The 71,334-nt window shown below is 50.1% G+C and overlaps 2 protein-coding genes across 2 annotated transcripts; one reads left to right on the top strand and one right to left on the bottom strand.

Annotated features, from left to right (window-relative positions):
• Positions 1–4,908: 4,908 nt before the first annotated feature.
• LOC136518734 (uncharacterized) lies at positions 4,909–6,561 on the top strand. Its single transcript, XM_066512424.1, has one exon. It carries the CDS (start codon positions 5,343–5,345, stop codon positions 6,243–6,245), a length of 903 nt encoding a protein of 300 aa, XP_066368521.1. The 5' UTR covers positions 4,909–5,342; the 3' UTR covers positions 6,246–6,561.
• A 4,607-nt stretch (positions 6,562–11,168) lies between these two features.
• Positions 11,169–16,231, bottom strand: LOC136516274 (sulfite reductase [ferredoxin], chloroplastic-like). The gene is made up of 8 exons (XM_066509633.1): positions 15,959–16,231; positions 14,515–15,297; positions 14,115–14,411; positions 13,597–13,794; positions 13,212–13,346; positions 12,996–13,112; positions 12,716–12,874; positions 11,169–11,569 (listed from the first exon to the last, which is right to left on the bottom strand). The coding sequence occupies exons 1-8, from the start codon at positions 16,112–16,114 to the stop codon at positions 11,510–11,512; spliced, it is 1,905 nt and encodes a 634-aa protein (XP_066365730.1). The 5' UTR covers positions 16,115–16,231; the 3' UTR covers positions 11,169–11,509.
• Between the last annotated feature and the right edge of the window lie 55,103 nt (positions 16,232–71,334).

A 71,334-nucleotide genomic window follows, 5' to 3' on the forward strand; every position in this document is an offset into this window, starting at 1 on the left:
ACATATATGTTGCAAAAGTATGTGTGGCAGAACCGCCTGAAATAACACGCTTTCGAAGGCGCTCGTCTTCCACTAGACACTAAGCACCTCGAAAGTTACATCGGACAGTTCCGTCGAGCACATCCTAAGGGAGAACTTGAAACAATCCATGTTTTATAACCAGAATCCCATAATGAGTACGAGTTTACAATAATTAGTCCATTTCATACAACCAGAGTTCTTGGAAATCATTTATTACAATACCAGAGTTCAGAGTGCGATAATTAAACACCAGAATGAAAATAAACATCTAGCGGAATCGATACAAGGATCCGTCTATGCCCACTAGAAGAATCCTACACACAAGAGCTACTTCTTAAGCTACACCAGCAACAGAAGTAAAATAAACCCTGAGTACATAATGTACTCGCAAGACTTACCCGACTAGTGGGAATAGTTTCCCGACTCCAAGGAGTATGATAGGTAATATGGGTTTGTTATTTTCTTTTTGTTTACGAAAAGTATTACTAATAGTTCATCCTTACAGTCAAGTTTTATTAGCAGTCATGATTACTTCATTAGCTAATCATTCTATTTAAGCACATGTTCTACTTTTAAGCAAGGGTTAAGCAATCAGAACCATTTCACCACCTTTCATCTTCTAGTTCTTACTACGGTGCTAGACCATAGCCAAGTCGTGCCGTCTCACAAAAACGGCGATTCATGAACCAATGTATCCCAGTTAGGTACCCCGAAACACATGCCCCATTTGTACCCCAGGCACAAGCAAGACCAACCCATTCCACTCCTGTCGAGGGGTCCAGATCTCTATCCAAACTTAGACTCCAAGCCCCTACACTTGAGACCTGATCTTAATATGGTGCTTAGATCTCCACCTTACTCGCCTTCAATCAGTCGGTCCAAAAAGAGCCAAAACCCACGACAAGAGCGTAATGAGCCTTCCTGCTCCCATAAGCAAGTATGTGCTTAGGATAATAAGTCTGTGACCTGACTACCATCCATAACAATGAACGATCCTTAATCGACATAAACAGGGAAAATAGTGTAACTAAGCTAAGCCCTATTGGCCGCGGGACACAACCTGTTACACCCACCAATACCCATACCATATCCCTGTCATGTCTCCATTTTTTCCTTTCATCATTCTATTATGAGAGTGATAATAATCACCTATTGTGAGTAACAGTAGGTTACTCATGCTACTGAAAGCCTAAGCATAGCAGCTACTCGAACCTGTACTAGTAGAACTCATAGGATAGTTATATCTATGCATGTGGTTTCCATAACATTCCTGTAACGTAAATGCACATAACATATAAAAACAGTGATTATAAAAAATAAGGGTTATGCACCGGGGCTTACCTTGGGCAGGCGCGGTGTCAGCCGAGTCAGTCGATGGTGACTCCGGGACCTACTCCTGCACGAGTATCTCCTCCTTATACTCCACGGTGATCTCCTCAAACTCATGATCACCGGTGGTCACGATCTCCACCAACTCATTCTCTACATGCATGCGATGATGATGCAACACTTAGCATTTATGCAACAATAACTCTTAAAATAAGAATACGCATACTAAGCTACTAAGCTAGCTCTAATGACTAAGGTACTAAGCTAACTATCAGCTTCATCAAGCAACGTGTTGGGTTCAACTAGCAAACACCTAGCTTTACAAATGAAGGATATATCTTTATTTCTACTAATGATTTAATGTATATTTGAAACAAAGAGCATTTAACTACCCTAACATTTAGTCTATTCTAAAGCTACAAAAATTACAGTGAGCACATAATAATACCATGAAGCTACTATAAAATTTTCAAGACTAAAGCTATCACCAATTTACCACAAAATTTCGTACAATATTTAACCTAATAATATTAAGCACTCTCAAATGATTTAATAGGTCCTAGTATCATCATGTACATATATGAACTAAATACACTAATAGGTAGAGCACAATTTTAGGAACCTAACAAAATTTGTTTCATAATTTTTGGACACCTACATGATTTTATATGATTTACCAAAGGTTAGCTCAAAAATTAAATTAGAAAGCTATTTCTAATTCTTTATGAAAAAGATAAACGAATTCTTCCCGCGTGGCCCACATGCGCGGCCCACGCGACGCAGCGCGCGCGTGAGCGCACGGCAGCCCACAGGCGCGGCCCACGCGAAGATGGCCAATGCTGGGGAATCCCGCGCGCGTCGATGACTTTGCAAAAGAGACCTCACACTTCTCTCGAATTATAACTAAGTCCTAACGCTATTTTCCCCTCTCTCAAACCTTCTCGCTTAACCCCCTGGCTTTCCTAAAATTCCTCCGCGCGCACCCCCAGCAACTCAGTGCACCGCGACGTGGCGAGCGGCGACACTAGGCGCATATGCCAGCCACCTGGGACCTACGTGGGCCCGCCTAACGGGTCGATCACCATCTTTGACCTGAGCGGCTACGCTAAGCGGCGGTGCGGGGCGACACGACTGGCTAGGGAAGGCTGTAGTGACGCGCGACCATCTGCGACGGCAGCGCCACTGTTCTGGTGGGCTGGGGTAGCTAGGGTAGCTACAGGCCTAATTGGTTAGCGAGTGAGCATCAGAAGGCTACCCTAGACCAGGTCGAGGTAACGGTTGGGGCGGAGGATTGCGGAGGAAGGCTGGACACATGAGGCCGAGCCATGCGACGGCGCACCGTGGTGGCACGGTCGCGTCAGCGATGACGGGGAGGCAGTAGCGGTTCCGCTGACGTGCGCAAGGTGGAGAGGGAGGTGAGGCGAAGCTGGTGGTGCAAGTGAATTGGCTCGGGAGGAACGATAGGAGGTCTGCCCTCGTACATGGCCGGACGTGGCCTTATCGGCACGGCGGCGAAAGAAACTCCAAATTGGAGCTTGGCCATACGCGCTTCAAGGCTGGGTAGGGTCGGGCTAAGGATGAAAACGGTCGAACTCGGTCGAAAAACTCCTCAACCGTTTTCTACTTTTACATTTGAAATACGAAAGCGAAAGCGAAAGCGGACAAGCCGGACACGAAAACGAACACGAACTTACGGAATATCTAGAATTTCGAAAACGAACCAATTCGAGCGGAATTATGTCGAACACGGTCGGTATGCGAAAATTCAATACGAAATACCGACCCACAGTGCATAGCATTAAACAAGTGCACGACCAAATACATAACAAGTTCACAACTAACAAGTGCATGATCTAGTTAAAGTGCATAGCATTAAACAAGTGCACGACCAAATACATAATAAGAGAGATGAGGCTGGGCGCCGTCTATAAGAGAGGGCAGCTAGCCACCGGTAGAAAGAACACAGCTGCGTGGTGAGCAGCCTGTAATTGGGCTGTATGACCTGTGCAGTTGGCCAAATTCGGTTTAAACCGAATTTTGAATTCGGAATATTTCAAATTAAAAGTAGAAAAGTAGAAAACGGTCGAAAAATGTGTAAACCGTTTTCTACTTTTACATTCGAAATACGAAACATCTCAAATGCGAAAACGAAAACGGTAAAGTCGGACAAGAAAATGCGGATTCGGTCGGATTAAATATAGAAAACGATGCGGTTCGGTTCGGGATATTTCCGTTCCGTTTTCATCCTTAGGTCGGGCAGTGGGAGGACATGATGGTGAAGCCATGGATATGATGAATTGAATGGAGGTGATCGTTCGCTGGGTAATTAGATGGCGTGGCTCGACGGCGACAGCGGAGGGAGAAAGAGAGAAAGAGAGAGACAGGGCACGATAGGTGGGCTCGACTCGTCCTTGCCTTGGCGGGACGCGGTCGATGTGATCGTGGAGGCCCACACATAGGCGCTAGCAGACAGGCGCGCGCGTTCACGACCGACGTGGCCCACGGGCCGTAGTGCCGTTAATGACAAGACGACGATGAGACCGATCATGTGTGCGCGGCAGAGGCGGCAACGCACTGGGCCGGCAGCGGCACAGAGATGCATAGTGAGGCACGGACATGACAGCGTCCCGAGATTTCATGTGAGTGCCTAGTGTAGGAAAAAGGATAAGAGTGAGCTTTTAACATAAACTAGTACCTCGGCACACCGGGAAGAAGATGTGGATAATGCTCTAGAATATAACTCTCCTGCTCACAAGTTGCTTCGTCCTTCGTATGGTTTTACCACTGGACTTTATAAATTTTCACCACTTTGTTTCTAGTAACTCTCTCTTTTTCATCCAAGATTTTTATAGGATGCTCAATATAAGAAAGATCAGGTTAGAGAGGGAGTCCTTCAATTTTCACCATTTCCTCACAAACTCGTAAACACTTTTTTAATTGGGAAATATGAAAGACATATGTACTGCTGACAAAATATTCGGAAGTTGAAGACGATAAGCAACCGAACCACATCGCTCCAAAATCTTATAAGGTCCGACGTAACAAGGAGCTAACTTTCCACGGGTTCTGAACCGATGCACACCTCTCATCGGGGATACCTTCAGGTACACATGGTCACCAACTACAAACGGCAAATGTCTTCTTCGCTTGTCCGCATAAGTTTTCTGATGATTCTGAGCTGCCTTCAAATGACTCTGAATAACACTAACTTGCTCTTGAGCTTCCTTGATAAAATCAGGTCCAAAGTAACCACAATCACCCACTTCAACCCAGTTAAGAGGTGTTCTATATTTCTTGCCATACAGGGACTCAAAATGTGCCATACAAATGCTTTCTCGATAATCATTGTTATAAAAAAACTCAGCTAGAGTCAAGTATTCGTCCCACTTTTCTGAAAAGAGATGACACAAGCTCTCAACATGTCTTCGAGTATTTGATTGACTCTTTCTGTCTCACGTCAGTTTTCGGATGATAAACTGAACTTATGAGGAAACGGGTATTAAGACATTTCTGAAGCCCACAGAGACAAAGACGAACCCTCTATCAATAATAAAAAAAAAATCCTACAAAATTACAATCCCATAAAAAATATATACTTCTTGCCTGAATACCTATATCCGCCGGGCAGCATGGGCAGGACGTGCGGACGCTTTCATCTTGACGTCCGGCCGCCGGTAAGTCCGATTAGTTAAGCACGCTTCGTCAGATATAACAAGCGTTGGTCGGTAGTAGTGACTGGTTCAGCGCTTTTGACTCCCGGTCTCCCACCACAGCTGCTCTGCTCCTCACACAACTCAAAGCACAACGGGAGGGAAACCCAACACCACAGTGAGTCAGTGGTGACACTCCCCTCGGTCCTCTCTCCACTGCTTCCGACCCTCCCTTCCACTTCCCAGCACCAGTGCACCACCAGCTCGCGGGAAATGGCTGCCTAGCCTAGCTCAGCAAGAAGCAAGAAGCAAGAAGCAAGAAGCAGGAGTAGTAGGGAGGCAATGGGTTGCTGCATCAGCAAGAAGTGCGATGAGCCGTCTGGCGTGGCGGCTGGGGAAGCCTCCCGGCGTCGGTCGGAGGCGCGCGACCCGCCGCCGCCCCCGCCGGAGGAGGAGACGGTGAAGGAGGTGCTCTCGGAGACCCCGAAGGCCAAGCCGAGGCCCAGGCCGAGGCGCGTGGCTGCGTCGGCGGCGGGGCAAGAAGCAGGGGAGACGACGGCCAAGCCGAAGGCTGGCACTGCTAGGGCGAAGGTTGGCGGTGGCGGTGTCGGTGGCAGGGCGCGTCGGGCGGTGGGGCCGGCGCGTTCCGGGCCTTCCGGCGACGAGAAGACGGAGGTGGCGTCCGAGTCCTCGGCTGCGACCACCGCGGCGGGCCCCGAACGGTCCCCGGCGAAGGCGGCGGCGGCGTCAAGGAGGCGGGCGGCAGCGGTTTCCGGCGAGGTCGCCCGCTGCGCCAGGTGGGACCGAGGCGCCGCCGGCGCCGGCGGGCGCCCAGGTGGCGGCCGCGCGTCCCCCTCGCCGCCACCGCCGCAGCCGCAGCCGCGGCGGCGCGATACCATTACCGGGGAACGGCCGGCGCGGAGGTCCCCGTCGCCCGCGGCGAAGCGGACGCAGGAGCAGCGCCGTGTGGGCGCCGCTTCTGCAGCCTCTGGGACTGGGACACAGCGTAAGCCGCCTGTGCCCGTAAGGCCCTGTGGCCGCGCGTCGCCACGGCGTGGGCAGGAGGCGACCGCGCCCGCGCCTCCCGAGCTGTCGCCGCCGGCGCAGCCACGCGAGCCTGAGGATTGTGCGTCTCCGCCACCGGTGCTACCGGAGGAGAATGCCGGCGCCGTTGCAGGCGACGGTGAGGGGAAGGAGTCGCTGGACAACCCGTTGGTGGCCATGGAGTGCTTCATCTTCTTGTAGCACTGACCTTCTCCCCTCACATTCTCAGCTGCCTGTCAGCCAATTACTCCACAGTTAGTTTTAGCAGGAGTAACGAGGTAGTAGCAGACTAGCAGTAGCAGCTTTTTTTTTATCCCCGCGGGAGAAAATTACTCCCAGGTTATTTCCGTAGCACCGTCAGATTCAGATTCAGATTCAGGTTATTTCTGACGTGCTGTTGTATTCCTTTGCCCGTGATGTCAATCTGTAGAGTACCTATCCGATCAAGCATGTCTAGTTCTAATCTTCTGTTCCTTTTGCAATGCCGAGTCATTCAGGGTGGAACCGTGGAAAGGCATTCCATTTGTTATATTTTGCCATTCTCTATTTCATTAGACTGCCCGCCAATTCGATTTGCACTGCTGGAAAGCTTCTCCATCTCTCACACACACGTGTGTTCTTTTACCGTTAGCGCCCCTAACCACGCACCGTTGGCCCAATTTGCGGTGCAGCAGCAAGGATTTGGCGGTAGATGGTGCAAATTTCGCAGTGTCTTCCATGATCCAGGGCCCCAGGCCTCTCTTTACTTCTTTTCAAGAATTGTGTATATACTAGTATACTAATAGGATGGTCATTCAGAGTCCAAGAAATACAGGGTGCGTTTGTTTGCCTAGCCCAATTAGGCCACTGCGCCATAAGAGTGCAACATGGGCTGATTGATTGCCTGGGCGGGCTTGGGAGCTAGCTCCACATGCTCCCTAAAGCACCCCTCGCCCTAGCCTTGGGGGAACGAAAAAGAATTTCGTTTCTCTCGGGCTCAGCCCGAGCCGGCGCAACAGAGGCAGCAGCGAGTGATTCCGTCACCTCGGTGCCTCTTACCTCCTCCTCGTCTTCTCCACGAAATCGCGAACCACGCAGGCCGCCGCCGGCGAGCGAGCCACGTGAAAGGGTCCGTGACGCCTAAGAGGGGGAGGAGGGAGTTGAATTAGGCAACTTAAAAGTCTAACTCTCAACTATGACCTCTTTTTCTATTCTTAGCAAAATCTATGCAAAAGATAAACTATCTAAATGTGTAACTACGGTTTTGCTAGTGTGTTACTATCTCTACCGCAAAAGGAGTTATGCAAACAATGTAAATGTGGAAGCTAAAAAGTAAGATAGAGATATGCAAACTCCCGTCGACGACCCCGGTATTTTTACCGAAGAATCGAGAAGCACGTAAGCTCCCCCCTAATCCTCGTTGGAGCCCCTCGCAAGGAATCCCTCGCAAGGGTCAAGTTCCCGGTCGGGTAACTCCGTGGATAGCCCCGGGCCTTCTCCACGCGCAAGTGGGTCTCCGGTGTGTCTTCCGACAAGCCTCTCCCGGACCGCTCCCCACCGTCTTCACTATCAAGCTTTCCGGCCGAAACGCCGCGGGCCTTGTTCTCTCCGGTACACGGTGGCGGCCACACCACAAACGTGGTTGGTGTGATCTCGCAAGACTACAAGCCCTCCGATGTACAACAATAGTGTACGCAAGCACCGAGTGGTAAGAGGTATGCAAACCTCACTAAATACTAGGCCTAAACCTAGAGCAAGCGCATAAGCGGTGGTCTAATCAACCTAAGCACTTTACAAAAAGCACCTACGTTAATCACCTAATGAATCACTAAGCACTATGCAAGTGGAGATAACTAAAATAGCGTATCAACACCTTTGGTATGTTTTCTCAGCTCCCCTCACAGCTCAAATGGCCGGTCGAGGGGTCTATTTATAAGCCCCACTAAGAATGTCGTCGTTGGGACGAAACCCACTTTTCTGCTACTGACCGGACGCTGATCACGTCCTGACCGGACGCGTCCGGTCGTCCCGACCGTTGGAGCGCGCGCGCTGATCGGACTCTGGGCTGAGTCCGACCGCGCTGGCGTCGCTCTAGAACCTCTCTGAAAAAAATCGGACGCTACACTTCGTGTGTCTGGTCGTCTAGTGTGTTGCGTCCGGTCACGTTGAAAAACACTGCCGTGATGATGAACAGTGTCATCGGTGCGTCCGATCACTGCTTTGCTCAGCGTCCGGTCACAGCTGCCGATGCCTGCTGTTGCCTGGCAACTGATCGGACGCGTCTAGTCACTCATAGGGCCGCACCCGGTCACCTCTGCCGAGCTCGTTTCTTCACGATCTTACGTTCGGCTTGGTTTCAATCTTCGTGCTTGGACTTTGCGTGACCTTGTATGTCTTATATGCATCTTCACATGTCTTTCTTAAGGTGTTGATCATCGGATCATCACGTCGCCTTCGTCCAAGTCACGTTTTACATCCTATTGAACTATAAAACAATTACTTACAAATTCATTAGTTCAATTTGATTGTGTTGGTCATCAAACATAAAAATCTAAAGTAAAATGCGCCTAGGTCCATTTTCCTCACACCATAGGTGCGCCCCACGATGCCCTACAGGCCACAGGGGCGGGCGCCGCCGTTGCGGGCGAGCAGGCCGCCGCTCGCACCTCCGCCGCCTCATGCCACTCACCGCGCCGCTGCCCTTCCCCCTCCTCGACCGCGTCCTCGCCGCTTCGCGTAGGAGCTGCTCCTCTCCGCGCACTGCTGCCCCTCCACCGCGGCGAGATCTAGAACCGGTACTTTGACCTGCACCTCATCCCCATTGCGCTTTGCCTCGGGCGAGCAGGCTGCAGGCGCGGGCGGTGCAGCCCCGCGGGCTAAGGGAAGACGACGACGTGCTCTCTCCATTCTCCCTTCTCTTCTCTTCCTTTGTTTGTACTCTCTCTCTCTCTACGGTGCGGCCATGGATTAGATTGGTCACCGGCTGAAGTCCATGTCCTCAAGGTGTTTGTGCAAATGTCTCCGTGGTAGGTGCTGGGAAGAAGAAAGGGATAACTCTACCCATGAGCTGGTGCAGGGTAGTTGTATTCGCTTGTGCAGCCTACCAAACAATATGCGGTCCTTACCTGGCTTAGCTTCATACACCGAAACAAATACGAGTAGTTGCACACGGTAAGCATGTTCCAATCCAGCCGGTCTCTGGCCAGCCACTCGAGCCACCCTTTTGCAGGGAAACAAACATGCCCACGGTACTCCTTTCCTTTGCCAGTTCAATAATGGCCTGTTTAGTTTCCATTTTTTTTTTTTTTGCCTCCTACAGTAAAAGAGCATGTTTGGACATATGTATGAAGTACTAAATGTAGACGAAAAAAAACTAATTACACAGTTCTCGACAAAAATCGCGAGACCAATCTTTTAAGCCTAATTAGTCCATGAAAAGCCTTAAGTGCTACAGTAACCTACATGTGCTAATGGCCGATTAATTAGTATCGTTAGATTCGTCTCGCAGTTTCCTGGTGGGTTCTGTAATTTGTTTTTTTTATTAGTATTAAAAACCCCTCCCGACATCTTTCCGACACATATGATGTGACAAAAAAAAAAAATTTTCGCTCCGCAACTAAACACACCTGCTCAAGGCCGACACAGCCAACATAAAAAGCCATCTCGTCCTCGTCCATGTCCTGTGCAACCGGATTGCCGATCCAATGCGACGGGATGCCTCGCGCTGCATATTCAATGGCGAGCCCTGCCAAGTGTTCCTTCAATGCCGTAGCAGGGGCCAGGTGGCACGTGTCACAAGCGCATCGCAGCAGGACAAGTGTACTGTGTACGCGAACGCGAACGCAACGGGAGCTGTCGCAACAGCGGTAAAAACTACCGGAGTGCTCATCTACATGGGGTGCGGGCGCAGCGCATTGCATCTCTCCAGTACACGCGCAGCCGTCACACAACTTTTGCCCATACTCGGGGAGTCGAGGTCGAGGGTGGTTCGCGCGTTCCAGAGACTGAGACGGTATGGCACCGACGCGCCGGACGGGGACGTGCGCAAGTGACCCGCGCGGCGTCACTGGCAGGCGGCAGCAACGACACACGCGCGCCCCGCGGCGCCGGTCACTCGGGTCACGGGGTTGGCGCGTTCAGGCAGACTACCAGACCAGTGGCGCACGAGGCGCGAACACGCGTTGAAGTACAGGCCGACCCGCACGGCCGCACTCCGCGGCCGCCTGTCCGCCGCTCCTGCTCTGCTCCCCAGGCTTCTTTCGTTTTCCTGTTCCAATCGCGCCGACACATTGACGTTGTGGCGTTGCCCTCCCCGCCTCCGCGACGGTTCTGCTGCCGCTGCAGGCTGCACCGCACCTACCGGCGGCTACCGAGACGTTTCCCTTTCCTCCGGTCGGTTTCTACCGCGCCGCGCGGAGGGCGGGGGAGATCGCGCTCGCGCTCGCGCCGGCCGACCGGCGGGGATCTTTTACCAGGACCGAAGCAGTGGGCCGGGGGGACGGCGGATCACAAGCCCCGATGCGGCCGGCGTGCATCGGGTGGCAGGCAGCGAGGCCGCTGCGCTTTTTTGCCCGCCACTTCGCCCCACGCCCCAGCTTTGCGTTGCGCCTTTGCAGTTGTTGCAGCTGCAGCCTGGGGTGATGGGTGCAGCCGTGCAGGTGCGGCGAGCCAGCCAGCACCAGCAGTGGCAGTGGCAGTTTCTCGATCCAGACGATGCGGGGAAAAGGGCACTCGCGTGCCGACATGCGCCAGTGACGCCGAGCCCGTCAGGCCCGGCCTTTTCCTCGTTGCGCCGCAGCTTTCCGGTGGCGAACCTTTTCGATTCTGGGGTATCGCGACATCAGTGGATGTGGACGCTGCCTGTGCGTGCGCGTCGTACGGCTGCTGCTGCTGCCGCACTGCACGTCTCGGCACGCAACGAAACACACGCAGTGGGCGCAGATCCAGCCCAGAACAGGTCCGTATTTCGTGTAGGCCAGGCCCACTAACAACTGCTGAATTCAAATCATCAAATGCCTGTTTCATAGAAACCTCAGGCAGAAGTTTCTCAAAAAGAAAAAGAAAAGAAGAAACCCCTCATGGGACCTTAGACCACAGGAGTACAGGCTACATACAGGCCGACCGTTCCAGACTTCCAGTCATGGCTAGAACAAGAAATTTGGACACCTCTGTCCAATTTATTTTAAGGCACAACTTCGTGACGAATTGAATTAAGTTCACAAACGCCTCGGTCGAATTTATTCTCAGGCACAACTCCGCGAGGAATTTATTCAAGTTCACAGAGGTTTCCTTGACAGTACACACAAAAAATTTCGATCACTCAACCCAACAAACATAGCAACGCCAAAGGGAGCCTTCCTTTTCTGTTGTCAACGGAGTTGACAACTTCTTTTTCTCGTTTATCTGGAGAGCCTTGGTCATATAATTAATCCCGTGGCCAAAATTGTGCTGGGAGCCTGGGATTTTATCTGACGGAAGCGAAATCTTCATGCGGCTGATGGTGACTCTGCCCACTTGTTCACCACCTCTTTCAATTTGTCGAATCCCTGGAATACGAGAGATGGGTAAGGTGATCAACTAAAAGGCAATTCCAGAAACAGATTGAAGGAATAGACCAAGACAGCAAGCGCCAAAAGATCATAAGCAAAATAGAAGGTTTGGTTCCAAAAGAGGGGCAAAATAGAAGGCGCTACATTTGTTAAGCAGTCAGCTTCAGTGGGGGAAGCCGCTGGTATAACAATTGCAATACGTAAGCAGTCAGCTTCACTAATGCTGCCAAGGGTACTATCCCCGTAGACAGAAAGAAGCCTGCTGTATTCAAAGAAACATCATGTCCCATTGACTAAAACCTACTATTCAAGGATCCAAACCCTGCATTTTGTGAAAATTCCATCTGAGACTCCCCTTGCACCCAGCAAAAATCAATATCAAAGACAGATGCACAACTCCAAATGATGACAGATGGGCTAAGCATTCCATACTGGCTCTATATAGTTTTTGTTCAAACACAGGGTTTGTTGCATGGAGCCAAAGGGCCTCTAGTCCAACTGGTTATAGCGTCCCGGCGGCACTCCTCGGTCCTGGATTCGACTCCCCGTGCGAGCGAATTTCAGGCTGGGGTTAAAAAAATCCCCTCATCTGTCCCACGCCAAAGCACAGGTCTAAGGACCGTCCCGTTCTCACTGGGCGACGGTGCCGCTGTGTAAGGGTGGGGCAGGGGTTCGCGGGTTTTATGGGCCTGCGTGAGAAGGTCTTCTTCTTAATGCAATGTCCGGGGGTGGTCATACCCTCGCAGGTCCAGTTTTTTTTTTTTTTTTTTTTTTTTGCATGGCATAATTCCATAGCACCACGTGGTCATGATAGGCAGCTTTGAACATTCCTATCAATACAAACAGAACACGGAGGTGGAATAGTGATGTAAATTATGAAACATGTAGCCTTTCTACCGATTAGTAAGTGATGATTGAAAGTACAGGTGCAACAAAGTTATATAATACTGATGATTAAACAATCTAGTTAATTTTCCACTGTTTTGACAAGTAGTAGTGTCAGAAGTTTGAGCATCACATTAGAAATATTCTGAATCTTGAGACTGGCAGTCCTGAGAGTCAAATTCGATATGATTCACCACCTCCAAATGGACTAAATTACTAATACGAACACCATATGCACAAAAAGAATAATCCACTTACTGTTCGGTTTGTGAAGCTTCCAAAAGATTCACCTTCCTGGCGTTTGCTATTCCAATAGGAAAACAGAGGTTCCAAAACCTTCTCGATGTCATCAAGCTTCACTTTATCCATAAATGATTCTGCTAGCGTACTCTGGTTTGGTGTTCCACCCAGCCAGATCTATGGTCACAGAGTAGAGCGCAATAAATACAAAAGGAACACAAAACTAAAGAGGCAAGATTGCCAAGCGAATGTAATCAAAGTGATGTGTAAAATATGTCAGTGTCACAATTCTTGTTACCTGGTAACTTTTTGGGCCATCACCAACAAAACCAAGCTCTGCCATATATGGTCTAGCACATCCATTAGGGCAGCCAGTTATCCTCACAACCACAGACTCAGAATCCTTGATACCAACCTATTAAGCAGATACAGTAACATCAAATGACAGGGCTCCAATACATATTATGCATCTGCATCTGCTAAACTGATTTCTCACAATATGACAGACAAATACCTTGTTGAAAACTGTTCTAATTCGTTTAAGAATGGGTAAGATCCCCCGTTCAGCTTCTGTTTGTGCCAAAGGGCACAGTGGCAAGGCAGGGCATGCCATGGCAGTTAAATTCAGGGGGTCCACATCCTGTGGTTCCTACATACATGAACACCAACTTCAGTTATATTCCACCAGCAAACTAAAATGTTGCAAAATCCAACTTACATAGTAACTAATCCTGTTTGCTTATATTTTTTTCTTCTCTGAATTTTCAGTGTGAGAAAGGCTTCATTATGTGTTGGAGCGGTTATAACAAGAACAATGTTATCAATCGCAGCAGCAGAAAAAAAAACATGCAATTGATCGTTTCAAACCAGATGAATAAAACAGAGAAAGGAAATCTTACCAGCAGACCAGCTTGGGCAAGAGCTGTAGTAATGGATTCTCTCCATGCCTGATCAATCCCACATAAAATAAGATTTTGGTTTGGGGTAATACTAACATCCAAATTATACTTCTCAATTATCTCTCGTAGAGTTTTCTTTGCTTGCCCACCAACACGACCATTATCAACATGCACTCCATAGAATAATTTCCCATCACCCTACAATAGAAAAAAGAGGCAATTTAGAGCTCAAGATATAGATAATAAGAACAAAATGTTGCGACTAAGCAAGCATGTAAGTGAATTACTAACTTATCAAATGCTCTTCTTCTAGAGCACAAAGTAAAGGCAAAGTACAAGTATGCCATGTCAACTAGAAGAATTAAATGGAGAACATAACCTTTGCCACTGATCATCTCTAGATCAACAACAAAACCACAAATTACTTGGACTATACTTACTACAAGGTGGGGTGTTGGTTAAGAACACAGATTATCATTAGTTTCCCAAGACAACAAAAGAATCATATCAAATAATACCTGTTCTTGCCAGCCAAGGTAGCTGTTAAACTGCCACTCTGACAATGGTCGGAAACTTTCAAACTTCTTCCCGTAATATTTTTCAACTTCAGCCCGAAACTTGTCGATTCCCCAACGGTCAATCAAATACTTCATCCTACTATACTTGCGATCATCCCTTCTTCCATTTTCCCTCTGTGTGACGACGATGGCTTTTATAGCATATAATATATCTTCTTTCGGAACATAACCCAACGGATCAGCCAGCCGAGGGAATGTAGTTTCCACTCGGTGTGTTCTTCCCATGCCACCACCAACCTGGAAAATAGGGTAGTAAAAACATTATAGAATAAATTAACATGTAAGAAAAAAAAATTACCCAAAAGCAGAGTAGGTTCAGAATGTTTTTCATAGGCCTTACATAGATGTTAAAACCAATAGGTTCTCCTGCATCATCGGAAACAACAACGACACCAATGTCATTGGTCAGAATGTCAACAGAGTTATCACCAGCAGCGGTAACTGCGATCTTGAACTTCCTCGGTAGATACTGGGTGCCGTAGATTGGTTCAGGAGAGTCAGGGAAGTTTGTTCCATGTGAGTTGTCATTGCGGGATTTTGTCACCTCAGGAGGCTCTTCAGCTGACATTATCTTCTCTCCATCCACCCACAGGTCATAATAAGCCCCGGACTGTGGTGTAAGAAGTGCTGCAATGTTCTCTGCTGTTTGTTGAGCAAAAAGGATATCCTTTTTGACATAAGGTGCTGCAGGTGCAAGTACATTCCTGTTGAGATCGCCACAAGCGCCCAATGTTGAGCCCATATTCTTTATGACAGTGCTGAGAACAGTCTTCAAGTTCTTCTTAAGAACCCCGTGCAACTGGAATGTCTGCCTGGTCGTCAGGCGGAGTGTTCCAATGCCAAACTCATCAGCTAGTGTATCCATAGCCAAATAAAGCTGGTTTGGAACTTTTCCACAAGGATTCTTTGTACGGAGCATAAATGAGTAATTCTTCTGCCCACGGACGTCTCGATCAGTTTGCTGGTAGCTTCCATGAAACTTGATCAACTGAACAGCACTCTCGTTGATATTTGGGGCCTCCGAGACCAACTCCTCATTCAAAGGGTACCGGAGGAAATTGCTCTTTTCCTTGATTATCTCAACCTTGCTTCGCTTAACTTCAGAAGCATCCTTCTTCGCAGGCTGCAGGCATGATTTACGGATTCAGAATCTCAGATAACATAATTGTTCCATGATTGCATACATTTTTCTAGTAAACGAAATTTGATTGCACACTGTAGCCAAGGTTTTAACCGATATTCCAGGGGTATAAAAGGCTAATGTAAGGCAAAAGTAGTTTTATTTTTGGGAAAACTTTATCAATGTTTTGAAACAGAACATTTCGCACTGAAGACAAAAGTCAAAGCTTATCTCACTTCGTCCGAAGCCATTCTAGTATAAAATGGCAATACGAGTTATTTTAACAAATTTGTCTCCTTAATTAATAGAGTGAGTGCGCCACAGAAATCAAGAAACACTCGATCTTAGTATCTAACACCACCATCACTGGACATATTTTTTTAACGGACCGGACATAGTCACATATTCGCCACCAGGGACCAGCACCAAATAAATCATAAATCACGCGCTAGTAAAACTCGCATAAAAAAAATCGCCAGAACCGCAGGTTCAGATCACATTTCAGATTTCACAGTACCATTTTCAGCAAAGCACCCCTATTCCTTAATTCCCTTTCACTTGAAAAAACAGAACCCATGATCCCCTAGAAATGGCGGCGCTCCGAACACCCCATCCCGAGGAATCTCCCGCGACGAAGACCCGAAACCAAGCGACGCAGACTCACCGCGGAGACGGCGCGTATGCTGCCCGCGGACGCGCCGCCGCCACCCGGCGAGGCCGCGGCGGGTGGCGCCATCTGGATCGGCCTCCCGAGCATCCGCGACCTGGGGAGCGCGCCCCGGAAGCCGTGGAGCTCGGCGCCCCCGATCGCCGCCGACATCGCCGGAGCCCGGAAGAAGGTGGTGGGCGGAGGTGCGGCGGCGGCGGCGGAGTAGCTGCGAGTCTGCGACTGCGAGCGAGGGTATTTGTCCGTGTTCGTTCGCAGTGTCGAGGGGTCGTGAGTCGTAGACGACGGGTACGGTGCTTTTATTGGGGAGGGAGGGCCCCACCGGGGTATGTGGGTGGAGATCACTCGCGTGGACGTCGTCCATGGGAAATGCTCGTTATCGTATTGGCGATGGTATTGGTGGGGCCGGTGCGTCAGTGATTCGTAGGAATCACGGTGTACGCACGCGGTGCGGGATGATGGTGAGGGAGTGGGGTGGGGACCGGAGGACACGAACGGCAGCGGTGAAGCATCGCGGCTGTCCACACCTGACGACTGTGGAGGCCACGCGTCCCGTGCCAGTCACTGACAAGTGGACTACGGTCGTGGTAACCCTGCCTGTCAGTGACATAAGAGAATGCTCCCGGCGCCTCGTAGCGTTTAGCACTCGTACTGCTGGCATATTTTTTTTTATCTGGTCGTGGTAGTAGTAGGCACGAGGCGGCCAAGATGCGCCTGCACTTGCTCGGCGGCTCTGGATTGGCCCGGCATCGTGCGGGTGCATTGAACCTGGACGTCTTTTTCCGTTGCCAAAATCTGGATTCCCCTCTCCTTCCTCGCTTCCGTTTCCGCGCGCGCAGCCGTGAGAGTGAGGTCAGAAATGAGATCAGGGGGCCGTGGGCCGGGATCTCGTGTGGCAGCTTGCACTCTGTTTCTGGCGTGATGCCGCGACGTACTGAAGTGACAGCGAGTGGCGTGGCCTCTCCTGATCTCGTTGCTCCTCCTGTCTCTTGTGCTTGGATAAAGCCGCGCACCGGATAATTTGCAGCCCCGTTTCGAGGAAATTTGGTGTGTGCGGTAGCCGGTAGGTAGCGGTGGGATTTGCAGATCATTGGCGGCGTGTCACGGTCGCGGCGGAGTGCGTGTGTGCATGGCGCAGCAGGTGCTGATTCTCTGTGCCACAAAGCTGAGCCCGAAAGCTCCGTGTATGCACCTTGTTGTTTTCTTTTCCTTTTACCGGAATGCCCAGAGATGTCAAACATGCTCGTTGGTTTAAGCCAGGACTCATCAGTCAGCTAACAATGTTTTTCTCTCACAACAAATCAGTACCAGCTGGGCTTGTCGGCCCAGAAACCAACAAACGAACGGGCCGAAAGTGTCAACGGTCGACGTCACCACCCGTTTTGCTTTCAGGAAATGCACGTCAAGATCTTGGCAAAAGTGAGTACGGATAAGCACTGTTTGTTGGAGAGTTTTGGGGCAGCGAACGTCTGAGTTCGTACCGCTCATGCAGTCACGCCCGAGGTCGTTTGGATCAAAGGAGTTTCATAGAAAATCAAAGGAAACCAAGGCGATCAAATGGGAAGCGAGTAGAGCATCTTTCCTTTCCTTTGGAACACTATCATCATCTTCTTCACGATTTCACGGGAAAAGCAAAAATCTACTTCAACGTTTGGTTTTTTTTTCTTCCTCTATTTACGGCGGCCTGAAGTGGCTACACCATTAAACTCATCGGATGGATATGATAGCGCACAATTGTTTAGCAAGGTAGGGCCTGTTTAGCTCCACCAAAATCTAAACTTTGGCACTATGCAAAAAGAAGATTCTCCGTCATATTAAACTTGCGGTACATATATGGAGTACTAAATGTTGACGAAATCAAAAACTAATTGCACAGTTTGGTTGTACTTTGCGAGACGAACGTTTTGAGACTAATTAGTCAATTATTACCAAATACAAACGAAATGTTACAGTACACTATATGACGCTACAGTAATTTTGTCGGCGCCGAATCGGCCCAACTAAACGAGGGCCTAGAGTAGTGGGTTCGTCCTCCTTGTGGGCGTACTTGTTTATTTGTTGCTAAATCTTGCCAGCTCATGCTGCATGGCGTCAAGATAAACACCATGGTTGTCAGGTTGTGTGAAGAGAGTGGGCCGGGGGAAGAGAGAAGAAAGATTGGAGCTGTTGGAGAGTGGAGCTCGATGTGTCTCAAAGACGGAGATGCTGGCATGCTTGATTGGAATACCCGGATGAAAAAAATGACTACTAGTAGGGGCGAATGAATGGTGTCTATGACTGCAAGCACGGTGATGTGTAGTTTCATCCATTAACCATTGTTTCTATGGCTTTCATGCCGATGGTCTTCAGTGTTTGTGCAATTGTATCTTGATCTTGCGTTCAGATTCAGATTTAGTTTTTTCTTTTTAAAGGGATAGATCCACATACAGTTGGAACTATTTAGAAACCATGGGCTACCTATTTGGAACCGGACCAAGGCAGCCCATTCCAAACTGGTTGAACTGCTCCTCCAAACCCAATTCACACCGACCCGCTTTCCTGGACCAGTCCATTGGCAACGACGAAAACAAGCCCAAAAATGAATAACAAACGTTAAAGGAAAAGGTCCATTTTACCTTCCTCTGAAAGTTTAGTTTTTCTCATCTTTTAAAACCGTTCATTTTACCTCCCTACCTGGGTGGTTTTCAAAACGGTTTTGTCTTTTTCTTTTTTATTTATTTTGGCTGAATATTTAAAAAATCATAGTAAATCATAAAAAAATCGTAAAATTGGAAATCCAATTTTGTTGGACTCCACATGAGTAAATCTATACAGTATGGTATTCTTTAGTAAAAAGTTTTTGTTGTAGCTTTACATCTATGTTTTTCTATAATTAATTCATAGCTGCAGTTTCTATGGTCCAATTGTGGTGAAATTTTTATGGTGGTCTAATTATTGTATGCTTTAACTGTAGTAAACATTTCATACTCATTTATATTTTTACACACTTTTAACTATTTTAAAACTATTTAACAAGTATAAAAATAAATAAATCTATAACTCAGTTACACATGATCCAATGAGCATGAATTTTTTACTAAAGTTCAATCATATAATAATTAGCCCACCATAAATTTTTATCACAATTGAACCATAGAAACTGTAGATTTGAACTAATTACAGAAAATCATAGATCTAAAGCTACAACAAAAACTTTGTACTAAAGCATACTGTTGGGTACCACAAAAGGAGTCCCCTAAGCAAGAACCGAAAAAATCGCTTAGACCCTGTCAAAATCAAAGCCAAGAGACAACTATTGGCTAACCCCCAGCCTTGTCCGAGGCTACCGATTCTCCGTCTTGCTCGAGGCCGCGCACGTAAGGCCTCGGACAGGAAACCGATTCTCCGTCTCGCTCGAGGCCGGCTCGTAAGGCCTCGGACGGGGAACCGATTCTCCGTCTCGCTCGAGGCCGGCTCGTAAGGCCTCGGACGGAGAACCGATTCTCCGCCTCGTTCAAGGCGGGCTCAGCAACAATCCCGTCGCCTCCGCCTCGACCGATTTCTCTGACAGAACATCACGTCTAACTAACGTGCCCAACCGCTCCCGTGATATCAGTCGAACGACGGCTCAACACACCGGAGTGGCCGACGAGACGTGGGTCACATCGACGCCACGCCGTCCGGGACAGGATGGGGCAGGGGTTACCGACCGCTGTGCTCGGCATTGTGCCCACGACGGACACCCATGCGGCGCTGTGCTGCCTGACCCCAACTGCTCTGAAAATAGCGCGGCGTGGGGAGTCAAGTTCGGGTCCCTGTAGCCTCGAAATCAGTGTACAGGACCAACTGCTCCCTCCGAGCCTCGGCAATCCACTTCAGGGTTTTGGTAGCCTCGGGATTCGCGCCCACCGAGCCCCCACGATGGCTCGGCCTCGGCACCAACTGAGCCTCGGCTCTTTACGCTGTCGACACACAGCGACCGGCACGTCGTCCGCCATGCCCTGTGTCAAGCCATCACTGGAGCTCCCACATCGTACAGGATCAGGCGTGACCGGTGCGTCGCTCTAGTGCATCAAGGACAAAGATCGCTCCGTCGACCATGCCGCCATAGTAGCAAGCTACAGGGCTCGGACACGCCACCTCCGCTTACAGGATGCTGCGTAGCGAACGCATGTATCACCCCTGTCCCCCCTTCAACTATAAAAGGGAGAGACTAGGGCCGTTTCTAGGGGAGATGAACTCACGCTCTCACGAACGGCCGAACGGAGAACATAGACAGATAGACGCTTAGACCCACGCGCAAGCAACGCACAACACTCTGTAATCCGCATGCTCTCCCGCTGCCTGAGATCAACATCTCAAGCAATCTGCACCGCTCCACGTAGAGACCTGGGGCTAGCTCCCTCTCTCACCTAGCTTGTAACCCCCTACTACGAGCACCTCGGTGCAAGGAATATAAGATCGATCTCTCAGACTGGACGTAGGGCATCTATTGCCTGAACCAGTATAAACCTTGTATCTTTTTGCATCACCATCCGGGATTAGGGACACATAGTACAAATTTACTAGTTTGTTGAGGGCTCGCCGGTTCAAAACACCGACAGTTGGTGCGCCAGGTAGGGGCTCTACTACGTGTCAGCTTCGTCATCCCAACAAGTTTCGGATGGCAGACCCCGTACGACCGCTACGTCTCGGCACGGTGATCTGGTTTGAGAGCCTAGAGTTTATATCTCTAGGATCTGAGTACGACATGGTACTCACACCCCGAGCCCCACCGACCGACGACGACATCACACACTAGCAGCCCAGGCGCAGGCGGCGCCAGGGCCGCCGCCCTCGTCACGCCCGCCAAGCGCGATGCGGGCGGGACCACCCTGACACCGCGCAAGCTCAGGGCCATGCGCCACGCTCCGCTGGTATCCCATGCCCAGCTGTTGGCACAAGGTCCCTGGTTGGGGACCTGTCTAGCCTGAGCCTGGAGAAGGGAAAGACGCCGGTGGCGTGCGGCGACGCCCTGTCATCAAGCTCTGCCCCGCCACCTCCTGAGGGGTCGACTCCGGCGGAGCAAAGCTCGGCGACGGCACCATCCCCGTATCCCTTTGGGTTGCGTAATGCCGCCGCGGCCTATGCTTCCGCTCACGTGGAGCCCTCAGGACGCCACCAACGCTTCGCCCTCGACCTCGATGCCATGACCTCGACTCACACCCACGCTGACTCCTCGAAGGAGGATGAGGCGTGGGCCGGAGCGGACTTCTTCGGGCTCCGCGACCCTAAAGCCATGCGCCGCTTCCTGGCCGCAAGCGACTACTGCTTTGGCTACTCCGATTCTGATGACGAAGGCACTTACGCCCCCACTCGTGAGTGCTTCCACATCAGGCTCGGTATGCCGAGCATGGGTGATGAGGACGAAGGGGCAGGTTCTCGCTCCCCACCTCCCGTGGGGGCGAGCGGCGTCGTAACTCCACGCAACGAGATCCCGATGGCGCGGAACGAAAACCTTGCCCCTGAGGAACATCGACGCCTTGACTTGGAGCTGCTCTGAGAGCTTCAGGCCAAGGTCGAGCAAGACCGACTCCTGCTGCAGCAGCTCCGAGACACCCTCGAGCAAGAGCAGTAGGGACGCGGCGACGGCGGAGCAGCCCGGCGGAGGGCTCGCAACGTCCACCACCGCATCAACAACGACGTAGGGGGCGAGCAGCCCCCTATCTTCAATCGCGCTAGCCAAAATGTCGCGACAGCGGCGGTGCTTCTTCGAACGATGCCCGAGCCCTCTACCACGACGGGGCGATGAGTACACGGCGAGCTCCAGGACCTCCTCGAGACCGCCGTAGTGCAGCAGGCCGAGAGCTCTGCTTCTCGACGGCGCGGGGGCACCACGGAACTACCCACGGCATCGCTTCGATAGGATAGAGAGGCCTCGGTTCGTTCCGAGCCTGCTCGGGCACCAACAGCCAATAGGGCCCCCTCGGCGCACGACCGCCTCGGCGGCCGACGCGAGGCGCAAGGCGACCACAATGTGGTCAGCAGGCGACGGCGCCACGACAACGAGGGGCCCGCCAGAGGCTACCACCCGCATCGAGGCGGTCACTACGATAGTGGAGAGGACCGCAGTCCTTCTCCTAGGCCACTTGGCCCTCGAGTCTTTAGCAGGGCCATCCGCAGCGCCCACTTCCCGGCCTGGTTTCACCAACCGGCCAACCTCACGAAATATAGCGGCGAGACCAACCCTGAGCTTTGGCTGGCCGATTACCGCCTAGCTTGTTAGCTAGGCGGCGTAGACGATGACCTGCTCATCATTCGCAACCTCCCCTTGTTCTTGTCAGACTCGACGCGAGCTTGGCTCGAACACCTCCCTCCCTCACAAATACACGACTAGCGTGACTTGGTAAGGGTCTTCGTCGGGAATTTCCAGGGCACATACGTGCGCCCCGAGAACTCCTGGGACCTCAAGAGTTGTCGCCAGGGGCCGGACGAGTCTCTCTGAGACTTCATCCGATGTTTCTCCAAGCAATGCACCGAGTTGCCCAGCGTCGGCGACCCAGAAATTGTCCAGGCTTTCCTCTCCGGCACCACCTGCCGAGACTTGGTTCGAGAGTTAGGCTAGAACATGCCAACCTTGGCTGCCGCGCTCCTCGACATCGCCACCAACTTCGCCTCGGGCGAAGAGGCTGTTAGGGCCATCTTCCCCGACAACAACGCCAAGGGGAAGCGGAGGGACGAGGCCCCTGAGGCCTCGGCTCCCCACCTCCCCAAGAAAAAGAAAAAGGATCGCCAGGCAAAGCAGGAGGTCCTCGAGGCCGGTCTAGTCGCGGCCACAGAGCGCAAGAATCCCTGAGGCCCCAGAGGCCCTGGGCTCTTCGACAACATGCTTAGGAAGCCCTGCCCTTACCACTAGGGCCCGGTGAAGCACACCCTCGAAGAATGCACCATGCTCCGGTGTTACTACGCCAAGCTCGGACTCCCCCATGACGATGCCAAAAAGAGGGACGCCGGCGATAGGGACGACGACATGGACGACCAGTTCCTCGAGGTGCACAACGCCTTCATGATCTTCGGCGCGCCAGCGGAAGAGGGAACGTTGAGAGGTCTTCTCAGTGAAGGTGGCCACTCCCTGGTACCTCGACTGGTCTCAGGATGTGATCACCTTTGATCGGGATGACCACCCTGATTATGTCCCAAACCCCAGGCAGTACCCACTCGTCGTTGACCTGATCATCGGCAACACTCGGCTCACCAAATTGCTGATGGACGGAGGCAGCGGCCTCAACATCCTCTATGCCAACACCCTGGAGCTCCTGGAGCTCGACCGATCGCAGCTCTGGGGTGATGCCGCACCTTTCCATGGCATCGTGCTAGGGAAACGCACGTGACCCCTTAGGCGCATTGACTTGCCCGTTTGCTTTGGCACTCCCTCTAACTACCGCAAGGAGGTCCTCACCTTCGAGGTGGTTGGGTTCAAGGGGGCCTACCACGCCATCCTGGGGCGCCCATGCTACGCCAAGTTCATGGTGGTCCCCAACTACACCTACCTCAAGCTCAAGATGCCGGGCCCCAATGGCGTCATCACTGTCGAGTCCACATACAAGCATGCATACGACTGTGACGTCGAATGCATCGAGTACGCCGAGGCTCTCGTGGAGGCTGAGACCCTCATCATCAACCTCGACCGACTTGGTAGCGAGCTGCCCAAGCCCAAGCGTTGTGCCAGGACTTTCGAGCCCACGGAGGCCATCAAGCTCGTCCCGGTTGACCCCACCGGCCCCGACGACCAGGCGCTGAGGATCAGCGCCACCCTCGACATCAAATAGGAAGCCGTGCTCGTCGACTTTCTTTGCACGAATGCCGATGTATTCGTGTGGAGTCCCTCGAACATGCCAGGCATACCGAGGGAGGTCACCGAGCATGCCTTGGACATCCAGGCCGGCTCCAGACCGGTGAAGCAGCGCCTACGCCGATTCGACGAGGAAAAGCGCAGGGCCATTGGCAAGGAGGTGCAGAGGCTTTTGGCGGCCGGATTCATCAAGGAAGTGTCCCATCCAGAGTGGTTAGCTAATTCTATATTAGTTAAGAAGAAAAATGGGAAGTGGAGGATGTGTGTAGACTACACCGGTTTGAATAAAGCCTGTCCAAAATTCCCTTTCCCATTGCCTAGAATCGATCAAATCGTTGACTCCACTGCGGGATGCGAAATCCTATCTTTCCTTGATGCGTATTCCAGTTACCATCAAATCAAGATGAAAGAATCCGACCAGCTCGTGACTTCTTTTATCACACCATTCGGCATGTACTGCTATGTGACTATGCCTTTCGGCCTCAGAAACATAGGGGCCACATACCAGCGGTGCATGACCCAGGTCTTTGGTGAGCACATCGGGCGAACTGCCGAGGCCTACGTGGACGACATCGTGGTCAAGTCCAGAAAGGCTGAGAATCTCATCGATGACCTGGAGATAGCCTTCAAATGCCTCAGAGAGAAGGGCATCAAGCTCAACCCTGAGAAGTGTGTCTTCGGGGTCCCCCGAGGCATGCTCTTGGGATTCATAGTCTCGGAACGCGGCATTGAGGCCAACCCAGAGAAGGTCTCGGCCGTAACCAACATGGGACCAATCTGAGATCTCAAAGGAGTGCAGAGGGTTATGGGATGCCTTGCGGCCCTGAGCCGCTTCATCTCGTGCTTTGGCAAAAAAGGCTTGCCTCTGTACCGCCTCTTGAGGAAATCTGAGCGCTTTTCTTGGACCCTCGAGGCCGAAGAAGCCCTCGCCAAGCTCAAGGATCTGCTCACTAATCCTCCCATCCTGGTACCGCCAGCCGAGGGTGAGGCCCTCTTACTCTACGTCGCCGCAACGACCCAAGTGGTCAGCGCAGCCGTAGTAGTCGAGAGGCAGGAAGAAGGGCACGCTCTACCCATCCAACGACCTGTTTACTTCATCAGCGAAGTGCTCTCCAAGACCAAAACACACTACCCCCACATCCAGAAGCTGATCTATGCCGTAGTCTTGGCTTGACGCAAGCTACGTCACTACTTCGAGTCCCACCCGGTGACCGTGGTGTCGTCTTTCCCCCTGGGAGAGATAATCCATAACCGGGAGGCCTCGGGTAGGATAGCCAAGTGGGCCATCGAACTCATGGGGGAAGCCCTGGCTTTTGCGCCTCAGAAAGTAATCAAGTCTTAGGTCTTGGCTGATTTTGTGGCTGAGTGGACCGACACCCAATTGCCACCTGCTCAGGTCCAGGCGGAGTGCTAGACCATGTACTTCGACGGGTCCCTGATGAAGACTGGGGCAGGCGTGGGTCTGCTCTTCATCTCGCCCCTTGGAGTACACATGCGCTACATAATTTGGCTCCACTTTGCCGCCTCCAACAACGCAGCCGAGTACGAGGCCCTCGTCAACGGCTTGCTGATCGCCATCGAACTTGGAGTGTGGCGTCTCGACGTATGGGGTGATTCGCAGCTCGTCGTCGATCAAGTAATGAAGGAGTCAAACTGCCATGACCCCAAAATGGAGGCGTACTGCAAGTTGGTACGTCGCCTAGAAGACAAGTTCGACGGTCTCGAACTCAACCATATCGCACGAAAATTCAATGAGGCCGCAGACAAACTAGCAAAGATGGCATCAGCACAGGCCCTGGTCCCCCCGAACGTCTTTGCCAGAGACCTCCACAAGCCTTCCATCGACTACGTCTCGGTGACGGAAGAGAGCCCACCGGTCGAGCCCACCGTAGGGCCCGAGCCCACCGTTCGAGCCCACCATAGGGCCCAAGGCCTCCTCTGTCACCGAGACCCCTTCGACCGAGCCTGAGGTCATGGAAGTCAATGCTGAGCCTCCCTAGGCCAACCAGGGCACGGACTGGCGAGTCCCATTCCTTGATTGCCTCATTCGAGGAGAGCTTCCTGCAGATAGGACTAAAGCCCGATGGCTTGCGCGATGAGCCAAAACTTACATCCTCAGCAACGGCGAGTTGTACAGGCGAAGTCCATGTCCATTTGGCGTTCTCCAACGATGCATCACCACCGAGGCAGGCCAAGCCCTACTTTAGGACTTGCACGCGGGGGCCTGTGGGCACCATGCAGCGCCTCAGACGCTCGTGGGAAACGCCTTCCACCAAGGGTTCTACTGGCCAACAGCGGTTGCTGACGCCACCAAGCTCGTACGCTCCTGCGAGGGATGCTAGTACTATGCGTGGCAGACGCACCTCCCAGCCCAAGCCCTCTAAACCATCCCCATCACATGGCCATTCGCCTTTTGGGGGCTCGACATGGTTGGGCCTCTACAGAAGGCCCCCGAGGGCTATACCCATCTGCTGGTGGCAATCGATAAATTCTCCAAATGGATCGAGGCTCGTCCGATCAATCGAATCAAATCTGAGCAAGCGGTGATGTTCTTCACTAACATCATCCACAGGTTTGGGGTTCCAAACACCATCATCACTGACAATGCGACACAATTCACCGGCCAAAAATTCCTGACGTTCTACGACGACCACCACATCCGTGTGGCCTGGTTGGCCGTAGGACACCCTAGGACAAATGGCCAAGTAGAACATGCCAACGGCATGATCCTACAAGGCCTCAAGCCAAGAATATACAACTGGTTGAAGAAATTTGGCAAGAAATGGCTTGCCGAACTCCCGTCGGTCATCTGGAGCCTGAGGAACTCCCCGAGCTGAGCCACGAGGTTCACACCGTTCTTCCTGGTCTATGGAGCCGAGGCCATCCTCCCCACTGACTTGGAGTATGGCTCCCCGAGGCTACAGGCCTACAACGAGAAGAGCAACCGCACTGCCCGCGAGGACGCCCTCGACCAACTAGAGGAAGCCTGAGCGTTGCGCTGCTACATTCGGCCAAGTACCAGCAGGCCCTACGATGCTATCAAGCTCGGTGCATTCGAAGCCGAGACCTAAAGGTGGGCGACCTGGTGCTGAGGCTGAGGTAGAGCAACAAGGGCCGCCACAAGCTAACCCCGCCATGGGAAGGACCATACATCGTCGCCCAAGTGCTGAAGCCTAGGACCAACAAGCTAGCCAACGAGAAGGGCAAAATCCTCACCAACGCTTGGAACATAGAACAGCTACGTCGCTTTTACCCTTAAATTTCCAAGCATTGTATACATTGTTTCTCGAAATACAATTAAGAAGCGTTCTTTAGTTGTTCTAATTTTTCGAGAAACCCCCCGGGCCCATCATGGGCCTCAGCGTTACGATAACACCATAAGGGAGACTCAGCTCTGCCTCTGCAGAGGCGCCCACTACGGGGCTCGAACAAGACACGGCTCTGCCTCTACAGAACTGAGCCTCCCTCGGGGGCTAGAAGGGGGGACCCCTAAGTCCCACGCACCATTTTTTAGTCGTTTTTTAAAAAAAATTGTACGCCTAACTCTCTAGCGCGCTCTGACAAATCGGTTGTAAAAAACCTAAGGACCGAAAGTCTGTCTTAAGACCAAAAGGCCGGTCGAGTCGCGAGATGGCCTACGCCTCCGGGCTATGGCACTCCCTCACCACCTTTTGCCCAAGGGGCAGCATAGGCTCCGAGGAAGTTTTTTGCAAGAGATATGTTCAGAGACGAGACAGAGGGCAGAGGCTCAGAAATACAATAAAAAATGATTAAGAAGCATAGACGCATAAGTACTTTAAAAAAGGCCTCAACAGGCCACAAGCATTACGGTACAAAAATAACCATAAACTGTTTACATGGCCTCTTGGGCCCAGGTCAAGGCTCAGGGTCTCCAGCGTCGGTGGACGGCGTGGGAGGGACCACCTCCTCTTCGAATAGCTTGGCCAGTGATGTGCTAGGGCCCTCAGCCGCTTCCATTAGCTTCATGACCTCCTCATCGGCCTCCTCGTCATCCTCGGCCAGGACGTAGCCATCGCTGACGGCCTTGAGGTCGATGCCGACGTAGTGCGAGGCGACGACGGCCAAGACGCGCTTGACGCCTGTGTGCAGCGCCCCTCGGAGTCGCTCGCGCACTTGGCCGCTCAACGCGATGAAGCGGCTCCCAAGGGAGCTGCCCATCTGGACCCCCTCGACCTCCAGGGCCTCGCAGGTGGTACGGGCAGCGTTCTGTAGTGCGTTGTGCTCCCCGATCTCGGCCTCGAGCACCGCCTACACCGCGACGAAAGCCTCAGTAACCCGGAAGACCTCCTTCTCCAACCCTACGCCAAGACAAGCAGGATGGGGTTAAGCGCAAAAGGAAATAAGCCGAACAGGGGCTAAGGCCTACGGGACTCACCCTCGGCTTTCTCTTCCCAGCGCTGGGCCTCAACCCGAGAGGCCTTGGCTTTCTCCTTCAGGCGCTGGACCTCGACCCGAGAGGCCTCGGCCGCCCTGGAAGCCTCCTTCTCCTGCTCTGCATCACATCAGGGGGTTAGGGGTCGAACGCAAGAAAAACAAATAAAACAAGGGGCGTGGCTCAACAGGACTCACCCTCAACCTTCTCCTTCAGTGCTAGGGCCTCGACTCGGGAGACCTTGGCCACCTTGAGGGCCTCAGCCAGGGCACCTTTCGTTAGCAGGTGCGCACCTTGCTCCATCCACAGCTGCCCAGCGATGGCCTTAGAAGAGGCCTTGGCTTCTTCAGCCTGGGACCTAAAGGTGTCGCGCTCGCTGCCCACCCGGTTCAGCTCCTCCTCCAGCTCCTTGATCCGTGCCACCAAAGGGGCGGCCTGCTCCCGAACCATGGCCACCTCGGCCTTTGCATCGGCACAGCGAAGGCGGAGGTCCTCCACCTCCGTGCTCCACGCCGACAGAAGCTCGTTGGCACCGGCAAGCAGGTCCTTCTGCTGCCGGAGCTAGTCCCAGACGCCCCTCTTCCGCCGGAGGAACAACGACTTCCCGAGGGACCGATCCTCGAGCTCCTAGATAGGCAGAACAGACGTCAAGCGCTGCGAGAGAACTCGGGTAAAAGACGACACCACACGAGAAAATAAGGCGCGTACCTAGGCGACGCTGGGCAGATCGTCAGCCACGACAGACAACGCTGTCCGCATCGACCGCTCTACCAGATGGCAGTATTGCTCGAAAGTGCCCTAGCGCCCCCCTTGGCCGCGTCCTCGAGAGCGAATAGGGGCTCCCCTTCAGGGTCGTCCCGGCTCCACCATAAGACATGCGGGTGATCCCACCCACGGGGCTCGGGTTGTACCCGCATGAGAGCCGAGCTTCCCTCGCCAGAGGTCAGAGCTGGCTGCTCCGCGGTGCTGGCCGCCTCGGCATCCGCCGCCTCCTTCCCCCGGGAAGTATTATCGGAGGAGATCGAATGGACCTCCACTTCCCGGGCGCTCTCCTGAGATTGCGGCGGGCCTTGGACCGAGGGCGGCACTGAGGCTTGCCCCGCCTCCATCTCCGCTTCCTGGGCCGCCAGGTTCGCCGCACTCACGCCGGCCTCCGCCACCCCAGCCTCGGTGGTCCCGGGGGCTCCGGCCTCTGCCACCTCGGCCTCGGTGGTCCTGGGCGCAAGAAGTGGGGACTCCCCCCTAAGTCCCACGACTATTTTTAGTCGTTTTTCGAAAAAAATTCTACGCCTAACTCTCTAGCACGCTCTGACAAATCGGTTGTAAAAAACCTAAGGACTGAAAGTCTATCTCAAGGCTAAAAGGCCGGTCGAGTCGCGAGATGGCCTACGCCTCCGGGCTATGGCACTCCCTCACCACCTTTTGCCCAAGGGGCAGCATAGGCTCCGAGGAAGTTTTTTGCAAGAGATATGTTTAGAGACGAGACAGAGGGCAGAGGCTCGGAAATACAATAAAAATGATTAAGAAGCATAGACGCATAAGTACTTTAAAAAAGGCCTCGACAGGCCACAAGCGTTACGGTACAAAAATAACCCTAATCTGTTTACATGGCCTCTTGGGCCCAGGTCAAGGCTCAGGGTCTCCAGCGTCGGTGGACGGCATGGGAGGGACCACCTCCTCTTCGAACAGCTTGGCCAGCGCTGTGCAGGGCCCTCAGCTGCTTCCATCAGCTTCGTGACCTCCTCATCGGCCTCCTCGTCATCCTCGGCCAGGACGTAGCCATCACTGACAGCCTCGAGGTCGACGCCGACATAGTGCGAGGCGACGACGGCCAGGGCACGCTTGATGCCTGTGTGCAGCGCCCCTCGGAGTCGCTAGCGCACTTGGTCGCTCAACGCGATCAAGCAGCTCCCAAGGGAGCTGCTTGACTGGACCCCCTCGACCTCTAGGGCCTTGCAGGCGGTACGGGCGATGTTCTGCAGTGCATTGTGCTCCCCGATCTCTGCCTCGAGCACCGCCTGCACCGCGACGGAAGCCTCAGCAACTCGGGAGACCTCCTTCTCCAACCCTACGCCAGGACAAGCAGGATAGGGTTAAGCGCAAAAGGAAATAAGCCGAACAGGGGCTAAGGCCTATGGGACTCATCCTCGGCTTTCTCTTCTCAGCGCTGGGCCTCGACCTGAGAGGCCTCGGCTTTCTCCTTCAGGTGCTGGACCTTGACCCGAGAGGCCTCGGCTGCCTTGGAAGCCTCCTTCTCCAGCTCTGCATCACATCGGGGGGTTAGGGGTCGAACGCAAGAAAAACAAATAAAACGAGGGGCGCGGCTCAACGGGACTCACCCTCAGCCTTCTCCTTCAGTGCTAGGTCCTCGACCTAGGAGGCCTCGGCCACCTTGAGGGCCTCAGCCAGGCCACCTTTCATCAGCAGGTGCGCACCCTGCTCCGTCCCTAGCTGCCCAGCGATGGCCTTGGCAGAGGCCTTGGCTTCTTTAGCCTAGGACCTAAAGGTGTCCCGCTCGCTGGCCACTCGGGTCAGCTCCTCCTCCAGCTCCTTGATCCGCGCCGCCAAAGGGGCGGCCTGCTCCCGAACCATGGCCACCTCGGCCTTCACATCAGCACAGCGAAGGCGGAGGTCCTCCACCTCTGCGCTGATAGAAGCTTGTTGGCACCGACAAGCAGGTCCTTCTGCTGCCGGAGCTAGTCCCAGATGCCCCTCTGCCGCCGGAGGAACAATGACTTCCCAAGGGACCGGTCCTCAAGCTCCTAGATAGGCAGAACAGACGTCAAGCGCTGTGAGAGAACTCGGGTAAAAGACGACACCCCATGAGAAAAGAACGCGCATACCTGGGCGACACCGGGCAGATCGTCAGCCATGATGGACAGCGCTGTCCGCAGCGACCGCTCCTCCAGACGGCGGTATTGCTCGAAAGTGCCCCAGCATCCCCCCTTGGCTGCGTCCTCGAGAGCGAACAGGGGCTCCCCTTCAGGGTCGTCCCAGCTCTGCCACAAGACATGCGGGTGATCCCACCCATGGGGCTCGGGATGTACCCGCACGAGAGCCGAGCTTCCCTTACCAGAGGTCGGAGCTGGCTGCTCCGTGGTGCTAGCCGCCTTGGCATCCGCCGCCTCCTTCCCCCGGGAAGTATCGTCGGAGGAGATCGAATGGACCTCCACTTCCTGGGCGCTCTCCTGAGACGGCGGCGGGCCTTGGACAGGGGGCGACACTAAGGCTTGCCCCACCTCCATCTCCGCTTCTTGGGCTGCCAGCTTCGCCGTGCTCACGCCGGCCTCCGCCACCCCGGCCTCTATGGTCCCGGGGGCTCCGGCCTCCACCACCTCGGCCTCGGTGGTCCCGGGGGCTCCGGCCTCTGCCACCTCGACCTCGGTGGTCCTGGGGGCTCCGGCCTCTGCCACCTCAGCCTCGATGGTCCTGGGTGCCCTAGCCTCCGTCGCCTCGGCCTCGGGAATCTGGGGGGCCTTGGCCTCGCCCTCGGTGGCCTCGGCGACTGAGGAGCCTCGGAAAACCGGGGGGCCTCGGCCTCGCCCTCGGTGGCCTTGACGACTGAGGATGCCTCAGCCTCATCTGACTCGCGGGCCTCGGCCTCGCGGGGCATAGGCTCTTCCCCCTCCGCTTGCTCCATGGTCGCCTCGGTAGCCTCTCCCTGGGCGACTGGCTCCTTCGGGTCGGCCCTCGCCGACGCCGCGCCGCGTTATATGGCGGCTTGCGCCTCCACCACCCATTGGGCAGTGGAGCTAGCGCTCACCTTGAGTGCCTTACGTGGCGCCAAGATGAGCACCTCCGCATGACGCTTCCGGCTAAAGGCAAAACACCAACAAGGTCAGCATACAACCGAGGAACGAATGGGAGATGCTGCCAACTCCGTCGAAAAAACACTCACCTCGAACAGGGACACAACCGCTTCGGCACTACGTCCCTCCTCAGCAACGGCGGTGGCGGTGGTGGTGGCATGGCCTTCGTGTCTGCCGGTGCCGACCGACCCTCGCCGGACTCCGGCGCCCCCTTGACTCTCTACGGCGGCAGTTACGTCGCCCCCACCGCCACCTGCTCCACCTCCACCGTCGAGCCCACTGGGCTGACGGCTCGCTTCCCTAGCGCCCGTGCCTTGGGCGTGTTGGCCTCGGCCTCAGGGCGGGCGATCGCCGACCCTAAGGCATCCTCTCCTCCTCCTCCTAGGAATGCCGGGCCGCTCGCCGATGCCACAACGTCAGGGAGATGGTCCAGGGGACCCCGCCCCACCTCGCTCTTGCCATCTCCACCCAAAGAGTCCATCGACAGTGACGGCGACGGAGATGCCTCCACTGAGAGACCATCCTGCCTCTGTTGCCGGTGGCGCTTCTCTAGCTCCTCACGCTCAAGGATCTTCCTCTTGCGCTTTGCCTCCTCGGCATCCTTCTTCTTCTTCTGTGCCTCGACGTGCGCCTAGTTCACTGCCCGCCGCTTTGCGTCCTCGGGAATGGGCGGCGGGGAGGCTTGCACATCCCTCATCCCCTGCAGGAACGGTGAACACGAATAAGGAAACAAGAAATGGTGAGGAACGAGGAGGCCTCGGGGGCTGCAGCGGCGCGTGACTTACTAGGGAAAGGTACCCCCGCGATGGGTGCATCGCGATGGGGGTTAGACCGTAGCTCCTCAACCACCCCTCCACCGTCTCCCTCACCCGACGAAGAATCTCCTCATCGGAGAGGGCAACGGCGGACATCCAGATGCCCTCGATCGGCTCATCCGGTGTCATGTCGAACATTCGCTGCCGCCAAGCCATTAGCGGCAGCACCCTCTAGCGGTGGAAGGCAGCCACGACCACAGCCTCCGTAAGGCAAGGTAAGGAGGACAGGGGCGAGGCTCGTCACGTATTTATGCAGGAAGGGGGCGAAATGGACGGGCGACAAAATCGGGGAAGTTTCCCTCAAATCTGGCACAGTTAATCCAGATCCGATTTAACCGCCCACGTGCCCACCTTTTCCTTATTAATCGCCGCATAGTTATGTCCCATCCGCTGACACCACGTCACGTTCGACCGCAGCAGCGGTAGGCGCCGTTCTGCCTCCCCGAGAAAACTGCCTCAAAAGGTGCACCCGCCATTGTCAGCCGATGGGAGGGGAGTATCCCCCACCCGATTCGTTTCAGACGAAGGAACTAGGCACCGAGCCCATTACGGTCTAGGGGTTCGAAGGCTGGGCCCCCGAGGGTCTCGATAGCCGCCCTAGGACAACAGAGTCAGGGACAACTATGGGCGAGCCCGTACATGGTCGAGGCCTGAGCAAGCGATCGCTCGGGATGCCCTAAGTCGTGTCTGAGACCGGTAGGGAGGTCTCCAAATGGGATTCCACCGTAGGGAGGCATCGAGCCCCCAGGGCCAATCGAACGGCCCCAGGATCCACTAGAGAAGCCCTCTGGTACTTTTGGAGTGCGTCTCTAGACCGCTAGCCAACCCTTATCGAATGGGGCACGGGCCTCCACTCGGACTTACCCGATAACAGTTCACTGGAAGTGTCACCGCTCGCGCCCACCGAGGGTAGCCTAGCATATTCCACCCTCCTTCCGAATGAAAAGGATGCACGAGGGTCGCACAAAAAGCTAGGGGAACTCCTGATCGCCCTCTCGCTCCGTGTAGAGGCTCGGGGGCTCTTCCTACAATCTTGCCGAGACCCAGCGACCCAGGCTCGCACCCGAGGGCTCGACAAACAACCCCTCCTTCCGAACGAAAAGGATGCGCGAGGGTCGCACAAAAAGCCAGGGGAACTCCTGATCGCCCTCTCACTCCATGCAGAGGCTCGGGGGCTCCTCCTGCAATCTTGCCGAGACCCAACGACCCAGGTTCGCACTTGAGGGCTCGGCAAACAACCCCTCCTTCCAAACGAAAAGGATGCGCAAGGGTCGCACAGAAAGCCAGGGGAACTCTTGATCGCCCTCTTGCTCCGTGCAGAGGCTCAGGGGCTCTTCCTGCAACCTTGCCGAGACCCAGCGACCCAGGCTCGCACCGGAGGGCTCGGCAAACAACCCCTCCTTCTGAACAAAAAGGATGCGTGGGGGTCGCACAAAAAGACAAGGGAACTCCTGACCGCCCTCTCGCTCTGTGCGGAGGCTCGGGGGCTCTTCCTGCTGTTAACACCGTTTTTTTTTGCACGTGTCAAAATGATCAGAGTGGGCTAATCGGCAGGAGGAAAGTTACTGTATACGCTGACAGCCGATGAAAATCAGCTTGTAAAGATGGTTGCCGATGAATGGTGGTGATCGATGGAAAGGTTGATTTAGACTCGGGCGTTGCCGATAAGGTTGGAGATGTTATTGTCGATGTCGATGAAGGAAGGCTTGAAAACTACTGCCGATGAAACAGGAAGTATGCCGATGGAAAGGAGGTCAGTGAGAATTCCATCGTAATTGAGGCGGATAGGGAAATAGATAGGAGTTGATTTCCTTTTCTATATTTGTTAGAGTATGATTTATGTAAGAGTCATGTGTTTCCTTAGATATGGACTTGGTGTCCTAGTCGTATTTGGTTATGTCTCTTTAGATCAGGGTATAAATATAGATTGAGGGGCAATGTAATATATATCAATCAATATCAAAACCAATTTTTACTCCTATATGCATCTACTTACTTTTCGGCGACTTTGTCAATTTGCATATTTTTCCTTTTTACGAGTTCTCATTGATTCGGCGAGTTGCATCGCTTCAGTGCGACCTTCGGTGATTCTCGAGTTCCGTGTGAGTACCTCTTGGCCGTGACTTCCGGGCGTATCGCTGTTGTCAGGACCAAAGTGCTCGTATCTTCATCCTTGTCGATTAACAGGTCAGATCGACTGGCACGCTTTGGATATCGATTAGGGTATTAGCCCTTTGTGTTTGTAGATCCACTTTTGCATCAACACATCTTTTGGCATGCCCGGTGGGACAAATCAATTCGATCAATATGTTCAATCCCGAGATCGATTCAGGGAACATTATCGCGGTATCAGAAGAAGATCTTAAGGAAGAGCAGAGGCAGGCTATGGAAAAGGCTGTAGAAGAATACAGGCAGCTTTGTCTAAAATCGTTTAGCCTGAACAAGAGTGGACAAGTCATCTAGAAGCAAGATTTGCCGTTGCCTCGGCAGGTTACCTTTGACTCCAATCCTGGTAAACTTCAAGAGATGGTTAATTCTGCAGTAAATCATGCTTTGATTAATCATTCTAATGTGCTGTCCAATACTGTTCATAATGCTGTGGTTCGAACTCTCAAAGAAGGACAAGCGTCACCGCATTACGTTGGGCCTGCCTATCACCAACCAGAGCCGACATCTATCAATACTCCATCGGCTCCCTCGGCCGTTGTGGGTACAGAAGTTACTTCTCCTCCAGTATCGGCAGGCTTACCTAATATTCAATCTACACCGATACGATCAGATCCAGTACTACTAGGAGGACGAGTTTAGCTTAATACAGATCTATCGGCATCAGCTATGTCAGGCCCTATGTCTCAGAATAGCCAGATTCCTGCTAATTGGTGGGGATATGGTATGCCTCCGGAGTCATCTGCTTTCAATCCTAGGTTACCTCAAGTGTTTGATGCAGTAGGAAAAGCTCCTATACCATCGGCTGTTTCGCCGATGGCTCAAGTGCCTCAATATGCCACAGCAACTACTGTGCAACCAACTCCAGGAGGTTTCCAGATGCCTTTGGTTCAAACACCCAATTCAAGTCCATCAGCAAGCTTACTGCCGATGCAGCAGAAAGCCCCTGCTATGAGTCAAACTGGGGTTCAGTTCATGCCTCAAGCTGGTTATAATTATCCAACAATGTCAGCAAATTACCAGCCATCGGTAAGTTTTGTACCGATGAGTTCTAATAATGGTTGGTCAGGACAGTTACCTGTTCAACATACAGTTCAGCAAAATCAGCAGGTTGCAGGGATTCAACAAGGTCATATGCAAGCTGGTTTCTAGAATCAAGCATCGGCAGCTCAGCCAATGAATCCTTTCCAGCAGGTTAATGGACCACAAGTAACGGCAAATATACCGATTGCTGGAGATCGTGGGCCACAAAGATATGTGGAGGGATATCAGCAGGTACCTCCTGTAGAAATTCAGCCAGTTCGTCAGCAGGAGGCTGATGCTTTTTGGGCCGATAAGATAGCAGAAATTATGAAGGATCAGTTTGGGATAAAGCCCAAGGTCAATACTTATTCTTATCGGACTCCATACCCTCCTACATATGATTTAATTCCTCTCCCAAATCGGTACAAGGTACCAGATTTCACTAAATTCTCTGGGCAAGATGATACATCAACAATGGAACACGTCAATCGCTTCATTATTCAATGTGGAGAGGCAGCTAGCAGAGATGAATTAAGAGTTCAATTATTTTCATCATCTTTGTCTGGATCGGCATTTACATGGTTCATTTCATTACCACCAAATTCTATTATTACTTGGGCTGATCTAGAAAAACAATTTCATAAGTATTTCTTTGCTGGAATCCATGAAAAGAAGCTTACCGATTTAGTAAAATTGAGACAGCGTAATGATGAATCGGTAGAAAGCTTTGTGCAAAGGCTACGAGATGTAAAAAATAAGTGCTACAGCCTGGTGCTGGATGATCGGTAGCTTGCCGATCTGGCTTTCCAAGGGTTATTGCCACATCTTAAAGACAGATATGCTTCTCAGGAGTTTGAAAGCCTCAGTCATCTTGTGCAAAGGATCTCTGATCAAGATACTAGGGTTTTTGAACCTAAAAAGAATTGGAGTAAAAAAGTATCATTTGTTGAAGAAGTAGGAGATTCTGATTCTGATGAAGAACCAGTTATCGGCTTAGCTGAGTGGGTTAAGAATAAAAAGCCGATATGTTGTCCCTTTGGTCAGAAAGAGCCAGAAAAGTTTACCTTTGATATCACCAAGGCCGACAAGATATTTGATCTTCTGCTTCAAGAGGGCCAAATTAAGCTGTCACCTAATCATGTGATCCCATCGGCAGAAGAGTTGAAGAAGATCTTGTATTGCAAATGGCACAATTCAACTTCACACAGTACAAATGAGTGCAAGATGTTCAGGCAACAGTTACAATCGGCTATTGAATCTAGGAGAATTAAGTTTGGTACTTCCAAGGCCCAGAAGCCGATGAAAATTGATCAACACCCTTTTCCAGCAAATATGTTGGAGGTCAAAGGGAAGACCAAGGTATTGACATCAGAGGCTGCTGAGAAAAACACATCAGTGGATCCCCAACATCGGATAACTACCGATGATGCAAAAAGTAAGGGTTTGCTGGGAGAAAGCAGTAGTTCCAAAAACCCTCCTCGACCTGGCATTGTGATTACCCATCGAAGGCAGCAGGAGGGTTGGCGTCAGCGTAAGGACCGATATCGACAACAGCAAGAAAAGAGACGTCGGGAAGAATGGTATCGGCATAAAGATCATTGGAGGTGCCCGTATTAAATTGCCAACTGTTGAAAATTGCCCTGAGTGCAATGGTTATTATGGGGTCAATCGGTCAGAAAGGAGGTTTCAACCTGGCAATCAGGGTTTATTTATCAATGAGCCGATCAGAGGCAGAGCATCAGTGCATGATTGGCTGGGGGGCAGACTTAGTGTACATGAAAGGCTTGGTAAACGCGCTGGATATTTTCCAAGGAATCAAGAGGAGCTTGAGGAGATGGCAAACGCAAGAGTTCCTGATGAAGAAATATTCTACAGGGACCCTAATATACGCCGTGTAGAATCAACTGGGACCTGTTATCAGCCGGTTTGGAAAACCAAGTTTCCTCGATGGTGCCCGAAGGGTCTGACAAAGACACAGAAAAGGAGGATGAAACGTGAGCATCAGGAGGATTTATACCGAGAGGAAAATTCCTCCAATGAGAGGTCTGGTCATTAGCAGTGGCAGGTAAAACACAAAAATAAGGGTCCATCGCCAGATGTTAATATGGTATTCATGTTGCCGATGGAGTTTTTGGCACTATCTGATAATGAGGAAGAAGTTGTTCTCTCTGATCAAGTAGCTCAGTTGACACTAGATCCAATGATGGCTGTTTTTGAGAAACCTACCGATGATGAGAGATAGCATCTTAAGGCTTTGTTTGTGAAAGGCAGAGTTGATGGGCAGCCTGTATCTAAGATACTTATCGATGGAGGGGCTGCGATTAATATTATGCCTTATGTGATGTATCGGAAACTTGGTAAGGGAGATCAAGACTTGACCAAAACCGATATGATGCTGAAGGATTTTGAAGGCAATGTGTCACCGGCTAAAGGGGCAGTATGCGTTGAATTGACCATCGGTAGCAAAACCTTGCCGACGACATTCTTTGTTATTATGGCAAGGGTGCATATAATCTGCTTCTAGGGAGGGATTGGATTCATGCTAATTGTTGTGTTCCTTCTACAATGCATCAATGCCTCGTACAGTGGATTGGGGATAAGATTGAGTTTGTCCCTGGTGATTCTTCTTATATCATCGCATCGGCAGAATTAGATACTTATGAGTGAACTAAATGCATATCAGGAGAAGTTTGGGAAAAAGAGTTCCTTAGAGTTGCTGATTATGAAATTCCACCGATCCAAGCAGTCGGTTCTGAAGAAAGTTTTAATGGATAGGTTTGCCGATGATGGAAAATTAGGTCAAGGGTTCACATCGGCAGATGATTTAGTAGAAGTAGATATTGGTGATGGCGATAGGCCAAGGCCTACTTTTATTAGTGCTGAGTTAGATTCCAAGTGTAAGCAGCAAATAACTGATTTGTTAAAAGAGTATAAAGATTGTTTTGCTTGGGATTATACTGAGATGCCTGGATTAGACCGATCGATAGTTGAACATCGGTTACCTATCAAATCTAGATTTTGGCCACATCAGCAGCCAGCGCGCCGATGCAACCCTAATATACTTCCTGACATTAAGGCCGAAATAACTAAATTAATTGAGGCAAAGTTTATTCGGTAGTGTCGATATGCAGAGTGGATCTCTAATGTGGTTCCTGTTTATAAGAAAAATAGAAAACTTCGTGTTTGTATTGATTTCAGGAATCTCAACAAAGCCACACCGATGGATGGCTATCCAATGCCGATTGCTGATTTGTTGATTGATGCTGCAGCCGGACATCAAATTATTAGCTTCATGGATGGTAATGCAGGTTACAATCAAATATTCATGGCTGAAGAAGATATTCCCAAGACTGCTTTCAGATGTCCAGGTCATGTAGGGTTGTTTGAGTGGATAGTCATGACGTTTGGTTTGAAAAATGCCGGCGCTACTTATCAAAGAGCTATGAACTTTATTTTTCATGAATACATCGGCACATTAGTGGAGATCTACATTGATGATGTAGTGATTAAGTCTGGAGATATCACAAAATATCTAGCCGATCTATGAAAGATACTAGAGTGCACAAGGAAGCATGGATTGAAGATGAATCCTAATAAATGTGCATTTGGTGTATCGGCAGGTCAATTCTTGGGTTTTATGGTGCATCAGCGGGGCATCGAAATCAGTAGAAAGTCTATTGATGCAATTAACAAGGTGGTTGCTCCTGCCAATAAAACTGAATTGCAATCTTTGATCGGTAAGATTAATTTCATTAGAAGATTCATATCTAATCTGTCGGGTAAGATCAAGGCTTTCAGTCCATTACTTAAATTGAAAGCCGATCAGGAATTTGTATGGGGAGCTGAGCAGCAGTTAGCCCTAGATGAAATTAAGAAATATTTAACAAATCCTCCAGTGCTAGTTCCACCTCAACACGGGAAACCTTTCAGGTTGTATTGGTCAACTGATGATACCGTTATCGGTTCAGCTCTTATTCAAGAATTTGAAGGGAAAGAACGTGTTATTTATTATTTGAGCAGAAGATTAGTGGATGCTGAGACAAGGTATTCGGCCATCGAAAAATTATGTCTGTGTTTATACTTTTCTTGTGTCAAATTATGACATTATTTGTTATCTGCCGAATGTACGGTCATATGCAAAGACGACGTAGTCAAGTATATGCTGTCGATGCCGATATTAAGTGGTAGAATCGGCAAGTGGATTTTAGCATTATCAGAATTTGAACTACGTTACGAATCGACTAAGGCAGTTAAGGGGCAAGTTATGGCTGATTTTGTCACTCAGCATTGTAATACAGTGGACTCTCTGGAGGTTGCTCCTTGGACACTTTTCTTCGATGGGTCCACATGTGGTGAAGGAGCAGGTATCGGCATTGTGTTGATTTCACCTCAAGGAAGGAAGTATGAGTTTTCATTGCCGATTGTTGCTACATCGACAAACAATCAGGCTGAATACCAAGCCTTGATAAAAGGGTTAGAATTGCTGAAGGAGATACGTGCCGATGCTGTTGAAATCTTTGGTGATTCTATGCTAGTTATAAATCAATTGGCTGAGATTTATGAATGCCGAAGTGAAGTTTTAATTTCGTATTATGAAAGATGTTTGCAATTGTTGAAAGGGTTTAGAGATTTTCGTCTTGAACATATTTCTCGACTGCATAATGAGGAGGCTAATCGACTAGCTCAGCATGCTTCAGGGTATCAGCCTATTCAGGAAGTGCTAACATCGGCAGTCGATACCGATGACTGGAGAAAGGAGATTGTCGATTATTTAAAGGATCCATATAAAAAGGTTGAAAGACGTATAAGGTTCCAAGCTACCAAGTATGTGCTCCTCGATGATGAATTATATTATCGAACTATAGATGGAGTTTTACTCAGATGTGTTAGCAGTGATGAATCGAAAAGTTTGATGGGTGAAATTCATGAAGGAGTGTGTGGAGCGCATCAATCGACTTTCGAGATGAAGTGGATGATCAGAAGGAATGGATACTATTGGCTGACTATTTTTGAAGATTGTTTTAAATATTTTAAAGGATGTCAGGGGTGTCAAAAGTTTGGTAATATTCAAAGAGCGCCTGCATCGGCTATGAACCCTATAATTAAACCTTGGCTGTTCTGGGGATGGGCTATCGATCTCATCGGTCAGATTTATCCGCCATCGAGCAAAGGACATAAATTTATTCTGGTTGCTACCGATTATTTCACAAAATGGGTTGAGGCAATTCCTTAAAAAAAGGTAACATCGGCTAATATGATCGATTTTGTAAAAGAGCATATTGTTTACCGATTTGGTATTCCTCAAACTATCACTACCGATTAGGGTACTATGTTTACATCGGGAGAATTTGATGAGTTTGCTGTAGGTATGGGAATTAAAGTTTTAAATTCTTCTCCATATTATGCTCAAGCTAATGGTCAGGCTGAGGCTTCTAACAAAGGGATCATCAAACTCATTAAGCGCAAAATTAAAGAAAATCCTAAGAGGTGGCATACAGTATTAAATGAAGCCTTGTGGTCATATCGGATGTCATGTCATGGTGCAACCAAAGTAACGCCTTATCAGTTAGTATATGGACACGACGCAGTATTGCCTTGGGAAATTAAAACTGGCTCTAGGCGAATACGTTCTCAAAATCAGCTGACAGCCGATGATTATGATACTCTTATGAAGGATGAGTTGGAAGATGTGGCGGGTCATCGGTTAAGGGCTTTAGTTAGCATCAAAGAAAATAAGAAAAGAGTAGCCAGATGGTATGACAAGAAGGTGAAGGTAAAGGAGTTTGCCGATGGAGATCTAGTCTAGAAATTGATTTTACCGATTGGGACTAAAAGTTCAAAGTTTGGAAAGTGGTCTCCTAATTGGAAAGGTCCATATCGGATAAATCAGTCTGTTCCTGGTAACGCATATATTCTAGAAACCCTCGAAGGGGTTGTGTTTCCCAGAGCATTAAATGGAAAATATTTAAAGAAATATTACCCTAGTATCTAGATGGATGCATAAAAGTATAAGTGCCGATAACAGTCCTATCGGCTAGAATTATACAAGGATGTCAATGTCTCATAAAGTGCCGATGCAATAGACAAGATTTACAAGTTTAACAAGGATTGGATAGCCAATATCGCACGCAGGCGAATCTGGTCGACTTCCTTCATTTCTTTGATGTCTTCATCGGCAGCACCCTCCACAGGCTTGAGTTTTTTCTTTATGGCCAAGGCTTTGCGAGCCTGGATGTCTCTTTCTTGCTGAAGGGCCTTGATGGCATCGGGTAGCTGGCTTTCTTTTTGTTGGGCATGGGTTAAGGCTGCCTCGACTTCTTTCAATTCAGCCAATAGAGCCATCCTCTTTGCCGATAAATCTAAGATTTTTTGCTTAAGTTCAGCGCCTGAAGTCTGCAAGTTGCCGATGCCCTTGTGCTTCTCATTGGCAATCTGTTTTAGTTATAGCATCTCTTCTTTGAGTTGAGCCTGAGCTGCTCTATCGGCAATGCGTTGAGCAGCCCGTTGATATTGCAGTTGGCGGCTTTCTAAATGGGCTGCTGGGAAGAGTGCTTCTTCAACATCGGTAGGGACCTGGCCACGGATTGTTTTGAAAATTGCCTTTGCGAGGTCCGAGTCATCTACCAGTTGGGCGGTATCCTGCTGTAACAAGTCCAGGAGAGCTTCCAACTTAGACTTAATTTCTGCCGATATTGTTCCCAGTGCAAGGGAAGAACTTGTTTCCTCTCCATCATCATCAGAAACGTCAATGGCAAAGGAAAATAGGTTGTTTGGGGAGTCTTATTCCTGAGAAAAAGAAAAAGAGGTCAGTTAAGGATAAGTATGAATATTATAAATCGACTAGGTCAATCGGCTTACCTGTTTCAAGGCAATTTCCTGTACTTGGCTGGAGGAAGCAGCCTGGAGTATGCCGTGTGGAGGATCGGCTGAGCTTACCGATGGGATATCCTCTGTGGCCTCATCGATGGTTGGCCCTTGGGGTATGATGACCGATGGTATGTCCTGTACAGGAGGATTAACTGCTTGCTCAGTTGCATTGACTGATTCTGGCCGGCTTGCAGACATTGGGGTAGATGTGGGGATCGACATGGACTTCTGTCGTTTTGGCTGTGCCTCGGCATCTGTTAAGGCTTTGCGCTTTGCTTGGGCCTCAGCAACGGTTGGCTGGGGGGCATCGGCACTTGTTGGTTGTGGAGCTTGAACATCTGGTACGCTTGCCGATGTACCCATTTGTTGCTGCAAAACAAGTGTAAGGTATGATATTTAACAGATAAAATGTAAAATCAAAGGAATACCTCTGAAGGTTTGTCAGAGGTAGTGGTGCTTGATGTCGGAGGAATTGCCAATGACGATCCAGCAGCGGCTCTTACACCCTGATGATTAATGTTAATACAGTTTGTGATCGGCATGAGTAGAAATAAATAGGGTTGTTACCTTGAATGCCTTGATCAGGGTTGTAGCAGCAGCCAATGGAGTGGCCCTAGCTGTAGCCAATTTGGACTTGGAGGTGATGGTCTTGGCATGGGTCTTCTGGTGAGTCAAAGCAGCTAAGGTGAGGGCGTTGTAGCCGATCGGTGATATCGGGGAAACAGGCCGAAGATCGAAGGGTTTCCCACTTTTGCTCATAGATGGTGCTGGGTTGTTAACCTATCACGAGAAAGTTAGTTACCGATATATGAAAGGAAAAAGCAGAAGGGAGTTAAAAGAAACTTACTGCGTCATCGGGGATGGCGTATTCAGGGTCGATCATGTGCCGATATGTGTGAGCAGATGTTGCAAACAGTTGTTCCCTCCACTCTCGCCACCATTGCTTATATGATTCGGTGATGAAAGATGTTGGCGTCCAGATGGATATATCGACATCTGTAGTATTGGCATCGGGGGAAAGTCGCACTACCCTGCTCCAATCTGTTCCGTAGGTGATTGTTTCTCTGGGTTTGATCACATCGGCAAAACAAAGTTTGATTGGCAGTTGCCCAAAAGCCAATTGACGGGATACTGCCGATGGATTGTAAAATTCATACGTGATATTGGTGTTTTTCCCGCTACAGAATGTGTTTACTGGGATTGCCCTGGGAGTAATGATGGCCATCATGAGTTCATTATCCTGATTCAGAGTGTCATCGGCAAAGTTGAAAAGAAGGGGGAATCTGTTTTCTTCGTCAATATAAGGTACCCAGGCCCTATGATCACGAGAAAGACCATTGTAGAAGCTTTGGAAGAATCTGCCGATCTGGTCTTCATTGGCCTCTGTTCTAGGGAGGACAATTATGGCTTCACCAAAATTGAGGGGTGAGCGTGTTGCCAATTCCTCATCCCCAAGCACGTGGTCTTCAGCTATTTCTCATGGGAATTGTTGGGCAAAGAAGTCCTATTGCAAACGTTTGTGCATATGGGCATTCAGCCACATGTTGATAAACCACCACGGGCCTCCTAAGTTGCTGATGAGTTCGCCAAGCAAAAGTTTCTGAGACACTTGATGAAGAAGATGATAAGTGGAGCTCAGAAGGTATCGGCCAAGAGGGAACCTTACACCATTGGCCAAGAGTTCAGCCGCAGGGAGGAAGGCGTTGGTTGGTCCTACTGATCGACCACAGAAGATAAATTTTTCTAACCACATATTCAAGAATGTGGCATGTTCCTTCTGGTTAACTGTCCCGGTCCTCTGGCATTCTTGAATATATCCCGTCCAACCACCGATGTTGCGGGTATTCACCCTATATTCAGATTTTCTGTCATAGATGGAGCCTTCATCGGCAGTTGAAATGTCCAAGCCAGTGAGCATGTAGACATCGGCAAGTGTGGGAGTAGCTGGGCCATGTCAAAACATAAAAGTGTTTGTTGTGTCTGACCAGAAGTAAGCAGCTGCGATCATCATTGACTCGTTCTTTTGCATATCGGCAATGGATAGCCTAATGCATTGGTCTAGCTTCCGTTCTGCCCAGTGTACTTGCATCGACCTGTTGACCCTCAAGTACCAATCTTTCCACCCTTTGGTGGTTTTGGGCCAAGATCGGAATGCATCTTTCCATAAATTCAGAGAGAAATTTTGGGCTCTAAAAGGGATTCTGTTAACCTCTGCATTAATCAGATCAGTTGGATCTGGGTTGCCCATTGGTCCTAGGCATTGGAAATGCGGCTGATCGGTTGGAATAACTAATTTGTTGCGAAGTTCCTAAGTTTAGAGGATCCGAAGAACAAAGAAAAAGAGAAAAAATTACCAACTGTATGAACTCGCAAAGACCAGAGGAATCGAGGTAAAAAGTAACGGAAGTGGAACGAACCGCAGGGATGTCGAAGTTGATTGCCATTATCTTGAGGTAGATGGGGGCACGAGCTGGAGACTCGAGGTTGACGCTGGAGAAAAGTTCTTGTTGGTTGAGGCCGCGCAGTTGTTCGTCGGAGTCGCCGCCGGAAAGAGAGAATGCCAAAGATTGGAGTCTGAGGGTAGAAGACGAGCGTTCCGGAGAAATCTATTTATAAGCCGCTCGGAGTAGGGGTATTTTGGACTTATCTCTATGCCGCGCGCATGTGGGTCGAGGTGGTTCAGATGGATATGGTAACTGTTCGCACGATAATCAAGGGATTGTACAGATGATTTGATGGCAAGTAATCATGACTTGGAAGAGATCTCGGTACAGGATATTTTAATTCTGAAAATGGCGGCATTATTATGTTAGGATCTTGCCGATGGATTATTGTTTTGGTATCTTAACCATAATCAGGGCAAGAGTGGTTGGAAATTGTGCGATATTTACTGAGGTGCGTGAATCAGGACTAGATTTGATTAGATTTGATAATAGATCAAGTTTTGGCTTGGAGGATGAGTTACGGTAATTGGGCGAAGGCAAACGTTATCTGGAGTAAATTTTGGAGCATTAATGGTTTTATACTCCGAAATTGGGGGGCATGTGTTGACACCATTTTTTTTGCACGTGTCAAAATGATCAGAGTGGGCTAATCGGCAGGAGGAAAGTTACTGTATACGCTGACAGCCGATGAAAATCAGCTTGTAAAGATGGTTGCCGATGAATGGTGGTGATCGATGGAAAGGTTGATTTAGACTCGGGCGTTGCCGATAAGGTTGGAGATGTTATTGTCGATGCCGATGAAGGAAGGCTTGAAAACTACTGTCGATGAAACAGGAAGTATGCCGATGGAAAGGAGGTCGGTGAGAATTCCATTGTAATTGAGGCGGACATGGAAATAGATAGGAGTTGATTTCCTTTTCTATATTTGTTAGAGTATGATTCATGTAAGAGTCACGTGTTTCCTTAGATATGGACTTGGTGTCCTAGTCGTATTTGGTTATGTCTCTTTAGATCAGGGTATAAATATAGATTGAGGGGCAATGTAATATATATCAATCAATATCAAAACCAATTTTTACTCCTATTTGCATCTACTTACTTTTCGGCGACTTCGTCAATTTGCATATTTTTCCTTTTTACGAGTTCTCATTGATTCGACGAGTTGCATCGCTTCAGTGCGACCTTCGGTGATTCTCGAGTTCCGCGTGAGTACCTCTTGGCCGTGACTTCCGGGCGTATCGTTGTTGTCAGGACCAAAGTGCTCGTATCTTCATCCTTGTCGATTAACAGGTCAAATCGACTGGCATGCTTTGGATATCGATTCAGGTATTAGCCCTTTGTGTTTGCAGATCCACTTTTGCATCAACACCTGCACCCAGGACGAAGACAAGCAACCCAAGCTCGCACTCAGAGGCTTGGAAAAACGCGATAAAGGGCACTGAGCCCGTTACGGTCCAAAGGTTCAAAGGCTGGGCCCCCAAAGGTTTCGACAGCCGCCCCAGGACAAATAGAGTCAGGGATGACTATGGGCGAGCCCGTACATGGCCAAGGCCCAAGCAAGTAAATGCTTGGGATGCCCTAAGTCATGTCCGAGACCGGCAGGGAAGTCTCCGAATGGGATCCCACCGCAGGGAGGCGCCGAGCCCCCGAGGCCCATCGAACGGCCCTAGGACCCACTAGAGAAGCCCTCTGGTACTTTTGGAGTGCGTCTCTGGACCACTAGCCGACCCTTATCGAACGGGGCACGGGCCTCCACTCAGACTTATCCGATAACAGCTCACCAGAGGTGTCACCGCTCGCGCCCACCGAGGGTAGCCTGGCATCCTCCACCCCTCCTTCCGAACGAAAAGGATGCGCGAGGGTCGCACAAAAAGCCAGGGGAACTCCTGATCACCCTCTCGCTCTGTGCAGAGGCTCGGGGCTCTTCCTACAACCTTGCTGAGACCCTATGACCCAGGCTCGCACCCGAGGGCTCGGCAAACAACCCATCCTTCCGAACGAAAAGGATGCACGAGGGTCGCTCAAAAAGCCAGGGGAACTCCTGACCGCCCTCTCGCTCCGTGTAGAGGCTCGGGGGCCCTTCCTGCAACCAAGCCGAGACCCAGTGACCCAAACTCGCACTCGTGGGCTTGGCGAATACGATAAAACCCCTCGCACGAAGTGAGAAAAGCCCCTGGAGGAATAAATCCACTCCTCCAAGGCCTCGGGGGCTACACCCGGTGGCTGCGCTCGCGCGCACCCACCGAGGCCTTGAGTATGAAATATCATCCCGTTAGGAGCTGCCGCGAGCCAAGTCTCATCGAAACCTCAGGAAGAGCGCTCACACTCTCCCCGAGGCTCGGGAGCTACTGTCGGGTACCACAAAAAGGGGTCCCCTAATCAAGAACCGAAAAAATCGCTTAGACCCTGTCAAAATCAAAGCCAAGAGATAACTATTGGCTAACCCCCGGCATTGTCTGAGGCTACCGACTCTCCGCCTCGCTTGAGGCCCCACACGTAAGGCCTCGGACAGGAAACCGATTCTCTGTCTCGCTCGAGGCCGGCTCGTAAGGCCTCGGGCGGGGAACCAATTCTCTGTCTCGCTCGAGGCCGACTCGTAAGGCCTCGAACGGAGAACCGATTCTCCGCCTCGTTCAAGGCGGGCTCGACAACAACCCCGTCGCCTCCGCCTCGACCGATTTCTCTGACAGAATGTCACGTCCAACTAACATGCCCAACCGCTCCCACGATATCAGCCGAACGATGGCTCGACACAGCGGAGTGGCCAATGAGACGTGGGTCACATCGACGCCACGCCGTCCAGGACAGGACAAGGTAGGGGTTACCGACCGCTGTGCTCGGCACTATGCCCACGACGGACACCCATGCGGTGCTGTGCTACCTGACCCCAACTACTCCGAGGACAGCGCGGCATGGGGAGTCAAGTTTGGGTCCCTGTAGCCTCGGAATCAGTGTACAGGACCAACTGCTCCCTCCGAGCCTTGGCAATCCACTTCAGGGTTTCGGCAGCCTCGGGATTCGCGCCCACCGAGCCCCCCCCACGATGGCTCGGCCTTGGCACCAACTGAGCCTCGGCTCTTTACGCTGTCGACACACAGCGACCGGCACGTCGTCCGCCATGCCCTGCATCAAGCCATCACTGGAGCTCCCATGTCGCAGAGGATCGGGTGTGACCGGCGTGTCGCTCCAGTGCATCAAGGACAAAGACCGCTCCGTCGACCATGCCACCACAGTAGCAAGCTACAGGGCTCGGACATGCCACCTCCGCTTACAGGACGCTGCGTAGCGAACACATGTATCACCCCTGTCCCTCCTTCAACTATAAAAGGGAGAGACTGGGGCCGTTTCTAGGGGAGACGAACTCACGCTCTCACGAATGGCCGAACGGAGAACATAGATAGATAGACGCTTAGACCCACGCGCAAGCAACGCACAACACTCTGTAATCCGCACGCTCCCCCGCTGTCTGAGATCAACATCTCAAGCAATCCGCACCGCTCCATGCAGAGACCTAGGGCTAGTTCCCTTTCTCGCCCAGCGTGTAACCCCCCTACTACGAGCACCTCGGTGCAAGGAATACAAGATCGATCTCTCAGACTGGACGTAGGACACCTATTGCCTGAACCAGTATAAACCTTGTGTCTATTTGCATCACCATCCGAGATTAGGGACACGCAGTACAAATTTACTAGTTGGTTGAGGGCTCGCAGGTCCAAAACACCGACACATACCATATTATATATTTATTGTGTAGATCTACTCATGTGGAGTCCAAGAAAATTGTATTTTCCATTTTATGATTTTGCTATGATTTACTATGATTTTTCAAAAATTTAGCCGAAACAAATAAAAAAGAAAAAGGCAAAATCGCCTTTGAAAAACCACCTATAACTGGGTCAGGGAGGTAAAATGAATGGTTTTAAAAGTTGAGGGAGGTGGTTTACCCGGTTTTTGAGTTCAGGGAGAAAAACTAGACTTTGAGGATAGTTCAAGAGGTAAAATGGACTTTTTCCAACGTTAAACCCATGACCCATGGAAGGGCTAGTCGGTTGGCCCTTAAGGTCACCATGCAAAATTCAAAATAAGATTCTAGATTTGAGATGTAATTAAAATAAAGGATTTGCTAAATTATAGGTGCCTGAATTTTAGTTTTCTTTTAGGCGACGGTTATTGCATATATTTTATACTAAAATTACAGTTTTAGTTCGTTGCAATTTCTATAGACACAATCTGCAATTTTTGGTTTCAAGAATAAAAAATCCTTTAGACAAAATCACAAACGTGAAAAATCTGAGGGTGTTGACACAAAGACAATTTGATAATTTACAAATACTTCTATAGTCAGCCAAGGACAAGAATTTATTATGTTATGACACAAAGACAAATAACAAATCATAAAAGTGACAATTTACTTGTATTAATCGGTAATATAAGAGTGTTGCCTAAAATTATCTTAAAATTTAGACACTTAAAATATAGGAAAAGTGCCAAAATATATATCTGTTTCTATAGAAAAACCAAAATATATATCATAAATCATTACTCTTTATCATCGAAGACACGCACATATTTCAAATTTTGTATATTTTTTATCAATAATTAGTCTAATCAAGCGAAAAGTCAATGCAACAAAAGTAGTTAAATTAGATTCATATTTATGAATACTTTCTAGCGATTAAACTTTTATTTCTAAAATATGATCTTGAAGACTCATATCAAGTCAAATCATGTCTTATATTTGGAGGAAGTGTATAACTAAAACATGTGATTTTCTTAAAGTGTTATTATATATCATATGCTTAAGTCTTCTTTTCTTCTTACGCTTTTCTTGTTATAATGTACTTAAGAACTAAGTAGGTAGTCTGTATTAATAATTATAGATTTATATTTGGGAGCACCCCAAATTTTCAGGGCCATGTGCCGTTGCGGCACTTGCTATGCCTGTTCTATCAATGAGCTTGGTTGTACATCTCGAAGAGTATCCTATTTTTTCCTTTCAAAAACATGTAGTTTTGCAACACCTAAAAAGGTATTGATAGGAAAAAAGGTTATCTTTAAGAGGCTCCAATAATCCGCTCCTAAAACATAGAAGACAATTTTACATCAGAAATCCTATACTATTTCTAAATTATCGTAACCACTTTAATATATATTCTTTCTCTCTCATACATTTGCATCAGAACCCTTTCCTACTTCTTATTCTTCGCCACACTCTTACACCTTCAGATTGACCGACCGGCGACGGATACGCACCGGCCACGCGCCTACTACTACGCGTAAAGTTAAGCGTAATGGGGGAGGATTTTCCAAGTGCCTAAATTTTAGGAGCATGGATTAGGAGTTGTTGGAGATGTGTTTTTTCTTATCTTGCTAAAAACTAAGGATTGGAAAGGGAAATGGGTTACTTTTGGAGATGCTTTATAGGTAGTAAAACTTCAGCTGGAAGCCTGGGAGCCCATGTTTGGCCAGACCAGATGTTGGATAGATGAAGTCCATGGTTCACGGTTTAATGGGTCCAATCGGTTGGACCGTGGGTCTAAAACAGCTCATGTTTCTATATTAGCAGCCTGGGAGCCCATGTTTGGCCGGACTGTTTTTAGAGAAAAAGTTTTTATTTTTATTTGGGCTTTGTATTCGTTGCCCTCAACCTTTTATCTATATCTCTAATATTAAAGAGCTAAAATTTCATGATTTTTTTTCTCGTCCATCCCCATACCTACACGGAAAATGGAGATTTTCTTCCGTACTATTTTAATTTTTACTTGATCCAGACTTATAATCCATACTCATATGAATTAGAACAACTCGTGTCTAGTAATAATGGATACAAGGTCGGATTCCAATATGTATTGAGTTATGTCGTCTGTATCTCATATGTGACCTGGACTCATGACTCGCGCTCATACAAGTTAGAACAACCCATGTCTAGCGATGATATAAAGTTTAATTCCTATTCGTATTGGTTTCCCTACACGTGAGCACGTTTGCTGGTTATTATAAAGTTTAACATTCGGTTAGTTAAGGCCATGTTTAGATCCTTTAGTACTAAAAACAACAGTTAGAATTAGTACAAGTGAATTTTAAATAAACCTGCTAATAAACCTACTAACTATTAGTTGGAAGGCTACTGACTATTATTTCCATTAGCTATTTTGGAGTTGGTAATATGTGCTAATAGTTTATATGCACTATTAGCAGGTGTATCAAATAGTCTCTTACTAAAAATTAGCAGCTTTTATCCAGCTAACTTTTAATGCTAATAGATCCACACAACCATAAATCAAGCTCTCAAAAAGCAATAAAGCGCAGTGACCAACGTAAACTAGCTCATGTAAGTTCTTGTGAACCCATTGGGCCTGTTCGTTCAGTTGGCTGTTTGCTACTCCATCCTTCTCAAAATAAGTGATGTTTTAGTTTTGTCCTAAGTCAAACTATTTTAAATTTGATCAACTTTATACAAAAAGTATTAAGTTTTATGATACCAAATAAGTGTTATTAGATGTGCCATGAAATATATTTTCATGTTCTATCTATTTGATGTCATAAATATTAATATTCTTTCCTATAAATTTGGTCAAATTTAAATTGGTTTGGGACAAACCTAAAATATCAATTATTTTAGGACGGAGGGAGCCGTCACTATCCGCAGCAACAGCCTGCCTTCTGAACAGACCTAATGAGGTGTCATAAAAAAAGTTAATCCAGTTGTCTTGCACATCTTTCGTATTGCATTTTAGAAAATACTAAAAAGAAAACACAAACCAAAATAGAGTAGTGTTGGGTAATGCAAGAGTGATGAACATCCTCCAAACACGAGAACATATAGGAATAATTTTTTTTGAAAATGATTAAGGCCCCGTTCGGCTTACCCCATATTTGGCTTGTTCGACTTCTTTTTTCAGCTAGAACAGTGTTTTTCTCTCACAACAATTCAGCCAGAACAGAACGGGGCCTAAGTTAGGGTGTCCAGACGGTGCTTTTCATCGGACGCATTAACTTGTCATCAGATCTAAATGTGTGGCTTCTCTACACAGGTCCACACACCGATTCACTCGCTCGTTCTCAGCCGCAAGGAGTAGCTCGTTGCGCCGCTATGTCTCTATGTTGTCGCCTCTGCTTGCACCTCCAAGGCGTAGCGCTGGCCCCAGGCCCGGCATGGCGCGGCATGCGGCTGCCTCGAGTCGCGGCACTTGGCTGCCGGCCCTGCAAGGTGTGGTGCATAGCTGCCCTCTCCTAGTCGAGCGGTCGTTGCCTCCCCTGCCGCGTTGCGCGGCCGCCACTGCCGTGCCGCGCACTACCCCCCCTTGCACGCTCCACTCCGCCTCGCGCCCTTCTCCAGCTCGTGGTCCACCTTCTCCACTAGAGCGACCCGTCGCAGCCTTCTCCACTGGACCTACCGCGGCCTTCTTCATCGGAGCGGTGAGCTTCGCGCCACCGGTGAGCTCTACACCGGTGAACTCCACGCGCCAACGAGCCTCTATTCCCAAGCAACGAGATGTTGCACTGAAAGCACATGTTGCAAACGTATGTTTCAAGTGTTTCAGAGGTATGTTGCAAGTGTTTCATATCTGTGTTGCAAAAATAGATCGGGATGTTGCACATGCTGCAATGGCTATACTGGTATATTGGAAGTGTATGTTCCAAATGCTTCGTCTGTTTTAAACGTATGTTGTAAGTGTTTTGTCTAAACATTGCAAAAGTAGATCTGGATGTTGCATATTTAAATGCATGTTGCAAGCATATGTTTCAAGTGTTTCATACATATATTGCAATTGTTTTATCTGTATGTTGCATATGTTTGCAATGGCTGCACGTGTTTCCTGGTGTTTTAGACGTATGTTGCAAGTGTTTCAGCTGTTTCAGACATATGTTGCAAGTGTTTCATCTGGACATTGCAAAAGTAGATCTGGTATTGTACATGTTGCAATGGGACCCACCTATCGCAACCGCCTGATGCAGTTGTTGGACGCCACCTTGGGTCAACGTGCGGGCACTTGAGGCTGGTAGACGCATCCGCGGCGCGCACCATAGGCAGGGCAGGTGACTGGGACCCCATGTGGGTGCAAGCGGTCCGGAAGCGGAGTGGGCGCGAGCGGGCCTTCACGCGAGAACACAGCGGCGCAGGGCAGTCCCGCCTGTGCGAGCAAATCGCGTGTACTTGTGGGGCATGCAGCAGACATCGCCCGACGCTAACGCTCCGGATCGGACGTCCACGCGTTAGCAAGTCCGATAAAATTTCAGTTTACTAGGCAAGAGACCATCTTTATATCGATCTCACCACGCAGCTCAAACCCATCGTCATAAAAAATCCACACTGCGACAGCCAAACAACACACATAGTCCTACTACTAGATACGTAACACGCTGTCAAGAGAGCACTCAGCTGGACGCGGGCTGTCAGCACTTGTGTGCGGCTGTCTACGGACAGAACCAGCTAATTGCACTAAATTAATAAAGACAGATCAAACACCACCAGTCCACCACGGGTAGTACAAATGGGGACCCAACCCGTCAGCAACAGCTAGGCAGGCAGCGGGCAGCGGCCGCCGGCCGGCCAGAGCCAGCCAGGCTCTCTTTCTCCCCCCAACAGCCCCCGTGTTTTAAGCCAGGCAATCAATCAAGCGGCCAGTATTGAACGATGCTGCATCACGCAACACCAGCGAAGCAGCCCACCAAACCGGCCACGAATTCTCAACGAAAGGCGGGGCGGCCACGAGCGAATCACCGGAGAAATGCCAGATGGTTTCCAGCCAGACTCCTTTGTTTCCAAGGCTCGCCTCCCCTACCTACCTACTACCTGCCTCAGACCCTCGCTGTATATAACACCACGCCAAGCGATCTCGTCCCCTCCATCCGCGATCCAACACGAGCTTCACACAGCCTCCACAGCTTCTTCCTCGCAGCACTCGCAAGCAATCCATCTCGTCGTTCCACCAAGAACGAAGCAAATGGCGGCCACCCTGAAGCTCAGGATCCTCACCGTGGCCGCGGCGGCTGCCGTCGTCGCCTCGTCCCTGGTCGGCACGGCCTCAGCGGCTGAGGGACCGGCGCCCGCTCCGACCTCCGGCGCGTCCATGGCCGTGCCGGCTTTTGCCGCTGCTTCCTTCACCGTGCTTGTCTTCGGCTACCTCTTCTAAACGCCGTGGACAAGCACGCGTACACCGCGTTGTGTCAAATTGTTTGCCTGCACAGATTTTTCTTCATCTTTTCTCTCTCTCTCGTGTTTTGGTGTGTATGGGTATGTAATTACGTGTTCATTTTTTTTTAACTATGATTATGAATCTTGTACATGGATATATGTATAGAGAGCTGCAGTTTGGTTCTTTTTACACTGTTGAGAAATGCTAATAGGAGTATTCTTGGATTCAAGTATTGGAATTTTCACTAATCTCCTCTCTTTGTGGCGAAGGCAGCAGCTCATATTGCACTAGTTGGCATTGGCAACAAACGCCTCATCAGGAAATAAAGACCCTTTGTTAGTCAATGCCAGCTGGCAGCCGGCAGCCGGCCATCTGAAGAAGTCACATTATCCACGACTATGCATCTTTATAGTGGTTTAAACATCTGTACATATTTTTTTTCAAAAAAAAAAATACATGTTTAATTTGTTTTATCAAAACTTGCAGAATATCGTCCTAAATCAATTGAGTCGTCCTTAGTATCCCGTGACTTTAATTCATCCCAAGGTTCACCAGATACCTTTATCGTTCAATAATCCTGCAAGCATCGAAGACACCATGGGTCCGTTCACTTCGCTGAAAAAACAATCTGAAACACTGTTTCGGCTGATTTATTGTGAGAAAAAAAAATTGTTCCGACTGAAAAAACAAGCTGAAAAAGACGGATTATAAGATAAGCGGACATGGCCGTGCAGACATCAATAATCGAGTGATTCCCATTGAATATAGCTGGTACAAGATGACATGATGATAAAATAAATTGCCTACCTATTAGTGAAATACTGAAATACTAGTAGCTAAGTTCTCATATATTCATGGCATTCATATCTCGTGCATATATATAGGTACACATAACGGTATGAATAGGCTTCCTATCATCATGTCCATTGTAGCTCGCCACTTCTATTTGCTACTACGAAGGAGGGTGACAACTGACAAGAGAAGTTTGACAGTCTAGCTCTATAGCTGGCATAAGATGAGATCTACTGTGAGTGCGAGGCATCGGAAATTAGAGGAAGTTGTTTGGTGGGGTATAGGAGGCTCTAGCTCACATTATGAAGCCCATAACACCTTGCTTCACCGTTCTCTCTCTTCCTACAGTTTAGTTTAATTATTTTTAAGCAAAGATAGAGCTGTTACGGTAAATAGTAGTGGGAGTTACCTGTGAAGCCATAGGCCTGTTCGGCTGGTTGAAAAAACGGCTGATGCTGATGCTGATTTGTTATGAGAGAAAAACAATATTATTTCGCTGAAACGGTACGGCTGATAATTTCAAGCGAACAAGACCGTAGCTTTTGAGCTACGTCAAAGAGGCTCCTAGCTACATACCTGTGTCACACTCTAGGAATTGTGAAATTGGAGGGCAAAATCATTGAGAAAGAGCATATGAGATTTTTTTTGATGGTCACCAGGGGGGAGGGGGGGAGAGGATCCCCACCTGAATTTTTGTATTGATTGAACAGTGGCACTGAGTTACAAAAACTTTTACATCTTTTGATCTTCAAGTGATTAATTTCTTACATTGCAGCTCTGAAAACACCTACCCATACATCGGCACGGTTCCTGTCCTTCCTAGGTAGCCTAAGCTTCCATAGATTTGTATCAGAGATACAGTCTAAAAACGTCCGTTGGAGACTAGTTGTTTCGGACCTGAAGATGACTCATATGTGATATTTTTGTATTTAACAACATACTTTAAGCCACCGCTCAAAAAAAAAAAAAAACTGTGGACGCCAATCTCATATGTATACTGAATTTATTCGGTGGAAAATTGGATCGTTAGTATGCTCCTTAGTGATTTTTCTAAGCTTGTGCTCTGTATCACACCTTGGGCCAAAACAAATGAATATCTTTTGTTTTTCATACATTGACTTGCTAGGAGCAGTACAAAAACAAAGACACTTTTTTTTGAAAGGGTAAAAATTTTATGGGCTTTGGAATTCATGTCCTCGTTCTGAACGGAAATGGTCATTTTGTCCTTATTTTTTAAACTTTGTGATTTTATCCCGGCGTTTTCGAATTAAACTGAAGGAAGAGTTTGTCTTCTGTGAAGTTCTCTTTTGGATGAAAAGGCAAGTTTTTCCATATGATTTTGCCTGTATTTTGTTAGAGGTCTTTGTGATTTTACCTCTATTTTGGGATCAAAGGTTTATACTATATTTTGACAGGCTTGGTAGGGATTGGTGTAGCTAAATTTGAAACAGTTTGCATTATTTTTAAACTAGTCACGTCCATTCTTCACCTTTGGACCAATTACTTCCAATTTTACAGCAGCAATGCAAACAAGTTGTGAAGATGCATCACGGTACACACAAATTGCACAAAAAAAAGTTAATTACAGAAACGACCGGGGACATGCATCTAGAGAACAATTTCCTATAACTGGTGAATAAGAACACTTCTCAGCCTGTTAGCTTGTTGGTTTCAGCCAGGGCTTATCAGCCAGCCAACAGTGTTTTCCTCTCACAACAAATCAGCACCAACCAGACTTATCAGCCCAGAAACCAACCAGCGAACAATGTTTTCCACGAATGCTAAACAAATAACTAGCACTTCCTTTGCTACGTCAAAATTTAGATTTATAACCAGAAGCAACTAGTCCAACTACAGAGTATAAGCATAGAAAAAATATAAGAACAAAAAATAACAGAAGATAAGGCGAGAACGCTGAACATACACAACTAGCTCTTCGGTTGGCATGGATATGCATGTGTACATCACGTTGTTCCAAATTGTTTGCCTGCTTATAATTTTTCTTATTATTCTTTTTTTCCTCATGTTTTGGTCTGTATGGGTATGTAATTATGTGTTCATTTTTAAATATGAATCTTGTTAATTTTTCTTATTATTCTTTTTTTCCTCATGTTTTGGTCTGTATGGGTATGTAATTATGTGTTCATTTTTTAAATATGAATCTTGTATAGAGAGAGAGCGCTGCAGTTTTTGGTTCTTTTTATACTGTGTTGAGAAATGCTTATTGGATTAAGAGTACTTTGGATTAAAGTCCTAGTTTTTCACTAATCTCCTCTCTTTACGAGAAAGCCAATGAATGTCAGCATCCTATTCCTCCTGCAATGTTCAGCAGCTCGTATAACTAGGCTGTAAGAAGTCACATGACTATGCATCTTTTGATTGTTTATGCACTTGTACATGTTTATTTTTTTTTATTAAAACTAGCAGAATATCACAAAATCAATTGAATTGTCCATAGTATCTTGTGATTTTAATCCCAAGCTTTCATCCCAATGTTCGCCAGATACATTTATCATTTGATCCTACAAGCACCCGAGACCATGTGCAAACATCAATAATTGATTGATTTTGATTCCCATTTAATATAACTGGTACTCGATAGTGTTGGAACTAATGGTTCCGGACAGAGTGAGGGAGACAGGGGTCTCCGCCCGCCAGGTGTCGCCCTCGGGCGGAGGCTCGGGATAGGCACGACAGGTGAACTTGTGGGAGGCTGGCACGAAAAGCTAGGATTTCATTAATTCATTCACCATCATCCGCACGGTTACAAGTCTTCTCTATTTATAAGGCTCAACTACTCCCTGACAGAATTTATTACAAAGCCCCTCAACTGCTACAGTACATTCCTGGAATATTCCGCCACTGGTCTCTTGTTTGCGGGGCAATCCTGCCACACCGTCTCCAAGTAACGGGCCTCCATAAGCGTCCGGCCCACCGTGCCTTGATCTTCGGCTCAAAGGCCTGGGTTCCCGATGCTGGCCTCCGTCTTTGGGGACGCGCGCATCGCCTTGGCGGGTCTCCGCCGGTCCGGTCGGAGACATTGTTCGTATGCCTCCGCCCGGCCGCGCGGGGGCCGTGGTTCCCGACGTTGGCCTACGTCATCGGGGGCGCGCCGTCGCCTTGGCGGGTCTCCACCGGTCCGGTTGGAGACGTCAACCGTGGGTCTCCGCCCGGCCGCGCGGGGGCCATGCTGGCGCGCTCGCGCGGACCACGGGCGCCACCGGTCCGGTCGGAGACGTCAACCGTGGGTCTCCGCCCGGCCTCGCGGGGGCCATGCTGGCGTGCTCGCGCGGACCACGGGCACCTGCGCTTGAGTACCTGCACACACTTAGGCAAGATTGTTTGTTTAATTAGTTTAGAGGTAAAGCGGCCTCCGCCCTCATCGCCGGAGACGCCCATGAGCCGAGGCTGGGCGGCGTCCGCCTGAGCATAGGTCGGAGGTGTCTGCGCCCGGCCTGGGCGGAATTCGCGACAAGCCCGCCGAGCCTCGTGTAGTGTCCTACGAGCATAGCCAGGAAAGTTCCTTTAGTCAGCGCCAGGTCTCCGCCCTAAGATGGTCGAAGACGCCTTGGCGACACCTTGCTGTCGGAGGCCTTCGTCACCCGCCGAAGCCGTGTTACAACAGTTCCCCCCTTTTGAGACCATGGTTCGCCGGAGCGTGCCGTGAGCTCAAAACGCCTTGGCCAAAGGTGTCCGCGGGGGCGGAGGCCATATTCATCGGTGTCTTCGAGCGAGGCCCCGCTACTTCCCCCCTGGCCCGCTCTGGCATGGCCGCTGGTCTCGTTGAGAGTGGCCGTTGGGCAGTAAATCTAGGCGTTGTCCTACGGTGCGGCCGTTTATGCCGTGTCAGTTTCCGTTGCATACCTTGCGACTTTTTCGGAGATGACCGTTGTGCGGCAGGCGAATTTTCTGGAGGTGACCGTTGTATGGCGGGAGCCGGACCGCCTGCCCGCTGCCTATATAAGGGTGTTGTTGGTGGCGGGGTCCCCCTCTGCATCGCTCATTCGCTTTCATTGCATTTGAGAAATCGCTCTCTGCTCTCTTCGCTTTCGCCTTTCGCTGCCCTCGCGCGTTCCGTCTTTCTGCTTGCGTCTCGCGCTTAGGCTGCTGTCGCGGTGGCTTTCCTTTCCGCCTCCGCCCAAATTCGCCAGCCCGCCTTTTTCGGACCCTACCGCCACCTTCTCGGCGTTAGGGCCGTCGGCTGGGGTGCGCGCTTTGAGGAGTGCATGCTTGCCTCTGCCTCCGCGTTGGAGTTTGAAAAGCTGGTGGAGGAGGATCTGGGGAGTGTCTCTGCGTATGTCAGAGACCTGATCGCCGCGGATTCCAGAGATATGGCGATAAAGTCTTGGGATTTCGGCCCCTCCTCTATTACTGAAGAGGCAATCGCGGAGATGTTGAAGGAGTCATGTTTCCTTCTTCCAGGGTAAAAATCCCTCTGCCGGGCCAGACTGTTCCGGAACCGGAGGAGGGATATGCGGTGGTCTTTTGGGACTTCTTCACCTGCGGCCTCCGCCTTCCTTACATCCCCTTCCTTCGCCGGGTGTTGGAGACCTTCAATGTCTAGCTCCATCATCTGACTTGTACTGCCTTCCTCACGCTTAGCAAATTTTGCTGGGCGTGCGTTTCTTATGGTGCCGAGCCGGATGTGGATACCTTCTGCGCGTACTACGAGCTGTAGAAGCAGCCGAAGAAGAAGAAGGAGGTGTGAGAGGGCAAGGAGGTGGAGGTGACCTACCAGTACGGTAGTTGCACCTTTATGTCTAAGAGGAACCAAGGCGCGGACCGCCTGGAGATCTCTTTCTGCCAGAAGGGCAAGTGGGACCGCGGCTAGCTTGAGCAATGGTTCTACGTGAAGACCTATGGGGTCCGTAGCACTATCGAGGATGGCGCGGAGTTCTTAGAGTATCCATTGACTTCAAGGATGGAGGAGATGGCGCCGCTCACGCGTGTGGATCCGTCGGAGGAGGTGTCTCCGACGAGGGAGGCTTGTGATCAGGCTTTTGCGGCAGCGTGCCGCTACTCCGGTGGCCGTGACCTGGTGGAGGAGATTATGGCCTCCAACTACTGGCCCCTGGGCAAAAACAACCCAGCCTTTCGGCTGGAACAGGTGAAGGTTCCCATTTTTGGGCCGGAGGCCGGGATTCCGTTCCCCCGCTTCGGTCAGTCTTTGGGAGAGGGGGTGACGGAGGACAGTTTTGTCTCCGAGGTTGAGGAAGCCGCCTAGGGTTGGTTGGCAAGATTTCCGAGCGTGAGTACACGTCTCGAATGGCCGTGGCAGGCACCACGCCGCGGCTCAATCGAGTTTTTGAGGAGGTCGGGATCGTCTACCGGGAGCGCGAGGTTCCTGCTGAGGTCCTGGCTTCGATTGAGAAGAAGAAGAAGAGGGCCTTCACGAAGAATGTTACGTCGGAGGCCGAGTCTAAGAAGAGGAAGGGCGCCGTTGTTGCTTGGGCGCCCGCGAAAAAGAAGAAGAGCGGTGCTCCATTGATCACGCCGGCCAAGTCTTCTGCCGGTAGTGCGGGCGCTGCCTCCGCCGGCAGTGAAGACGTTGAGAGCTCTTCCGTCCCATCAGCGGACGCGCGGGTTGCGAGCGGAGGGGACCGTGGCTCTCCCATAGCTCTGGTGTGCCCTATGAGCGGAGCTGTGAGCGGTGCTGGGCGTCCGGAAGCCAGCGCTGCCCCGGCGCGCTCCTCGCATGGTGCTATGAGCGTCGGCAAACAGCTGGAAGGTAGCGCCGTCGAGCCTATGCCCGACGTTCTTGGTGGGCTATGCTCAAGCTCTGAAGAGGACACGGAGGCCGTCCCACGGCACGCTCCTTCGTCCCCTGCCGTTGTCGTGCCTTCGCCCGTGCCGGCGGCCGACGTCGGGCAGCTGGAGGCCGTGCTTGCTGAGCAGGCCCCGGTGGCTCGGCCTTCTTTGAGTCCTCTGCCCACCAGGCCGCTGGCCGAGGAGATCCGGCCCTTTGGGCCTTCACCGCACGATATGGCGAAGACTTCTGCCCAGGGGGCACGGCAAGCTGCCCAGCCTGGGCTTTTTATGAGTAAGTCTGGTTGGCGCACCTTTTGTGTTTACTGTCTTCGCCCGGTTCATTTCTTTACATATTGTGCCAAGTGCTAATACTGTGTATCTATTGCTTTGCAGGTGATGTCATGGCTGGACTCCTCACCCCGGAGGAGCGAGCAGCCGCTGCCGGTGCTAGGTTTGGTCTGAGGTAGCTGAGGCTGACAGCGCCAGGTCCAAGTGAGTATAGAATGTTTTTATTTTGATCATCATTTGGCCTGTTGTTATTGCCTGTTTCTGATCTGCCCTCTGACCTGAGCTATTGTTGTTGTTGTTTTTTTACATAGGCTCCTCCGACACCTCTATCTCAGGTTGGGAGGAGTGTTATCTTGCTGTTCTTGGAGACGTCGGAGGTGGTCTTTGGCTATTGGTGTGTTTAACGTGAGATTTGCTTTTCTCACCTTATCGTTTTGTGTTTGTTTGTTCTTCTTTGAGCAGATCGCTTCAAACAACATCTGAGGGACATGGATTTCTTCCAACTTCTCCGTGTTCATCTAGAACACCAGAGCTTGGTGCGTCTTCGGCGGTTTGCCCCTTTCCTTTTTCTTTGTGTATGCTCACTTCTAGACTTGTTTTTGATTCCGTTGCTGATTGCTTTGGCTTTTCTCTCTCTGGTCGCAGGGGTATCACACGGGCGTTGTTATGGAAGAGCACTGTACTCGCGAGGTCTTCGACCGAGACGCTGCGATTGAAGCGCTCAAGGCAGAAATCGAGCGCCTGGAAGGTGAAAAAGGGGGTCTGTCCGACTCCCTTGCAGCTCTCCGTCTGTCTCTGGCGGAGAAGGAGCGAGAAAAGGATGGTTTGAGGGCCGATCTCGCCAAGGCCCAGGATGCAGAGGTTTTGTCCGTCGAGCAGGCCCATAGGGCGAACGAGCTGGCCGAGGGTCTCCGGCGAGAGCTTGCCTCTGAGAAGGAATCCACAATAGTGGTGAGGGAGCAGCTGTCTTTGACGACGAGGCATCTGGACTCGGTTAAGGGAGTCCTTGCTACAACCGTTGGCCACTACCGGGCCACCGTCGCCGAGCTCAGAGGCGAAACCTTCGCTCCTCTGGAGGAAGATAGCGTGTACGCCCTCGCCTCCTGGCTAAAGCGTCACCTTGCGAAGCTCCCCGGTCTGATCAACGACTGCATGGACTACGGGGCGCTTGCGGGAGTAGCGAATTATGCCAAACTTTTGGCACACGGCGGGTGTACGCATACCGAAAGTATTCCGGAAGGAGCGCTGCCTGGCCCGGAGGAGCTCGGTGAGACTTCTCTTGGTTTGCGAAAAACCTTGAGAAATTTCATTGGGCACTTTTGGGCTCCATTTGGGAGATCTGCTGCCCGGAAACTGGCGGAGGACAAGAGGGCGAAGGTATTTGTAGTCTTTGTAGCCGCCCCCTTTTCTTTTTGTTTTTTGTGAGGCTGCGAAGGCTTTCGTTGCTTTTGCCCCTGACACTCTAGCCTATGCTGCAGGATGCGCAGAAGAGTCTTGCAGGTAGGCTTTCGTCAGTTCCGCGCTCGGCGACTGCGGTCGGTGCCTCCGCCGCTGGTGGCGCTCCGGGGGCTCTACAATCGGCGGTGGTGGTGGTCGGAGGCCGCAGGCGCCGTGCCCGCCCACAGTTGATGCGGGCTTCGTTCCAGGGACTTCTGCTACGGCCAATGCGCCGGAGGTCTAGGCTCTTTGTAGCACTTAGTTGTTTTAGCGTGTATTTTGCAGTCCAGTTGGACTTTTGTGAATAAAGTTTATTTTGTTCTGAATGGTTTTGTGGGAAATTTTAACCTTGCGCAGGTTCCGAATCGGGAGCCTACGCAAGATGTTGCGCCTTTGACTCTCTACAACGATGGTATTTACGTGAGCGGAGAGCTTTGGGAGTATTGGCATTTGGCCTTTCCCCGCAGCGTTGCGCGCGATGTGTTCGAGTCAGTTAAGTTTGACATAGATGACGAGCGCGCTGGGTTACTCGCGTGCTCGCTTGGCGTGGACCTCCGCCACAATAGTTAGGATTTTATTGCAAGTTGGTGTCCTGTAAGAATGCTTCTTGACGTTTTATGGAATACAAGACAGGTTCACTTTCTTGATTGTTTGTGTGGTGGCTTGAGCCTGTCGTGCTAGTTTGCATATCTCATCTAGTCCCGAGCTTGCACACCATTGTCCTTTGCTTGGGCGAACGTGCGTGATATAGAGGTGGTGGCCAGGACCTTCGCCCCATTTTTTTCTCCTTCTCTGTGCTCGCTTGATGGCCGGGGTAGAAGTCTCCGTAGTTTTTCGACCGGCGGAGGCGTACTTGAAGTCTGCCTGGCGAGGCCTGCCGAATCGGTGTTTGATCCGACTGGAGGTTTGGCGCAACTTGTGTAGATGGCGGAGACTTTTGATATTTCTTTAGTTGGGTGTTTTAGCTGTCTGGAGGTATGGGTCTCCGACACTGCACACCCGTGGGACATGGTTGATCTTTGGAGATGGTAGGTTAGGTCTCCGGCATCAGGGGGATGTTACGAGATTTCATGCGATATCCCCCTTCTTCCGTAGGCCTTTGCTGTTCATCACCGTGTCGTAGGTCCTATCTCTTTTCCCACTGCCTCCGACTGTCTACTGTTGCCTCCGATTTTACGAGTTTTCATACAATATCTACGGCCGAGTTGGATATCTAAGGAGACCCCTGCCTCCATGGCTGTCGCTGTGGCTTTTGCCTATGCTATGCCTTGCTCCCCCCTTGCGCCCTATGCTGACTGAGTTTTTAAGGGCATGGGGGGAATCCATTTTTATAGTGGGGTGGTGGCTTTCGGGTGTTAACATTTTTGTACGTTGTTAGTTGGATCGTATCTTGGCTTTAATAGCCTGTATCTTGCTTGAATTATTCGTTCCCCTTGAGATCTTTTGAAGTAAAGAGGCCTGGCGCCGCAGTGGTGGCAGTGTTTTGTCAGGCACTTTCTGTTTTTCCTGTTTTCGATGGTGGAGACCTTGGATACCTTTCTAGCTGGAGACCTTCTTCCTAGTTCTAGCACCACAAATTTGTTGCCCCTGATGCTAGGGGTGTTTTTTGTTAAGGTCAGAGGCCTGTTTTGCCGAGGTAGTTTTCCTTGGCGCCTGAATTTGTTCTTCGAGGGTCGGAGGCCTTTTTGGCTCCTTTTTTTTTGACGTTGCTGCCTAACTTTGTTTAGGTGTTCGTCAAGGGTTGGAGGCCTGTTTGGCCAATTTTTTTTGACCTTGCTGCCTGACTTTGTTCAGGTCTTCGTCAAGGGTCGGTGGCCTATTTGGCCAATTTTTTTTTGACCTTGCTGCCTGAATTTGTTCAGGTCTTCGTCAAGGGTCGGAGGCCTATTTGGCCAAAAATTTTCTGCCTTGATGCCTGACTTTGGACAGGTCTTTGTCAAGGTCGAAGGCCTGTTTTGGCTGTTTTTTGCTGCCTTGATGCCTGACTTTGGACAGGTCTTTGTCAAGGTCGAAGGCCTGTTTGGCCATAGAGGTCGTTTCAAATTGCCCGTGCCTATGGCTGGCGCTTTGAAAGGACCTGTACTTTTTGTTTACCGAATATTGCGGTGCCAGAGCTGGCCGCTTTCGGTTTTGGGTTTTTGGAGCGTTCTTTTGGGGAATTACCTCTTTATACTTGTAGAGGATTTTTACATTGAGCCTGCCTCGTTAAAAACCTCACCTCCGCTTGGAGTTCCCCTGTGAGGAAAAGAGTGCAGGCTCTTTTACATTTTGTTTTGATTGAAGTAAAAAAACTTAAAGGTAAATAGATTGAGGGGCCACTGCTTATATTTTGTGGAGGTTGCCCTTTGGTACATTGCCTAGATGTAGTATCTACGAAGGCTGTCGATATTCCATGTGTGTGTTGTTGTGACACCTTCGCTGTCGATCAAGTGGAAAGAGCCAGGTCGGCCTGCTGCCGTTGCTGTGTATGGGCCTTCCTATTTCGGTTGCAACTTGCCGACAAGTTGTGCGTTGGGTTTTCTTCTGAGTACGAGGTCTCCGTGTTTTATGTCTTTCCTTACCACCTAGGAGTCTCTCCACTTTTTTATTTGGGACTGATATTTTGCAATGTTTTCGACTGCTTCTAGTCTTATTGCTTCTATTGTTTCTTTTGCATATTCTTCATCTTGCAACATCAGCTGACTCATTGTGCGGAGGCTTTCATGCTTTATTTCTTCTGGCATCATAGCCTCTTCTCCATAAAGCAGTTTGAATGGTGTGAATCCTGTTCTTGAGACGGATGTATTATGTGACCAAATAACTCTAGGTAATTCATGTACCCATTTTCCTTTGCGTAGGCCCAGCAATGTTTTTGATATTGCTGAAAACACTATTCTGTTTGCTCTTTCCACAGCACCATTAGACTCTGGGTGGTATACTGAGGCGAAGGCTAGTTTTGTCCCTATGCTTTTGCAGAATTCTTTGAAGTTCTCTGAATCGAATTGTTTTCCATTGTCTACTATCAAAATCCTCGGTACACCGAATCTGCAAATGATGTTTTGCTAGAAGAATTTTCTGATAGTTTCTGAGGTTATCTTCGCCAGTAGCTTTGCCTCTATCCATCTTGTGAAATATTCCACTGCTACTACTACGAATCTGTTTCCTCCTTGGGATGGCGGTAATGGGCCGACCAGGTCCATACCCCATCTTTGTAGCGGCCATGTCAGAGGTATAAGCTAGGTCTCCGATGATGGTTTTGACTGCCCTAGAGAGAATGTTTGGCATGCTTTGCATGTTCTGACTATCTGCTCTGCGTCTTGTATGTGTGTTGGCCAATAAAAGCCTTGCCTTATTGCCTTTGCTGATAATGCTCTTGAGCCAATGTGTGACCCGCAAATTCCTGAGTGTATTTCTTGAAGCAACTCTATGCCTTCACTATGCGATATGCATTTGAGGAGAGGCTGGACTACTCCTTTCTTGTATAGTACACCATCTAAGATTGTGTAATTCCTTGCTCTGGCCTGTATTCTAGCTGCTTTTGCTTCATCTTCTTCGCTGGTTTTGCCTTATAGGAATTCTGTTATCGCCTTTCTCCAATCTTCATTTTGTAGGTGTAGTATTGCCTTTGGTGCCTTAGGTGTCTCCGCAGTTGCCGGAGACTTCAAGATCTAGTAAAAAGTGTTTGGTGGCAGTGGTAGGTTGTTTGCTGTAGCCTTTGCCAATTCATCTGCCTCTTCATTTTCTGCTCTTGGTATGTGCTTCAGGGTGAAGCCCTCGAATCTCCGCTCCAAATTTCTGACAACGGATAGGTATTTGATGAGTTCTGGCTCTCTTGCTATGTATTCTTTCTCTACTTGGCCAGTGACCACTTGAGAATCTATTTTGACTGTCAATGTTTTTGCCCCTAGGGCCTTTGCTTTGCTTAGCGCTAGGATCAGGCCTTCATATTCTGCAATGTTGTTTGTTGATTTGAACTCTAGCCTTGTTGCGTATTTCATTCTAACGCCGGAGGGTGCCGTTAGGACGGCGGAGGCTCCTACTCTGGCTTGGCCCCAGGCTCCATCCGTGAATGCTGTCCAGCTTTGGATGGTTGGTTGTACCTTGGTCTCTGTCGTTGGTGTCCAATCTGCTACAAAATCAGCTAGTGCTTGTGATTTGATTGCTGTTCTGGGGACATACGAGATACCAAATTGTGATAGCTCTATAGCCCATTTGCCTATTCTGCCGGAGGCTTCTTTGTTTCTGAGCAGGTCTTGCAATGGCAGTGATGTTGGAACTGAGATTTCGTGGGCTTGGAAATAATGCTTTAGTTTTCTTGATGCCATCAGTACTGCGTAGGCGACTTTTTCCACCTCCATGTAGTTTAGCTTGGCTCCGGACAGTGCTTCTGAGATAAAATAAACTGGCCTTTGAGTTTTGCCTGATTCTTTTTCAAGCTCGTGAACTAGGACTGCGCTGACTGCATGGTCGGAGGCTGCCACGTACAGCAGTAGGTGGCTTTCTGATTCTGGGACGGAGACCACCAGTGAGCTTGCCAGATACTCTTTCAAGTTATGAAATGCTTCCGACTGCTTGGGCCCCCACTCGAAGTTGTCTCCACCCCTTAGGGCTTGGAAGAAGGGAAGGCTGCGTTCTGCTGATTTTGAGATGAATCTGTTGAGCGCTGCTATTCTTCCCGTCAGCTTTTGCACTTCTTTCTTGTTTTTGGGTTCTGCCATTGTCATTATTGCTTTGGTTTTGTCCGGGTTCGCTTTGATGCCTTCGCTGCTTATGATATATCCGAGCATCTTCCCTTTTGTGACTCCAAATATGCATTTTTCTAGGTTGAGGCGGAGGCCGGCTGTCTTGAGGTTGGCGAAGGTCTCCTGTAAGTTGGAGACATGATCATCCTTGCTCTTGCTCATGACCACTATGTCGTCGATGTAAGCTATGATGTTTCTATCTAGTTGTGAGCCCAAAACTTCCTTTGTCATTCTAGCAAAGGTCGCGCCAGCATTTTTAGGCCTTTCGGCATTCTGGTGTAGCAATATGTCCCGAATGGAGTTATGAAACTTGTCTTGTCTTCGTCTTCTTTTTTCATCCAGATTTGGTGGTACCCAGAGAAACAGTCGAGTAGAGAGAACCTCTGGCATCTGGCTGCCTTGTCGACGGAGGCATCTATTCTTGGCAATGGGAAAGGGTCTTTTTTGCAAGCTTTATTCAGATCTGTGAAATCTATGCACATTCTCATTTTGCCATTCTTCTTTGGTACCAATACTACGTTTGCAAGCCATTCTGAATACTTGACTTCCCTGATCACTTTTGCATATAGCAATCTTTGCACCTCCGCCTTTGCTGCCAGGATTCTGTCCTCCGATATTTTTCTCTGTTTCTGCTTTCTTGGTCTCATGTTTTCATTGATATCCAGTTCTTGCTATATGATGTCCCTGCTGACTCCTTGGAGGTCAGAGGCTGACCAGGCGAAGATATCCTTTTTTTACTAGAGTTTCCATGAGCTCTTCCTCCTCTGCCTTGCTCAATTCTGAGCTGATTGTTACTTTTTTATCTGGTAACTCCTTTTCTAGAGGGATCAGCTTTGTCTGTTCTTGACCTGCCATATCTGTTTTTCCTCTGGGCATATCCGGAGGCTCTTGTTCTTTATCTGTCGACTCGACTGCATTGATGTTTCTTTGGGCTCCGTAGATAGCTTTTTCTATGTTTCTTGCTTCTTTTTGGCTGCCTTGGACTGTGATAATACCATGGAGTGCTGGTATTTTCATGCACAGGTAGGCCATATGCAGTGCTGCGTTGAATTTGGTTGTGAATCCTCTGCCCAAGATGGCATTGTATGGGTAATACAAATCGACGACGTCGAAGGTTATGTACTCGGTTCTAGCATTTGCTTGGGTTCCGAACGACACTGGGAGTGATATTTTTCCTAGTGCTTGTATCTGCTTGCCTCCGAATCCTATTAAAGGGGATTCGGAGGGCTATAATTGATTTCTGCTGAGCTTCATTTGGTCGAAGGTATTTGCGAAGATGATATCTGCTGAACTGCCAGTGTCAATCAACACTCTGCTTATCTCCCATGCTGCTATGTTTGTTTTGATCACCATTGCGTCTGTGTGAGGGTAGCTTTCTAGCTGGAGATCTTCTTCTGTGAAGGTGATTGGGACTCTAGACCAATCTGTGTATTTTGTTGTGCCCTGGACTGCTACATTGTTTACCAGGCGGAGGTGATTCTTTTTCTGCTTTTTCGTTTGAAACTCCATTGATGATCCTTCGGTGATTGGCAGTATCATGCCTATTGTTGGCAGTGCTCCATGAGGGTTGACTTGGTTTTCTGGGTTTGGCTCGTTTTTTGGTGTTGGGGGTTGGTTGTGAGGTGGTGGCGGAGGTAGTTGTTGCATTTGCTGCTGTTGCGGCGGATACACGAACCTGCTTTGGTTTTGTGGCGGTTGGTTTGTTTCGAGGTAGGTTATGTGGGGAGTTTTTGGGTTTATGTAGGTCAGGCTTGCCTCCGACCTATAGTTGCCCACTGGGGGCTGTTGCGAGGGCGCTGACCGCCATGCTGGTAGGAATTCTAGGTAATAGGCGGAGGCCAGTGTGGAAGGATGTATTTGGTTTGCGTTTAGCGCTGGGTACATCGGGCAGTACTGCTGGTGGCCAGTTGTGTAGGTGGTGTTGACCTCTCTTGCGTTCTGCTATGCCGAAGGTTGGGCGGTCTGCTTGTTCTTCATTCTTTCCTGTGTCTCCTTTGTCTTCGGACAATCTTTGGTGCTGTGCCCTGCGCTTTCGCCGTGAAAAACGCAATATGGCCTGCGTTGTTTGTGGTTTTGGTTTTTGTTCTAGTTTTTGCCTTGGTAGCCTTGCCTACCTTGGTTCCTGGTCTGGGTCTCTGGCCCTACTGGCCCTGGCAGTTGCCCTTGTACGGGGTGAGGTTGACCCTCGATGCTGAGCACCTGCCCCTGGCCTGGTTTCTGATTTGATGCGTTCTGGTTCGCATAGCTCTTCTGTGAGTTTTTGCTGTTGTTTTACTGTCTGTTTTGACCCTGCTCCTCCAGCCTTTTCCGGAGGTCATTGTCTGATCTGCAGTAGTTCTCGAACTCGTCGTACAACTGCTATATGGAAGTTGGTTTCTTTCTTGCTAGGTGTGCTGCGAACGGCCCGATTCGGAGCCCTTTGATCGCTGCTTCAATGGCGATCTCTTCTGGGACGTCTGGTGACTTCGCCTTTAGTTGCATGAATTTTCCAAAGTAGTCATGTAGTGTCTCTCCCTGCATTTGTTTGCATTGTAACAGATCTGTGGATGTCAGCGACTGTGCTGCTAGCCCCTTGAAGTTTGCCAATATCTTATCCCGGAGATTTTTCCAGGAGTAGACTGTGCTTGGTTTGAGCATGGAATACCAAGCCAACGCGTCACCTTCGGCAGCAATAACAAATGACTTTGCCAGGACGGCGTCGTCTCCGCCGGCGGAGGCTACTGCTGCCTCGTAACTCATAATGAACTGATGGGGGTCTGTCTTTCCGTTGAACTTTGGTAGTGTGATTGGCTTGTACGCCGTTGGCCATGGCGATTGTTGTATGCCTTCAGAGAGTGGGGACTTGGGGTCGATAGGCCTCCGCATCGCCTGAGATGGCGTCGTGGTTGGGCTGGTCACTGGCGGAGGCATGTTTGCGGTTGGTGTTGCTGCGGAGGCTGGGATCGCGGAGGTTGACGCTGGTACTGCATGCTGCATACTTAGCATCTCAGCATGTAGGACTGCCAACTGCTGCCTTATTTCTGCTGCTTGTGCTGACGCTTGAGTGGCTTGCTGATTAGCTGCGAATGCTGCTGCCATTCTGTCCCTCTCTTGTTGCGCTCTTTGCAACTGTGCTTGCAGCTGTTGCAGTTCTTGCTCGAGTGTTGTACCTGAGTTTGGTTGGGCCTCCGAATCTTGGATCTCTGGATGTTGGGGTTCCAGTTGTTGACCCTGGGCATCTGCTCTGGTGCCATCCTCCGCTGGCGAGGTAGCGTAGGTGCTACGGGTGGTGCGCCTAGGCCTTCCTCTCTGACCCGTGGTTGCTGCTGCTCTGGTGGTGGTTTTTCTTTTCCCTGCCATCGTTGGTTTGTCTTGGCCAAACCACGGTGGGCGCCAATGTTGGAACTAGTGGTTCCGGACAGAGTGAGGGAGACAGGGGCCTCCGCCCGCCAGGTGTCGCCCTCGGGCAGAGGCTCGGGATAGGCACGACAGGTGAACTTGTGGGAGGCTGGCACGAAAAGCTAGGGTTTCATTAATTCATTCACCATCATCCGCACGGTTACAAGTGTTCCCTATTTATAGGACTCAACTACTCCCTGACAGAATTTATTACAATGCCCCTCAACTGCTACAATACATTACTGGAATATTCCGCCACTGGTCTCTTGTTTGCGGGGCAATCCTGCCACACCGTCTCCAAGTAACGGGCCTCCATAAGCGGCCGGCCCACCGTGCCTCGATCTTTGGCCCAAAGGCCTGGGTTCCCGATGCTGGCCTCCATCTTCAGGGACGCGCGCGTCGCCTTGGCGGGTCTCCGCCGGTTCGGTCGGAGACATCGTCCGTATGCCTCCGCCCGGCCACACGGGGGCCGTGGTTCCCGATGCTGGCCTACGTCATCGGGGGCGCGCCGTCGTCTTGGCGGGTCTCCACCGGTCTGGTCG

This window comes from Miscanthus floridulus, chromosome 17 (genome assembly GCF_019320115.1).
Source record: "Miscanthus floridulus cultivar M001 chromosome 17, ASM1932011v1, whole genome shotgun sequence".
NCBI classification, from domain to species: domain Eukaryota; kingdom Viridiplantae; phylum Streptophyta; class Magnoliopsida; order Poales; family Poaceae; genus Miscanthus; species Miscanthus floridulus.

Coding starts and splice junctions, on each gene's coding strand:
- LOC136518734 (XM_066512424.1), top strand. CDS start 5,343: ATGGGTTGCTGCATCAGCAAGAAGTGCGATGAGCCGTCTGGCGTGGCG.
- LOC136516274 (XM_066509633.1), bottom strand. CDS start 16,114: ATGTCGGCGGCGATCGGGGGCGCCGAGCTCCACGGCTTCCGGGGCGCG. Junction 14,412..14,514: donor CTATTGGTTTTAACATCTAT/GTAAGGCCTATG, acceptor CCTATTTTCCAG/GTTGGTGGTGGCATGGGAAG. Junction 13,347..13,596: donor TTGCCCAAGCTGGTCTGCTG/GTAAGATTTCCT, acceptor TCATGTATGTAG/GAACCACAGGATGTGGACCC.